The sequence below is a fragment of the Hyperoodon ampullatus genome (assembly GCF_949752795.1).
Source record: "Hyperoodon ampullatus genome assembly, chromosome: 10".
Taxonomy (NCBI): Eukaryota; Metazoa; Chordata; class Mammalia; order Artiodactyla; family Ziphiidae; genus Hyperoodon; species Hyperoodon ampullatus.
The window spans coordinates 901,955-955,550 of NC_136923.1; the positions used below are offsets into that span (position 1 = coordinate 901,955).

General features: G+C 59.9%; 2 protein-coding genes across 3 annotated transcripts; one reads left to right on the forward strand and one right to left on the reverse strand.

The window, feature by feature from the left end:
• Nucleotides 1-2,338: 2,338 nt before the first annotated feature.
• Nucleotides 2,339-33,941, reverse strand: UROC1 (urocanate hydratase 1; the record flags this gene model as incomplete). The annotated part of the gene is made up of 20 exons (XM_079713897.1): nucleotides 2,339-2,479; nucleotides 3,276-3,375; nucleotides 7,898-7,979; nucleotides 10,666-10,765; nucleotides 12,457-12,555; nucleotides 15,161-15,231; nucleotides 15,538-15,659; nucleotides 16,681-16,753; nucleotides 16,917-17,014; nucleotides 17,835-18,014; nucleotides 18,346-18,408; nucleotides 20,241-20,329; nucleotides 21,310-21,453; nucleotides 21,536-21,602; nucleotides 24,892-24,953; nucleotides 25,061-25,189; nucleotides 25,480-25,539; nucleotides 26,377-26,470; nucleotides 27,143-27,273; nucleotides 33,816-33,941. The coding sequence occupies 20 exons, from the start codon at nucleotides 33,939-33,941 to the stop codon at nucleotides 2,339-2,341; spliced, it is 2,031 nt and encodes a 676-aa protein (XP_079570023.1).
• A 5,432-nt stretch (nucleotides 33,942-39,373) lies between these two features.
• On the forward strand, nucleotides 39,374-51,583 carry CHST13 (carbohydrate sulfotransferase 13; the record flags this gene model as incomplete). 2 transcript variants are annotated; one of them, XM_079713898.1, is made up of 3 exons in its annotated part: nucleotides 39,374-39,449; nucleotides 48,877-48,986; nucleotides 50,741-51,583. In XM_079713898.1, 3 exons carry the CDS (start codon nucleotides 39,374-39,376, stop codon nucleotides 51,581-51,583), a joined length of 1,029 nt encoding a protein of 342 aa, XP_079570024.1. The 2 variants fall into 2 exon arrangements, with proteins under 2 accessions (XP_079570024.1, XP_079570025.1); XM_079713899.1 differs by having other exon boundaries at nucleotides 48,904-48,986.
• Nucleotides 51,584-53,596: the final 2,013 nt, after the last annotated feature.

Below are 53,596 nucleotides of genomic sequence, written 5' to 3' on the forward strand. Positions count from 1 at the left end.
CTAAAAATCGGTGACGATGTCAAAAAATTTTTACAGGGGGCTTCCCTGGTGGCGCAGTGGTTGACAGTCCGCCTGCTGATGCAGGGGACACGGGTTCGTGCCCCGGTCTGGGAGGATCCCACGTGCCGCGGAGCGGCTGGGCCCATGAGCCACGGCCGCTGAGCTTGCGCGTCCGGAGCCTGTGCTCCGCAACGGGAAGGGCCACAGCAGTGAGAGGCCCACGTACCGCAAAAAAAAAAAAAATTTTTTTTTACAGAGGGCAGGCCAAATAGAACGCAACTGCAGGTCAAGTGCAGCGCCAGCCCCCAGGGTAGGAGCCCCCTCTGGAAAGCCCAGGGCGAGAGAGCTGAGCCCTTCTGCACCAGCCTGCGCTGGCCGGCAGGGAAAGCCTCTGTTTCCGGGGGGTCCAGGTTCCCAGGGAGCAGAGGGGGCCCCGGGCGGGGCCCAGAGACTTCCACAAGCCCCAGTTTCAAAGGCAGCCGAGCTTATGCCCATCGGGGCCAACTGTTTTCTACCTTCATCGTTTTGATGAAAACGTTTCTGAGTGGACTACACATCTCTCCTTTCTTAAAGAAGGCTGGCAGAAGCTTGCTGCTGGTGGGAAGGAGCCAATACCTAAGTTAATGGTTTTAGTGCTTTTCTAAGTGTGGGAAGAGGTGAGAATCCAGGTTCATAAATGACTTCTCCAGAAAATGCCTGCCTCTCTGAGGGCCTGTTCTGCCCGTTTTCCCAGAGCACAGAGAGCCTCACCCTCATCTTCGCCCCGAACTTTCCGGGTGCGCTGAAAGTCAGCGGCTGCCTTGGGTGGTGACTCAATCCCTGCAGAGCCGCGTGGCGAGTGACAAACTGAACTCGGCACCTCCGTGGCTACCGAGGCTGCGGTCACTGCCCTGACTCCCCACAGGCCGGGTGGTGGCTCCACTCTGGGTGTCGGCTGTCCCTTCTCCCTGCTGGCAGCTGAGGCGACTGCTCACTGGCGGCCTCAGCAGGGCGCCTAGGGAGGGTCTGGAGCCCTCACACGTGGCCGGAAGCCTCCGGAGACCCTGCCCTGAGGCTGGCCGAGCCCTGGCTGTCCTGAATAAGCGACGGTGCTGGATGGGAAGGGATGACGGGAGGGCCTGGTCTTCAAACTGGACAGATCCTCTCTGCGTCTCCCTAGGAACAGGGAGTGTTCGCGCAGATACACGCAGCAGGGTGCCCTCCGTGGACACTTGTTGGCGGCGATACGACCAATTGGACCCCGTGCTCACCGTGTGGAAGAGAAGCCCTCCCAGGATGGCTTTAGCACGTGAGGACCAAGGAGAAGGGGAGGCCATCGGGCCTGGTACAGCAGCTCCCAGCACTGCCAGCAGCCCAGGCGCCTCTGCTTTCCACATGCCTCCAGGTGCCACGGTGAGCCTCATGGTCACTTCACAGCAGGGCTGCTGTGCTCCCAGCCATCACACCTGAGGTTCTGGCAGGAGGAAGGGGCAAAGGCACAGAGCGATGCAGCCGCACCTGTCCGTTTTTATTACAGCTTTCCCGGAAGACCCACCCAGCAGACTTCCACGTCGTCTCATGGGCCGGAACCAGGCCCATGGTCACTCCTAATTACAAGGAAGGTTGAAAAATCAGCTACTTTTTACGTGCACATTGCTGCCCAGACAACAATGGGGTTTTGTTAGCTCAGGCAAAGGTCGAATGGCCCGTGGGGAGGACTCGGCCCCCCGGCTAGATGTGGGGGGAGGGTGTCCAGTTTTCCGTGGCTCCTTGGAGACCGGCCCCCAATCTCTTTCTTAATTTGAGCCTGTCGTGGGAACCAAGGAGAATAAGGACATGCTCAAAGCTGGCCTCTCTGTGCAGCGAGGTCGCAGGTCTCGGGCGTGGACCACCGGCCCGGGCGAGGCCTGGTCCCCTGGCGGTCCCACGCCAGTCAGTCGGTCAGTCGGGGGAAGGCGGGGGGATGGGCGAGAGCCTGGCCAAAGGAGCACCTTCCCCTTGGCGGGAGGGGGGACAGCAGGCGGCTCCAAGGACGGGTCAGTGCCCCGCTTGGCCGGTTTTCACAGCACCAGCCCCCCGAGCCCACTCGGCACCAGGCCTGAGCACCCAGCCCTGAAGAAGACCCCCACTGCCTGCCCGGTCCCCAGGGAGCCGCGTGGTGACAGCAAAGGTCCCCGCCCCTCTGGCCTCAGCTGTAAACTGGGGACGCAGTGACACTCCCTCCCGGTGGTGAGACCCAAGAGGGCGTGAGCACAGCTCCTGACCCAGGAGAGCACGGGGAGTAGCAGAGGGAGCCAGGTGGCCGTGAGGTGAGGGCGGGGCCGAGGTGGGGAGGGGACCCCAGGGCTCTAGGTCCCGCTCACAGCTGCAGGGCCCGCTGGAGCACACGCTCATCCGCCACCTCATGGGGCAGCGTCACCACCAAGCCCCTGTCCTCCTGCATCGTGCGGCAGATGATCTCGTAGGCCTTCGGGTTCCCGGACCAGCAGCGGCGGGCCACCTGCCGGCGGGGCGGGGAGAGGGCTAGCAGCGTCGGTGCCACGGCGGCCGCGGGTCAGTGGGTTCCCACCAGGCGTTCCCAGCTCACACCTCCTCCTCTCTTGGCCAGAAAACTGATCCACCCGCCTGTGACGACGCGACACTGGCCATCCTTCTGCCCGGACTCCTCCCCGCCCCCCGGGCAGGGGCCCAAGGCCAGGCCCCCGGCGTCGTCCTCAGAGCGCAGGGGCCTCGGCTCGGCCTTCAGACCTCTCTCCCGCCGGGCTCCTTCCCTCCACCTGGCCCAGCGTCCTCAGGGCCCCCTGGACGGAGGCCTCGCGCTCCCCCCGCCTCTTGCTGCCTTCCTGCCACTCCCCACCGCCCCCAGCCATTCCCTCCCTGCCTCCCTGCCTTCAGGACGAGGACCAGCCCCCTCTGCTGCGGCTCCACCCCTCCACTCTACTGGGCCACCCAAGTCTAACCCTAGCGTAGGGCCCCCAAGCCCCTCCCCATTCCACTGACATCTGCAAATGCCCCCCATCAGCCCCTGGCCTCTCATTTGTGCTGCTTCCCCCTTCAGGCCCCGTGGCCATAGAGACGGATAGAGCCCCGCACCACAGGCGCACGCGCAAGCAGGCACGCGAGCGACACCGCCCGGGCCCCCTGCAGACACAGGCTGGGCTGGAAAGAGCCCGTCTGAAGAGGAGGGAAACCCTGGCGGTGGCTGGAGGGGAGACACAGGAGCAGCGGGGGCTCCGGACTGTTCTCTGGGAGGAGGGCAGGGCCACTGACGGGGAGGGGGCCAGGTGGTCACTCACTCCGTTGGAGACGTCCCAGCTGAGCATCATCTTGGCCTTCTGCTCAGCCTCCTGGGTCCCGTCCAGCACAAGGCCAAATCCCCCGTTGATCACCTCACCCCTGCAAGAGGCAAAAGGTTCCCAGGTCACGCTGGGTCCGACCCTGCGAGGGGCAGGCCTGCTTCGGAAGCGCCGTCTGGGGAAACAGCCCTGCAGCCCGGAGCCTGCCTGTGCCTAATGGCCCGAGGGATGCAGGCTGCCCGCTCGTGCCTCTGCGCTCCACCTACAGACCCCAGGCCCCCCTTCAGGGCCCCCAGTGTCGCCTCCGTGGGGGGCGGGACCACCTCTTCCGTGCTTCCACGGGGCTCTCTCTTCCTGCCGTCCTTTGCACTCTGCCTTCCTGTACTCGCATTTGGGGTCCTGATTACTTGATTTGAGGGCCGAGTTCCTTGAGGTCCAGCATTTCCTGGACCACCTCCGCTCCCGGGTTTGATGTGTTCTGGGGTCACTCGTGCTTTGAGAGCCGTCATTCCAATCTCGTCATCCACGTGTGCCCGTGCCCGTGCTCTCCCGCAGTTTTTCCCCATCAGCCACGGAGACTGCGTCCTTCCTGCAGCCCCTGGATCCATCCTCACTCTCCACGTCTTTCTCAAAGGCTCCTGCCCAGCTCACATCCCTGACCCTCCAGCCCCTTTCGGTGACACACACAGGAAACGCCCTCAATCTCGTCAGCTCCTGCCAGGTTTTACTGCCAGGCTCAGGTCTCAGATCCTCCGGCCCCTCCGGCCTCACCCCCTTCTCTGCCCAGCTGGACCCTCCTGACAACCTCAGCCGATTCCCACCAAGAGAGTGAGGACCCTTTGCCCCATCCAACCCAGGGAGCAGATGCAGAACTCCTGCGCCCGGGCCTGCGTCCCTGCAGCCGACAGCCCTGTGCCCACGAGCGGGCTCCCAGCGCTTCCTATGGCCCCTGTGGTGGAGGAGACTCTGCACGGATTCAAGGTCATCACCACTCACTTATCAGAGGCTGGTGCCGGGGATCAGAGGACAAACCAGGCGGCAGCCACAGTCCTTTGACCAGAGAGGACTTTTGGAGATTAGAACGACATCTTTTGTTTCTGTAGCCCAAAGCCCAGATGGTCAGAGGGCAAACGTGCTCAGCTCCAGGTGACCCTGCAAACCCTGCCTGGAGCAGTCCTGGGCCCAGGAAGACAGCAAGAAAGGAGGCCCTGTATCTCAGAGCAGTTGCTGGACAGAGAATGGTCCCATTGAGAAGGACATGAAAGCAGAACCCTATGTCACATGTAACAAGAGTGAGTGCCAGATGTACTAAGGAAGGAAGTACTCAGCATTATAAGATGAACAAGAGCACAGAACTCAGGAACAAGAGCACAGAACTCAGGAACAAGAGCACAGAACTCAGGAACAAGAGCACGCAACTCAGGAACAAGAGCACAGAACTCAGGAACAAGACCCTGGGAGAGAGCGACTCGAAGCAAAACAGCAGAGTTTGTAATTCTTGCCCACCAGCCCGGCAGCCCTGGGTTTCAGGCAGTGATGCCGGCCAGGGCTGAAGAGGTTATGCAAACAGGAATCTTCAGGCCGGGAACTGTGGTGCCCACAGCGCACACACAGTAACGGTTCATATTCACAGGAGGGGGGCCTCGGCAGGGCAGGGCCTGTCCTGGCTCCTTCACAAGTGACTGCGGGTGGGTGTGCTGGGAACCCCAGGCAGGGTCACACTCTGGGTGCAGCTGCCTCATAGGTGGGACCATCGAGGTGATTCGACGAGTGTCTTTGGAGACCCCCGTGCACAGGTCGCGCACCACAGGAGCCTTAGCTGCCGTGACTAATCTCCACCGCTAGCCCGCAAAGCATGCTGCTGTCATGACCATTTGTCCAGGAGAAACAAGCTCCTTGGGGACCCCATGCACAGCCGGGTTCGAGACCTGCTCTAGTGAGGAAACAGCATCAGTATCCAGATAAAGACGGTGCATTTACTCCTCAAAGATGTGAGGCCCCGGGGCTGGACCGGGTGTGAGGACAGAAGGCGGGGACACAGGGACTGAGCGGAAGGCTCAGCACCAACGGTGAGGCGCGGACCCGCCCTGGAGGGATGGAACCACACAGTCTCTACGCAGCCGTCCAACCCGCCGAGACCAGGGACCGACTGCCGACTCTCCCGTTCTGCGCCCCGTCTTAAAGGAGCAGACGGCAGGGACCGCGGGCAGGCAGCACAGGACAGACCCCAGCACACAGTCAGAGCAGACTGAGCAGAGCAGGGGCCGCAGAGCGACCCAGTGCCGACACTGACCAGCCCAGAAACGCGGAGCCACCAGATAGTGGGAAAACTGAAAGCAAACTGAGAGGTATCAGGGTGGCTAATGACTTAGAAACTTGTTTTTCCAGACAAGAAAGCAAAAACTACGGCTGGAGATGGAAGGAAGAACAGGCACAGATTCTTCCCGCTGATTTTCACAGCAAGGTTTGCAGCAGTATGTGGTCGATTAAATCATGCGCGTGTGTGTCTGATGGATTCCAGGTGAATATGAGGCACTTTCCAAAGGAGCCCTCAAGGGCAGCCACAACCAAGGGCCTTGGTGCCAGCGCCTCGCCGGTCGCGCCCTGGCAGAGCCTAGGGGGCAGCCTGGCAGTGAGGGGGGACCCCGCTCTGGGAGCCCCGTGCAGGGTCAGCGGTGAGCAGTGTCCCGAGGCCTCGTGTCCTGCACACTTCCTCGGGGGTTCCGTCCTGCCTTCTGCGGTCCTGTCACCAATGCCGTGAATCCAGGGACAACAGATCTGGGTCCAGATCTGGCTCCACCACCACCTCCGGCCCTTCAGAGCTGCTCCTGCACCTGCAGCATGACTCAGCACATCCAGGGCCAAAACGCCAGGCGCTCTCTCCCGTCCTGGTTTTCTCCAGCCTGTGTCTCTACAAGGACACGCGATCCGATCACATTTTCCATTCATGAGAGCCACCTGACTGGGCTGCAGCTTGGAATTCCGGCCTCAAAGGGCCCAAGGCCAAGCCAGTCCCCAGGGACGCTCTGGAAGCTGCAGCGTGAAGGACTTGGCTCTGGAGGGCAAGTCCAGGCTTGATCCGGCCAAAACGGGCTCAGAGGTCAGCTCAGAGGTGGCTGGGCCTGGGCAGCTGTCCTCCTCTGCGGAGCCACAGCGCCCCCTGCTGCTCTGAGGAGCCAGGAATCCCGTGCGACCAGAGCTCCCCAGGTGACACCCCCCGCCCAGAGGCCACGCGCACGGGTGTAGCCCCAGCTGCCTGCTGCCTCAGTTTCCGCATCGGTAGACGCATTTCTTTTCCAAGAGGAGGTGAGAGGGGGGATTTGAGCGCTCGCCACGCGGTCCACTTGCAATAAACATTGGTTATTCACCATTCTTAGCAGCAAACGTGACTTCACGGTTTACAACAAGAAAGACGTATTTGGTCTTTGTCCACTGTTCCTGGCACAGAGCTCCTAAAACCCTTGGAATTTCCTCTGCTGAGAGGGATGAAGATATCTTTCCTTATGTTGATGAGGTGACTCTGGGAAACCACCCAAGGATGGGGCTGGATGCCAGTGGAGCCACTGTGTGATCAGAGGCCTGGAACGTGGGTCCCAGCCCCTGACCTTCCGGGAGGGGAGGGGGGCGGGAGGTGGAATCCGTCACCAGTGGCCGTGATGCAGTCAATCACACCCGCGTAAGGAACCCTCCATAGAAACCCCGAAGGAGCGCGTTCAGAGGGCGTCCAGGCTGGGGAGCCAGAACGCTTCCACGTGCTGCCGTGCCCGGCCCCAGCCTCACAGGGTCCCTTTGGGTCCTCAACTCGTGTATCTGCTCATCCGGCTACGGAGTCACATTCTTTGATATCTTTTGTAATAAATCAGAAATCTAGTGAATAAATGGGTTCCCTGCGTTCTGTGAGCTGCTCTACCAAACCAGTGGAACCCGAGGAAGTGGCTGCAGGGACCTCTAATCTGCAGCCGGTGGGTCGGAAGCACGGGTAATACTGTGGACATGTGACTGGAGTCGGGGGGTGGGGTGGGGGACAGCCCTGTGGGACTGAGCCCTCAGCCGTAGGATCTGACGTTATCTCTGTGCTGACAGTGTTGGAACTGAGTGGAACTGCAGGACACGCAGCTGGTGTCAGAAAAACCCCCTCGGGTTGGGACTGGGTGCAGCATTATAGGGACGTCCCCACGAGGGAACTGCATCTGTCGCCCACAAGGGAGCCTCCCAGAAGCCCTAGCTCCCTCGCGGCATGGGCTGGAAACAGGCCCGGCTGGGCAGAGAGGGGCCAGGACCCAGGGAGCCCAGAACCCAGGTCCCCGCCTCCCAGCCCAGCCCCTGGCGGAGTGTAAGGACGGGGCCAGGAGAGAGCTGAGAATTCCCTGGAAAACATCTGTCAAAGCAGCATGAAAACGACAGGAAACGATGATTTACGGCGCCCACAGCAGGCCGTGGTGTCCCACGCGACGGGTGAGACCCCAAAGATGGGGTCTTGGGCAAGGCCCCCCATTTCCAGCTCACACAAGGAGCCCTCGGTAGCGGGAGCCCCCAGGAAGCAGGCCCAGGACCCTGGAGGAGACCCCCGAGCCTTCCACAGGAGCCCCAGCTGCACCACCGGCCCTCAGAAACCTCCTTACCAGCCAACACCCCCGCCGTTGTGCAGGGCAACCCAGGTGGCTCCCCGGAAGGCACCTCCCACGAAGTTCTGCACGGCCATGTCTGTGGAAACAGAGCCCCGTCAGCCCCCGAGCAAGGCAGCCAGGCAGGGCCAGGGTCTGAGGGACGGATGGGAACAAGGCAGGGCAACTGCAGGAACAGCAGAAATTTGTATTTTCAGAGCCAAGCAAAGCAGGACAATGAACAAGTGCCCGACGAGCACTGTCGCCCCCTGCTGGCTTCTCTCCAGCACCAAGTGCCAGGCACAGCGCCCAGAAGCATGAAGAACAAAGGAATTCAAAGGGCTGTGGTGGCAGCTTTAGCTCAGATGACAAAGAGCGTCAGTCCCACCCTTAGAGCAAACACGCTGAAGTTTGGGGGGCAAGCTGCAAATTACCAACTGTCCTTGGCCCATCAGAGGCCTGGGGTCCCAGGGCGGCCAACTAACCAGAACTCTGCAGGGAGGCAAGGACCTGCACAGAAAATGGAACCCGTGCCTCACTTGTGTCTAAGGACTCGCTGAATGACAAGCCTGGGCTTGCCTGAGACGGAGGCCCCTGGAGACACGGACAGGAGGGGTCGGCACCTTCTGGGGGGCTTTTCCTCCAAATCCCCACTTGTGCCCACAGAGAAGAGGAGGGGGTCCTGGGAATGCTTTCCTCCTAGTGCAGGGCTATGAGATGCAAGAAAAGCAGCTCTGGGCTTCCCTGGTGGCGCAGTGGTTGAGAGTCCGCCTGCCAATGCAGGGGACACGGGTTCGTGCCCCAGTCCGGGAAGATCCCACATGCCGCGGAGCGGCTGGGCCCGTGAGCCATGGCCGCTGAGCCTGCGTGTCCGGAGCCTGTGCTCCGCAATGGGAGAGACCACAGCAGTGAGAGGCCCGCGTACCGCAAAAAAAAAAAAAAAAAAAAAGAAAAGAAAAGCAGCTCTAGGACCCGGAAAAGGCCAGGGAGCAGATTCTCCCCTGCAGCCTCCTGAGACGTCACAGCCCTGCCTGCACCTCGACTTAAGCCCCGAGAAACTGACTTCAGACTTCAGACCCTCAGAACTGTGAGAGACACATCTGTGCTGTTTCCAGCCTTTAAGTCTGTGATATGTTGTTACCATGGCCAAAGGGTACGAATGTAAACCACATTGACATCAGAGAACTTCAGAGCCAGCGGTACTATCAGGGATGAAGAGGGACATCACACGATGCGAAAGAGGTCAACTCTCCAAGAGACAATAAACCTAAACAAGGGCACACCGAACAGCACAACTCTAAAACACACACGGCAAAGTGGACAAGAACTGAAAAGGGAACAGGCGAATCCACAAACACAGTCGGGAACTTCATCACCCGTCTGTCAGTAATTTATGGAACAAGTCAGCAGGAAGTCAGTAAGGATCTAGACAACAGGAACAGCATCACCAACTGACTTGACCTAATTGACATTTAAAGAACAAGCCCCCAAGTAACCGCAGAATACACCTTCTTCCCAAGTGCACCAAGATGGACCACGTTCGGGATCACAGTACAACCCTTAACAAATTTAAAAGAACAGAATGAATACAGAGTAAGCTCTCAGACTATACTGGAATAAAATCAAAAGTCAGTAACAGAAAGGTATCAGAAAAATCTCCCCAAACTTGAAAATTTAAAAAGATACTTCTCAATGACTCATGGGTCCAAGAGAATGTCTCAAAGGAAATTTAAAATATTTTGAACTGAATGATAATAAAAATATATTATGTAAAAATGTGTAGGATGCAGCTAAAGCAGTGTTTAGAGGGAAATTCATAGTATTAAAATATTTTTATTAGAAAAGAAAAAAGGTTTAAAATCAGTAACCTCAGCTTCCACCTCATAAAACCAGAGAAAGAAGACCAAATTAAACCCAAATAGGAAGAAGATCATACTAAAGATTAGAGGAGAAATCAATAAATTTGGAAGCAGAAAAACAATTTAAAAATCATTTAAACTAAAAGCTTCTTGAGAATATCAATAAAAATGATAAACTTCTAGCCAAACTGATAAAGGAAAAAGAAAGAAGACACAGGGACTTCCCTTGCGGTCCAGTGGTTGGGGCTCCATGCATCCACTGCAGGAGGCATGGGTTCAATCCCTGGTCAGGGAGCTAAGATCCCTCAAGCCCCACAGCAGCCAAAGGAAAAAAAGAAAGAAAGAAAGAAGCCACAAATGACCAACATCAGGAATGACAGAGTGGACCCCAAAGACATTAAAAAGATAATGAAGGAATATGACTCTAAACTCATAAATTCCATAACTTAGACGAAATGGACCAATCCCTCAAAACATAGTGATATGGATGGTGTTCCTGACTGTCCACCTCCTTCCCTTGGGATCCTGTCCATAATGGGAGGAGCTGCAGGTGCTGGGAACCAGAAAGCCCCCAGGACCGGAACGCAGAAGCTCTGGGGTAATAGTAACAATCACGGTGGCTGCAGCAGCAGCAGTCCCTCCCTGAATGTGGGCCGCAGGAGGTGAGCACCTTCTGAAGATCACCAGCAAGGGTCGGGGCCAAGTGCACCCAGGTCCTGGGCATCCACCTAGCTGGTCCACCTGGCACCCGCCCTGGTTTACAACTGAGCCCGCATCCCAGGACCCCTCCGTCCTGGGCTGGTCACCCCGTGCCATGCCTCTCAGATGCCAGCACCTTTTTTGCAACACCACAACCGACTGAATGAATCACTTGATTGTTAAATAAAATCCAACAGAGAAAAAGTTTAAGTTTGTTGTGTTCCTCACCTGCACAGAAGGCAGAGCCGTCGCAAATGTTGGAGGTCTCCCTAAACGGGCTGTCTGTGCCGCTTACATCATGGTGGTCTCGGCTCAGGACCACTGGTGCCTGCAGTGTGGGAGGACACAAGAGGTCAGCTACCAGTGTCCACTGCCCAGCACAGGGCAGAGATCAAGGGACAGGGCACACCCGACGCCCTTCGGATTCCCCTGAAAAGCAGACCTCTGGCGGGAGGAAGCACAGGGTTTCTGTTGCCCCTGTGGCTGCTCAGAGACCCACTTTCCGGCCGCCCGGAGCCCCGTGTGCTCTCCTGGCGCTGGGTCCGAGTCTCCTCAACCCCACCCACACTGTCACCACACCCACTTTATAGAGAGGAAAACTGAGGCCCGGAGAGGACAGGACACCTCCCCGATGTCACAGGGCTGTAAGGGACAGCCTGGTGTTTCGATGGCACTAGAGGTCTCGGGGTTTCACGGGTTCAGTGTCCGAGGAGCTGCCCTGCCCTTGAACAGGCCAAGTATGCTCCCCGTCTTCACCTTTGCCCTGAACCACCTGTGCAGTATTCCGGCACCTTCTGGATACTCAGGCCTCTGCTCTGCGTCTGCAAAGCAGAAGACCATCCTGACCTGTCGCCCCACGTCACCTCACTCACTTTATTCACAGAGCTCGACACCACTGAGATCCCCTGAATCGATACCTTTGCCTGCATGTCCAAGTGTCCCTCCACCAGCACCAAGCAGGACCCTGTCTACCTTGTCCTCTGCACAGCAGTGTTGCCGCAAGGCTGGCACCAGGAGGCACTTAGGGAGGAGTTGGGGGGAGGGAAGGAGAGACGGGGGAGGGGGGAGGGGGAGGGAAGGGGAGGGGGAGGGAAGGGGGGAAGGGGGAGGGGAAGGGGAGGGGAAGGGGAGGGAAGGGGGAGGGAAGGGGGAGGGAAGGAGGAGGGGGGAGGGAAGGAGGAGGACGGAGGGAAGGGGGAGGGAAGGGGGAGGGAAGGGGAGGGGAAGGGGAGGGAAGGGGGAGGGGAAGGGGAGGGGAAGGGGAGGGAAGGGGGAGGGAAGGGGAGGGGAAGGGGAGGGAAGGGGGAGGGGAAGGGGGAGGGGAAGGGGAGGGAAGGGGGAGGGGAAGGGGAGGGGAAGGGGGAAGGGGGAGGGAAGGGGGAGGGAAGGAGGAGGGGGGAGGGAAGGAGGAGGACGGAGGGAAGGGGGAGGGGAAGGGGAGGGAAGGGGAGGGAAGGGGGAGGGAAGGAGGAGGACGGAGGGAAGGGGGAGGGGAAGGGGAGGGAAGGGAGGGAAGGGGGAGGGAAGGGGGAGAAGGGAGGGAAGCGGGAGGGAAGGGGAGGGGGAGGGAAGGGAGGGGAGGGAGGGAAGGGGGAGGGAGGGGGAGGAGGAGGGAAGGAGGGAAGGAGGGAGGGAAGAGGGAAGAGGGCGGGAAGGGAGGACTAAGGTGCTGTTCCTGCCCTGACAGCACTGCAGCACCATAGCAGGAAGTGCACATGCACCAAGCAAGGTGGGCAGGGCTGACCAGGAGGGAAATGGGGAAAAGCAGGGAAGGTTGTCATGGTTTGAAAGGGACAATTTAACAAAGCCACATGAAACACTCGTGGGAAAGCCATGTTTTGAGGTTACGGGAGCCTCTTTTCTGATAAGAGGTTCAGAGGGGGCCCCTGACTGCCCAAAGTCACACAGCAGGGACCAGGTCGTCACAGCCTGGGTTTGAGGACAGGCCTCCTCCCTCCCGGGCCTGGGCTGGCCTGGTGGGGAGGCGGGGGAGCCCCACCCAAGCATAGGACAGCCCACCTTGATCTTCCCACGGGCGATGGCTTGGTTGAAGGCCACGGCGATGGCCACACGGCCTTTCTGGTCCGAGTACAGGATCCTGGCCTGGGAGCCCACCACCTGCGGGGAGAAGGGTGACTGATGCGGGGGAGGCTCGGGGGACACGTCCACCAGCAGTCAGACAGCCGCCTCCAGGGAGGCGAGAGGCAGCTCTAGAGTCCAGCACGCACGTCCTGCCCCGCGTGTCCACGTGCAGTCTGGGCCCCAGATGTCCCTCCTGACCCATCCCCGCAGGGTTAACCCCCAGGGGCCTCCGGGACCCTGACTCGCCTGTCTCTGGGGATGTCACCTCTTGTGGGCGTCACCCTGCTCGACCCTTCCAACCAGAGTAACCCCAGCACCCCACAAGGCAGTTTTGATGTGTCTGCCTTGCTCCAGCTTGGCACCCAGAACCTCCTTAGTGAGTCTGTGAGGAAAACGCTACTGTGCTCATCATGGGCCCCGTTTCACAGCTGAGGAAATGGGCCGGGGAGGCTGAGCCCCTGCACACCGCCACCAGGATGCAGCCCCTCTGGAGCCGGGGGGCGGTCACTGTGGGAAACAAAGGCTCCCGAAAATGAACCATTGTTCACATTAGCGTTGTTACTGCTAGCACAGCAGTCATCGTTAGCACAGTGGCTCTCAGCCGGGCGACATCTGGGGACGACTGGGGACATTTTGGGTGCTGCGGGCATGGGTAGGGACGCTGCTAGACTATGGTCCCCGTGACCAAGAATATCCAGCCCCCAGCCGCTCGAAGAGGTATTAGCGCCCACGTTCATAGCAGTATCATTCACAGTAGCCACGGCGGGGGGAGCAACCCAGTGTCCACGGCCGGTGATGGATAGACAAGGTGTGGTCCATACACACAGGGAACATGATTCAGCTTAAAAAGGAAGGAAATCCTGACATGTGACAACATGGATGAACCTCGAGGAGATTATGCTCAGTGACATAAGCCAGACGCAAAAGGGCAGGGGAGAAGAGAGGGAGTTAGTGTCTGACGGGGACAGAGTTTCAGCTGGGGAAGCTGAGAAAGTTCTGGAGATGACGGTGGTGATGGTTGTACAAGTGTGTATGTGCTTAATGCCACTGAGTTGTACCTTAAAAATGGTTCAAATGGTAAATTTTATGTTATGTATCTTTACCACAATCAAAAAAAATTCATCTGGCCCCAAATGTCAGCAGTGCTGAGACTGAGAAACCCTGGACCCTCCAAAGGCGGTGCAGGTGTTTCCCTCAGCCGCCCAGGGATGGGGTGAAGCGTGGGTGGGGGGCGTCCACAGGAGGCCCGCGCATGCCAGCCTCTCGGTCAGCCTGTGGCTTCCTCGGCCTCCTGCTTTCCACCCAAAGGCCTTACTTTATTTGTGCCAGCTGCCTCAAACCCTTTAGGAAAAACTGTACCATAAACCAGCATGGCAACCTTTCAGATTTCCTGGATCCAGAAACAGAAAATGGGAGGAACTGACACAGTATTGCCAGCTTTGTCAAGAGTGTACCTTAGAAGAAATAATTAAACTGTTAAAAGGACAACCTTCTGTGATCACCAGCTATCAGGAGACGAGGGACGGAGGGAGGGAGTGTGGGGGGAGGGATGGAGGGAGGGGGGAGCGCAAGCTGAAACATAATGTCCAAGTAACTTTAACTCAAACACAAAGAGACGGTCCCGCTCACAGGCTTGGGGCGGCGTCCAGCTGGCCGCCCACACGCCCTCAGCCCCGCATCCCTTCCGGCCCCTTCTTGGTGGTCGTGCCCCCCCTCTCCGTGCCTCCCTGGACGGGCCCCCGTCTCCACCTCTTGCCCCACCCTCCCGGGCCCAGGCCCTCAAGTCCAACAGCGACAGCCGTGGGCGTCTCAGGTTCCAGGTGGCTGGCATAAAGGCTTTTGTGGAGAAATGCATTTGTGACTACGGCCCGGAGGCGGCGGCAGCCTGGGCGGACAGGGCTGGACCAGGAAGCCCAGGAGACGGGGCTCAGAGCTCGGGGCAGGCCTGGCTGAAGCCCAGGCCAAGGACCCACTGGTCCAGACGTGGTGGCGGCATCCGGCCATCAGGGTCTGTGGCCAAAGGCCTGTGACCCACACGCCCATTTCTCACTTTGCCCTGGTGCATCCGGTTGGCTGTCTCCTCAGGCCTGTGCACTGCCTGACCCCTCTGCTTCCCCCACTGTCACTCCCCCCACCCAGCCCCCAACCCCACTGAGACCTGAGTCCAGAAGTCAGCTCGTCAGAGACACCCTTCTGACGGGGCCGGGTAGACCAATCCCCACCTCGAGTCATCCGACTGGTGGTCACTCTCACAGTCACAGAAACGCCCGTCCCCCCAGCCCTGGCACCGCAGAGCGTCAGAGGGCCTGCTCCAAGCCCCACGCCACAGCCAGGAGTCACGCGCCGCCTCCAGCATCCCCACCGTGCAGATGGTACGGGAGGCTGAGAGAGGCCAAGCCACTCACCCCAGGCCACACAGCGGGGGAGCCGGGAGACCTGGCTCCAGGGCCCAGCAGGGGAGTGAGGGGAGCCTGCCCCGGAGCCCAGGCCCCCTTCTGAAAGGTCCTGGGCTTCTCCGTCCAGCGGCCCCTGGGTGAGGTGGCCAGTGGGGACATCACCGAATTGGCCCAGGTGGCAAGCAGCACCTCACCCTGGGCACAGTCCAGCTGTCCACCCTGCCCCTGCCAGGCTGAGCCCTCACCAGCCGGTGCTGGGAGGCCTCCCGGATCCAGCGGATGTTGTCCATGTACTGCTGCTCCACAGCCGGATTCACTGCAGGGAGAGGGGAAAGGGTGTCACAGGCACGGGGAGCCCCCGCCCCACGGTGGGGGGCGGCACAGACGTGTCCACAGACGGAGCCACAGATGGCCTGGAGGAGCTGTGACACGGAGACGCAGAGGGGCCTGGACACGAGGGGACGGTGCAGATGGACACAGGGGCAGCTACAGGAAGCCAGAGCACCATCAACGGGGCCAGGCAGGGGACCGTGTGTCCAGGCTGCCCAGCACCACCAGGCAGGTGTCTATCAGAGCCTCTGGGGGTCACCCGTCCGCCAGCATCTCCAACCAACAGCCTCACCTCCACCAGCAATGGCCTCCTCCAGCACTGATGTGGCCAGCTGATCCGTGACCACCAGGTCCTGCGGGTCCCCGGATGTGCACACCCAGCGGAAAGGCCCAAATCCCTGGGAGAATATGTCCCTGCAAGGGCAAAAGGCTCGTCACCTGGAGGCTTCCCAGGCTGGCTGCACCCCCTGGCTGGGGTCACCATGGTCCATGGTCGGCGAGGCTGCAGGGGCTCCAGAACTGAGGAGGTGAGGGCCGTGTGCCAGGCGGGTGGTTCGTGGGGGCCTGTGTAGTGAGTGGGGCGTCGGTGTCCACAATTGCTGCCGGAAGCCCCTGAGCCACGAACTGGACGGTGACTTCCCCCACCCCACTCTGTCCCCTCGGTGTCCTCTCCCCCAGCTCCTGGGACCCCTCTCAGAGCTGTACCACCTCTGGCTGCAGGAACAGGGAGCTGGGGCACAGACAAGCAGAAATTCCTTAAATTGCCGTTGGAGACAACCTGAAAACCAGGCAACTGAAACTAAATATTGGGACACACAGTAAACTTACAGCCAAATCTGCTTTAAGTAGGCTGACCTTCCAAGGGGACTCCAGGCAGAGGAATGCAGGGGCCTCCCTGGGCTCACGCGCCCACCCAGCCCCTGCTGGGCTCCCTTCCCACTGCCCCCTGGGGACACCCCAGTGGCCCTGGCCCAACTCTGGCCCCTCCCCTCCCACAATGAACCTCAGAAGGACGCGGGCCTCTCTCGCCCCCCGGGGGTCCCTTCCGGCGCAGATCTGGGGCTGCTCCCCACCCCACCCGACCCCAGCGGCTCAGGCCCGAACTCCACCCTGTCCTCTCCCTCCGGCCGCTCCCTGGTCCCAGCTTGTTCCGGCCCACGTGGCCAGGAAAGCACATGGGCTGCAGGAATCAGGCCCTCGGCCGCCCACTCGGGGCTCGGGCGTGGCCGATCCTGTTCTCTCCCTGAGGCCCTGCACAGGGTCTCTCGTTTCCAGCTCCTTTCCCCCTGCATTTTGGGGTGGAAAGCCCGTGAGCCGGTGCCGTGACCACTTGGGGCCGAATGTAGGCCTCAGCACGTGGCCTGAGCAGTGGGGAGAGGAGGAGATCTTCAGACCTGCATGTCTAGGACAGACGCTGGAAGGCCCCACCACTCACCCCATAATGTGCTGGACGTACGAGGGGTAGCGGAACTCCGTCCTGTTGGCGCCCGTCTTCCCCACGTCAGCCCCTGTGCGCAGAGACCCAGCATCACCTGGAGGAACCGAGGCCCAGCGAGACCAAGGCCCTGGCAGGGCCAGCTTCCAGAAGGGACACGTGGAGCCAGCCCGCCGGCCACACTGCCCCGCCCGCGAGGCCTGCAGAGAGGGGACCCCCCCTCCTATCTCTCTCACCTGCTCTCTGGGCCTCCAGGAGGAAGGCGTTGCCATAGTCCCAAAAGAAGAAGTTCTCCTGGGCCAGCGTGTTGATGGCCGAGACGTGCCTCCTCAGGCTGCGAGAGGTGTGGTCAGTGGTCAGCTCAGCGCTGCCTGCCAGCGCTGTAACCGCAGCCGAACCCCACGAGCCCCACCTCCCTGCTGAGTCTTCCCCCAGCTGACCCCACCCCTCCTGGCTCCACCCCAGCTGACCCCACCCCTCCTGGCTCCACCTCCTGCTGACCCCACCCTGACTGGCTCCACCCCTCCTGGTTCCACCCCACCTGATCCCACCCCTCCTGGCTCCACCCCCTGCTGACCCCACCCTGACTGGCTCCACCCCTCCTGGCTCCACCCCTGCTGACCCCACCCCTCCTGGCTCCACCCACCTGACCCCACCCCTGCTGGCTCCACCCCCTGCTGGCTCCTCCCCCAGCACCTCCTTCCTGGAAGCCCCCGTTCCTGCTGGCTCCTCAGGTCCCCCCACCTTTCAGGACCCTGCAGGCAGCCCCTAAATTAGCGCCTATGGGTCGGGTAGTCAGCCAGCCAGCCCGGCGCCGGGGCCAGACTCAATGCTGAATAAGCAACTGCCCCTTGCAGAAGCGCCTCAGGCTCCCCTTCCACCAGCATCTGCTCAGCACTCACACGTGCTGGAAGCTGCCCCCAGTGTTTTGCAAATGTCACCCCAGTCTGTCCCCAACATACTCACAGGCCAGGGAGCCCATGACCCCGTGTGACAGAGGAAGAGACCGAGGCCCAGAGAGGTTAAGGGTCTTGCCCGAGGCCACACAGCTGCCCCAGGAGAATTGGGCAGAGGCCAGAGCCTCCCAGTCCAAAGTTCCTGCAGGCCATGTGTGCCCCCATCCCTCCCCCGAGCAGCCCTGGGACCTGCATCACCTTTCCTGGACCAGGGCTTTGAAGGCAGCAGGGTCGGAGGCCATGAGGCTCTGGGCCTCTGCGAAGCCCAGCTGCACGGGGTAGTAGCCACCGTTGAACGGGTTGTGGCAGGACGTCTGGTCTGACCCCAGGTCCACCAAAAGCTCCCCCGTCGTGTCCAGTTCACGGACCAGGCGCTCCCTGGGGAGACTCAGGTGGTCAGGGCAGGGCAGGTAGTGCCGGGGCCCGAGCTCAGGGTCCAGCCAGGGGGGCACGCAGCGTTTCCCAGCCCACACGCCCAGTAGTCAGGCATGGAGGCTCATCCTGCTTTCCCTCTGGAAAGATCCCTGGCGGGAGGGCTGCCTGGCTGGGCAAAGGCTGCCATGAGCTCGGCCAGGATCCGGGCCATGAAGGTTGAGAGCAGAGCCTCAAGCTGACACTGGAAGCCTTGTGTCCTGGGAGCACCTGGCCCGGGACCTTGGCTGGGGGGGCTCACCCGGTGTCCCCAAGGCTGCCAACTCCCCCCACTTACCAAAGATCCACCACATTGCCATGGTAACCAAGGCTGAGGGCCTCCTTCCTCTTCCTCGCTTCCCTGGAAGAGGCAAGGGCAGGGCAGCACAGATGGCCCCATCGCACCTGCCCACGGCTACCCACCCCAACACACAGGCCCCAAGCTGGTGGGGATGCAGAAGGCCCAGGAGACACCCAAAGCACCATGTGTGAGCCTAGGCCTAGATGCAGGGACCCATGAGGTGTGTCTTTTGAGGACCCAGGCCTGAGGGGAATAGCAGACTTGAATGCCCTCGGGAGGACTGGCTGGCAAAGGTGACAATCCCTCCCCACCCCAAGGTGTAGAATTCGATTAGCAGAATTAGGGCTGTTGCTGCGAGGACTCTAACAGGGGTCTGTGTAGAGCTCACTCAAGGCGACCCTTAAGTTGCAGGTGTCCCTAAAGATGAACATTATTTGCGGGGCTTCCCTGGTAGCGCAGTGGTTAAGAATCCGCCTGCCAATGCGGGTGACAGGGGTTCGATCCCTGGCCAGGAAGATGCCACATGCCGCAGAGCAGCTAAGCCCATGTACCACAACTACTGAGCCTGCGCTCCAGAGCCCGTGAGCCACAACTACTGAGCCCGCGAGCCACAATTACTGAAGCCCGCACACCTAGAGCTCGTGCTTGGCAACAGAGAGAAGCCACTGCAATGAGAAGCCTGCGTACTGCAATGAAGAGTAGCCCCCGTTCGCCTCAACTAGAGAAAGTCCGCACGCAGCAGCAAAGGCCCGATGCAGCAAAAATAATAATAATAATAAATAAATAAACAAACATTACTTGGAAAAATAAAAGGACAAAAAATGAAAGCATATTTGGGGGAAACAGAAGATTTGAAAACACGAAAGCCCTACAGACATGGGAGGGTCACCATTCCCATCTGCATCTCTGCATCTCAGGGAGCAGAAATGTGACCAGACGGCTGCTTAAAGCATTTGTTACACTGATTTGGACTGCGTGTGTTCATACGTGTGACCGTGGAATTAAGCACCCAAACTGTGTGACAAGAGGGAGCCAGCAGACGGAAAAGGGATATTTAGAGATGACAGAAATGTCACAGTGGTTGAAAGTGTGTGTGAGCGTGCGAGTGTGTATGTGTGGGTGTGCGAGTGGGCACGTGTGCTCCAGATGCACCCCCGGGATCGGAGCCAGATCAGGCGGGACCCTTCAGGCCACACTAGGAGGCTGGAACTTCTCCTGTGATTAACGGAGCGTTTTCTGCCAGTTTTCAAAGATCTATGTCCAAAAAGTATCCAGTCTTGGTAATGGGAATATTTCTCACACTCTGTGTGTCTTTGAACATTTTTACATAAGCCCCGTGGAGAGCTTGGGCGAGTCTAATTGCAGCAGGTGGAGCCCCCTGTGCAGAGGCGAACTCCCCACACGGGGCTCAGTTCTGCAGAGCAAATTCGTTGAGAGGATGCTTCGAAAAGGGCGCCTGATCAGCGGCCTCCAGGGAAGCCCTGCCCCGTCCCCACTGAGATAGCTGAGGAGACGGCACGCAGCAGGGAGGGGCCCAGCGCCACAGGACCCGCCGTGGCCCCCTTGGGGAGGAGGACGGGCCTTGCAGAACCTGACGGGGTCCTGTTGAGGAGAAGCTCCACCTCCCAGGGGCTGAGCAGATCCGAGCAGCACCTACTGTGCGCCAGGCTCCGGGCTGGGCACTGAAGCTCCACGGGGAGAAACGCAAGACATGCTCTTTGCAAAACTGTGGCCGAGCGTCGGGGTCACCGAGAAAACTACTGAAGTCTGTCACACCACGTGTATGGGCACCACGATGCACACGGGCTTCCCCCACGCTCCCAGAAGGGACCAGCGAGAAGCAGAAATTTAGAAGGTCCCAGCCCGGTCTCCCCCCGAGCCGGACACTGTACCTGAGTCTTTCAATGCAGCGGTCCAAGCTGTCGGTCACTTCCATCAGCCAGCCTTGCTTGTGGCGTTTCACGAGGGCCGCTCCATCCACCTGGGACCACGAGGCACGGGTGGAGAGCACTCCCTTTCCCAACAGGGCCAGGCAGCCCTACCAGCTGCTGTCAGCACTCACTCCCCCTCCTGTCTTGCATCAGCACACCTGGATTTTGCTCGGGGTGACGCTGTGCTCGGCCCCAGGGGATGAATCACATCCTACCTAATCACAACTGCCCTCCCACCGCTTCCAGCCTCCCTTGTGGATAAGAACGTCCGTGTGATCCCATACTGACTGATGAAGTAAAAGAAGGAGTTTCTAAGGCATTATTTTCCTGCTAAAAGAGAGTCAGCCATAGCTGGCACTTGTCCTTTTCCCTGCCTTGAATGTAGATGGGATGGCTGGCGCTGGGGCAGCCACTTGTGTGTGCACGAGGGAAGCCCAAGAGAATCTAGAGATGTTGACCCTGACATTGAGCTGCTGAGCCAATGCCAGCCCTGCTGGTTACATGAGAAAAATAAAACCCTCTTTGTGTAAGCTGCTCTCGTTGGGTTTTCTGTCACCTGCAGCCAAGTGGGCTCCTAACAAGTGCACCTGTGCGTGTCACAGGCTTACTGTCGGCCAAGTGCAGACCCCACGGGCGCGTGCCCCCATGCTTTCCTCACGGCCGCCCCTCCTCTTCCGCTCCCTTCCTCTCTTCCTGCCGGAGGAACCCAGAGCCAGAGGGAAGGCTCCAGCGCTCTCCCCGGCTCTCCCCCGACCCAGCGCTCTGTCCGCTATGGGGGAGCCTGGCTCACTTATTCACAGGCTGTACTCCAGGGCCCTGGGTCAAGGGAAGCCAGGCCTCAGGGTGGTGGTTTCACGGCAGAGCGTAGGCAGGCTCTGGCCCTGGCAGGTGATGGGCACTTGGAAGGCAGGGGCGTTCGCTGCCCTGGGGACCCAGGCTGGGAGGCTTGCGGGGTGAGGGCGAGAGAAGAGGGGGCAGGCGGGGGTGGGGGGCTCTCGGGGAGGGCGGGGAGGCGTTCCCACCAGCTCACCTCTGCAATCACGCCGACGCAGCCCACGATGACGGCAGCTTTGGCCTGAGCCCCACTCATCCCGCCGAGCCCCGAGGTGACAAAGACCTTCCCGGCCAGGTCCTGGACACCCAGGTAGCGCCGCCCGGCATTCAGGATGGTGAGCTGCAGGGCGAGGCCTCGGTTTCACGATCCACGCCAGCTTGTCCACCCCCAGGCCCGTGGGCAGGCGTGGCCCGTCTCTCACCACTGTGCCATGGACGATGCCTTGGGGACCAATGTAGCAGTAACTGCCCGCCGTCATCTGGCCGTACCTGCCCACAGAGGGGGAAGCGGGGTGAGCCGGTGCCTGGCGCCCCACTGCACACGGCCTAAAACGCACTGTCATCACCCCAAGTGCAGCATTGCCTTCTCCTTCAGAGACAAAAGGAAGCCAGAGAAAAGGCCACAGCCCCCCACTTCTGGTCCCCCTCAGACCGTGCACAGACAGGTTTCATTCTCTTAAAAACTGTAGTAAAATCACCAGGGAACATTTAGCCACACGGACAAGAGCGGACATGACCCAGCACCTCCAGGTGAGGGTGAGTCACCACGCCCTCCCGTGGTGGCCAAAGCTGGGGGAGCTGAGCCACTCCTTCAGGAGGAGACCCGGGGCCGGGGGAACACGGAGAGGAAAGGGCCATGGCCTCCCGGCAACACCCCGAATCCGGACAGCCTGCGGGATTCCGGTCCCGGGACGTCCAGGCACCCTCACCGGGGCCGGGCAGGGGAGCTCTGCCACCCGTCAGGGGACACCTGAGCCTCGCGTGCCACATGCAGGGCAGAGGCCAGCGAACCGCGTTAGTTTTGTGTGAGCGGTCACTGCTATTCACATAAATGGCCTTGTCCTGTAGGCACTGTTTCTGGAGCTGTGTTTCCCCCAGACACAAGGCCTATAGGGGCCTTTCCATGTCAGCACCCACAGACCTTTCATGGCTCCACAGTCAACCCCGTCAGAGGTCACAGGATGTCCCCTCTCCCTGGCAGTCAGCCAGGTGGCTCAGCTGGGCCACAGGACAAGGCTGCAGTAAGTGACCTCCCTGGCCCTGCCGTGCCCTCCAGGGTAGAATCCAGGAATGGGGTGTCAGAGCATCAGTGCAAACATTTAAAATACTAATAGACAGCATCACATTCCAGAGTGACTGTCACCAGCAGGGCATAAGCACTCCTGTTTGCATCAGATGATAATTATCCAACATTTGAGTTTTTTGGCAATGTTTTGGGAAATTTTGCTGTTGCCTTAGTTTTACTCTTTCCTGAGGACCACTGAGGTCAGGAGACCCTCGAGGCTGCTGTCCCCCAGCCACTTTCTGGACCTTCTCTCCTCTGGATCAGGGTGGATCCTGATTCTCGCAGATCTGAATGCCAAGCCTGTCCCATAACTGGGACAAAGCACTGGACCATTTAGAACCTCTGCTTCCTCTTCCAAAAAATGGGGAGTCATGACCTTTGCCTTGCAAGTCTGTGTGAATATGACAGGACGTAAGAGAATCATGCTGATATGATAAACATCTACCAGGGAGGCGGGTGAAAGCATCAGACCCCACCGCATGGCGTGCTCCCTGGTGGCTGCCACCCATGTCGCCTTTACAGATAGGATCTGAGTTCCAAGGTCACACAGGGACACGCAGCAGGGCTGGGAACCGATTTTGAGTCCTTCTGATTCCATCCTTTGTCTCACCTGATCCACTGCTGCTGCTCCTGAGATCACTCTTGGGGGTAAAATCACGGGGTCAGAGTTGTCTCCATTTGGGACTTTGACCGCAGTCACTGGATGTGGCCCTCCCGCGCCCCCAGCCTTGCTGTATAGACCTTGACACCCTAGCCTGTGGCTGCCTATTCCCCCACGTACCCCGCCCCCACATGGAGGGGACCAGTTCCATTTTTGTCAGCCTGATGGTGAAAAGGCTTTGCCCTGGTCAGCAGTTCTCAGATTCCTTATACAGGTAATCCCTTCCCACCTCTATGGTGATTTGCACCTTCTCTTTGGTCAACTGCTCGCAGCGCCTGGGCTCAGCACTCAGGGGCAGCCAGACCAGGTCTGACTCTGCAGCTCTGCCCTTTTAAACTTCTCTCCTGAGCCTGCAGGACAGGAGCACAGAGGATGGTCCACGGCCACACTCAGGACGCTGACCAGACACCGACTATCCCTCTGCTCCCACTGGTACAGAAGAGGTCGTCAGGCCTCATAATAAATAATAGTAACAGCAACTTATTACATAATAACAGTAACTACTTATGACGAAGGAAAAAGGTAATTGGGTTTCTGAGCCTCCGTTTCCTCCTCCACAAAATGGCTTAATAAGGGCCCCTAGCTCAGAGGCTTCTGTAAATCCTACAAGTGGCGGCGGCCATGATTACAATCATTCATAGGCTATCAGCCTGAGGCCCAGCGGGTTGGCCCCCAGCACGGCAGACTTGCTCACACTTTACGTGGCTACGATACCAGCGCACCGCTCCCAGAGACCCACAAACACGTGCAGATCAGGGATGTCCTGTCGCATTCTTTACATTCCCAGAACACCGGGAACAACCCAAATCAGGTGGCAAGTGAGCTAAATAAATAACAGCGCAACTGAGCACTGCCGGTGAAACCGAGCAAGTCAGCCCGAATCCCGAGGCGGGGACAGGTGCACAGGGCGTTGTCCCTGGCTGTCGAGTCACCCCCGCCGAGCGTCCGCACACACACGGGATGTCGGGCAGCACACAGGAGATGCTGTGAATTGGGGCGTCTGGGCGGGAGGAGGTTCCCTTCTCGCTGTGGCTCCTTCTACAACGTCTGAGGGAACACCTCCAATTGGAGCGTTAATGTGACAGCGCGCTCAGGGGCTGCACAGACACACGCATCGTCAGAGCTCACAGAACGGAGCACGTGACGTGTGTGTTTGTGCATTCGTGACATGTAAATTTCACTTCAAGACCAAAAAAAACTGTGGGGACCTCCCTGGCGGTCCAGTGGCTAAGACTCCGTGCTCCCAATGCAGGGGTCCCAGTTGAATCCCTTGTCAGGGAACTAGATCCCACACGCATGCCGCAACTAAGAAGCCCACATGCTGCCACTAAGAAAGTCTTCGTGCCGCAACTAAAGATACTGCATGTTGCAACTAAGACCCAACGGAGCCAAATAAATAAATAAACATTAAAAAAGAAAAAAAATTATGGACAAATACTGAATTCCAGGCAACAATATTTGCAGCTTACTTTGAGATGCATCAGAAAAATGATCGTGGATATAGGGATGGATAGACAGACAGGAGATCTAGTGAATTGAGTAGCGTATTAATCACAGAATCTTGGTGTTCCCTATTAATTCTGTCAATTTTCTGTATGTTTGAAACCGATAGTAAATTGTTGCAAAAGTAGGATTCAAACTGTACGTCCACTTGCTCACACCTATATGAAAATTGTAGGCGTATCTATGAAAACTAGCAGGAAATACATAAATGCGAAACCGTGCTATAGAGCTTTGACTGTGAGGGCTTTTCCAAGTTGTAGTTACTATTGCTGCACTGTTTTGTAATAAAGCCTGGCGAAGGCCATAACATAAGGTGAAACAGCACTTACATTGTAACCCCCATGGCAAAGAGCTTCTCGTACTCCATCCTGGAGGAGTAGTTGGGAATGACCTGCACGAGAGGGCTGGGCTGAGGGCCGGGGGCAGCGCCGTGCCCTTGGGGACGATGGCTGGGCGGGTGTGCGGGCACCTGGCCCTCCCCGCTGCCCTGGGACCCACCATCCCGTTGGTGATGACCAGCCTCGGGGCCCCAGGGCTGCTAGGGAAGAGGCCCAGGGGGTGTCCGCTATACATGACCAGCGTCTGCTCCTCTGTCATCTGGGACAAGTAGGACATCGTCAGCCAGAACTGCGGGGAGAGCGACACACGGGGGGCTCTGTGAGCGGGGGCCCTGCACCAGCCCCAAGTCCCCCCCCCGCCCCCAGGCCCTAGCCGTCCTGCCCAGAGCCCTCTACCCTCCAGCGGCTCTCCCTCAGGACCTCCGACGTCCCCAAGTAGCCCCCAGGGCTGGGATCTCAGGCATCAGGGCGGCAGAGCCCGAGTCCTGAGCCTGGTCTGTAAGGTGCTTCCAGGCCAGAGGACACGGGGGAAGAAAGGCCTGGGGTCAGGGCGGGGCCAGGCCACACAGTCCAGCGTACCTGAGCCCAGTTGCTGAACACCTGCCCGTTTCCTCCGTAGGTCACGAGCTCCTGGGGAAACTGGCGAGGACACGACGCTGTCTGAGACGCGGGCCTGGAAGGGAGGCCCCTGCCTGCGCCGGGCTCAGGGGCCAGGTGGCCGACGGCCCCCGAGGGACGAGTGGGGGGCAGGGGAGGAGCCAGAAGGGGCAGGGCCCGGGGACAGCGGCCCACGCGTGACCGGGTAAGTGCTCAGCCTGCGGTGAGCGTCAGAGCTGGGTCTGGGGTCAGTGTCAGGGGTCTGTCCGGGGCCGGGGCTGAGGAAGCTCCTGCCACTACCTGGAATGGTCACATCCTAGGACGCTTTCACCCTCAAGTAAAATACTCAGGGACCCCCGAAGCCTAACCTTCCTTGAATATGGGTGTCAGAGGTACAGACTGGCGCTCAAGGACGCCAGGAAAGGCATGTGTGGCCACTGAGCACTTGAGCCACAGCCTGTCTGACAAGCTCTAGGGGTAAAATATACCCCTGGTTTCAAAGGTTTAGTAGGAAAAAAACACTACAAAATATTTATATTGATGATTACATGTTAAATGATAATATTTTGGATATATTGGGACAAACTACAGTATTAAATCTGTTTCTTTTCAGTTTGCATGTGGCTATTAGAAAATGTAAAATTACACGTGTGCCTGTTGTACCAACGCTGGTGTCGTGGTGCTGATGCTGCACCGTAGTTACCGAAGATGCAGCTGCTGTGGGCACCCTGGAGAAGGGGATGATGTCCTCTCTGCACTGTCTTTGCAACTTCCCTCAAATCTATCATTATTTCTCAATAAAAAGCTTGAGAGCATTTCAGGTGTTTCTCCCATTCCGTTTCCACTGCTGGCCCCTGGCGCCCGTCTCCTGGCCTTTACCTGGGCCACGGCAGGGTCCAGGTTGTTCATGATCATGTGCATGACAGCTGCAGCCACTCTCGTCCGGCAGGGGTACTGTTCCACTGGGTAGGCCCTGCAAAGGGGGTGCAGCTGCCAGGCCTGACGATGGGCGGCACAGGCTTCCCTCCTGCTAAAGCTTGGGCCCAGCCTGGGCTGGGCGCAGAGGTGGACAGCAAGCCCTGGCATCCCGCAGAAGGCGCCTTGGAACTCCCAGCAGGAGGTGGTTCCAAAGGCCCTCCTGCTTTGTGCCGGGCCCTTCCCAGCCAGGCCGCCCTCCCTCCCCGGTGGGCAGGCTCCAACTGGGATAAAGCGGACTTCAGAGCAAAGCTGAAGCCTCTCCTCCAGGTGGACTTGATTCATCCGTCCTTCCTTCAGGCCATCAGTGCTCCTGGGTACCAATTCTGCGGTGGGTGCCAGGCCAGCAGGCCCAGACAGGAGAGGGGGCACGTGGCCCCTGCTTTGCGGGGTCGTTCCAGGCAGTCTGCGCTTCTGGCGTTTCCAAGAACAAGGGTGCTCAGAGTGTGACGCCCGGGCAGGGGCAGCACCTCCTGGGGCCGGCGAGGAAGGCACATCCTCCTGCCCGGACCTGGCTGCAGCCCCAAGCCCGGCCCAGGGCAGATGCATCCATGGGCCTCCTAGTGGGAACAGCCTGGACCTCCCCCTCACTGTGTCCTGACCCCCAGCAGGGTCCCTCCAGGGAGCCTCCCACTCTGGGCCCCTGTGAAGCTGTGCCCGCAGCACTCACTTCATTTCAATGTCGGGGCAGAAGCGGTACATGTAGATGTGCCCATACAGTCGCAGCTCCTGGGCGAACTCGGGGGCCAGCAGCTCCTGGGTGTCCGGGGGGAAGTACCGGAGGGCATTCCTCAGCGCCAGCTGGGGGTGGGGGCAGGGGAGGGAGGTGAGGATGGCAGGGGGCGCGGGCTCCAGGCCAAGAGCTCCCCACCCGGGTTTGCCTCTGCTCCACTCAGAAACCCAGGGCCCCGTCCGGAGACTGCCTGGTCCTCGCCCCAGGCCAGCCTACCGTGATGCCTCCTGCAGGAAGCCTTCCCTGACTACCCTTCCTGCTTCCCGTCGGCAGCCCTCGAGTCCCTCCCTCTTCTTGCTCACCGGGGGACCAGGCTGTTTGACCCAAGGCAAGGACCAGAGAGGGGCTGCCCCGAGGCCTGTGGCTACAGCGGCAGGTGCAGACTCAAGGGGAGGGCAAGCTGACAAGCCGGGGCCGGAGGCTCTTTGGGCAAGTGGGGAGCAGCACCCAGTGTGGCCGGTAGCCTCGGGCGGCACACAGCTTCGGGAGGCCCGGGGCAGTGCCTGAAGCCGGGGACAGGCGCCCAAGAGCAGGAAGAAGTGCCTAAGCCTTCTCATCGCACCGTGGAGAGCGGCCCGACTCCGGCACCCGTCAGCCTTCTGCAGGTGGCCCTCGTGCTCCTGTTCGGCCTCGGCGCCTTGGCCCCTTCCCTTCCCGCTGCCCCAGCCCCCGTGCCAGCTGCCTCCCTGGGAGCCCCCTCCTCGAAGGCCCAGTCCAGACGCCCGTCCTCGGGGGCCCGCCTTGACCTTGCCGTCTTGACCCTCAGCACCCCCACGCTTCTCTCCCAGCCAGGCTTTGCGTCTTCGGCTGCTTCACCATTGGTTGTTTCCTTGCCAACCATCAGTCTCGCTGAGCTCAAGCAGGGCCAGGGGCCCGGCAGACCCTTCACAGCGCCCCCCCACCACCACCCGGCAGGAGCCTGCGGCTGGGGGCGCGGGGTGACGACCCTGTGTCAGGGTGGACGTCGAGGCCATTCCTTCAACCAGCTGACCCTGGAGAACGAACCGCTTTGGGGGCCTGATGAGGAGCCGGTGTGAACGTATTCATTCAACACGGGTCCACCGAGGGGGAGGCAGCGTGAGCCTCAGAGAAGACGGGTGGGCAGAGGTGACAGGAGAAGAGCCTATGGCCCCGGCCTGGGCCCTGAGGACGCCAGCACGTGGGCAGGCGGCGCGGAGGGCCAGCCCGGGAGACAGAGAGCCGGGACCCGGCCAGGAGCCGAGGGCAGAGGCCCAGGAGGAGGACAGCCTGTCCCGTGTGCCCTGAGGTCCAGCACAGCATGACAAGGGTGTCACTGGGGGCCTAGAGGCACGTGGGGTGGGAGGAGAGAGGAGGCGGAGGGTAGATCAGGAAGGAGCCAAGGCCAACTCCAGCTCAGGAGTGACGGGAACTTGCAAAGGTTTGCACAGCAAGTCCCGCTTTAAGGTCCACGTGGAATAAAGGCACGTAATCCCTGCTCTCTTGGAAAAATCGAAAGGCGGCTAGAAATACATCCACAGGAGGTGCTCAGACTCCAGCAGACTTGAGAATCACCCAGAGGGTCGGGCGCATCCGGAGGGCTGGGCCCGCCTGCAGCGTCTGACTCACGCTTCTGACGGGTTCCCAGCTGCTGCTGCTGTCCGGGACCCCCGGGGAGGCACGTGCAAGCCACGCGCAGCAGCAGGGCGGGAGGGGAAGAGGCCGGCATGGGAAGGACATGCTGCAGAAGGCCAGGGACACAGCTTCAAGGGCAGGCAGGGCTAGGCGTGCGCCAGAGGTCAGGAGGGCTGGGCCCTTGGAGGTTGTGCCCGGTCGCCTCGGCCTGGGCCTCTGGGGTCCATGTTACACCTCGAAGCAGAGGTTGGGTGGTTTTTTCTATCAGTGTACAGCTTCTAATCAGAGCTCGCCAAGAGAAACTGAACATTTACAGAAAAGTTTCAAAAGCCACACACACTCCACGGGAGGCTTGGCCTTACTACACGGGCCCTAATACATCCTACCCAACTGTAGCTTCTTTTATTTAATTTTCTAACGAATACCAGTTCCGACCCCCTAAGCCCACTTCACAGCTGGTGGGCTATTTCTCCTTGTGTACAATTTCCATCTCAGGATTGGTGAATTTCTCTTTATCCCTGAAATTCAGAAAATTAGTCCGGATATGTCTTCATGCGGACTATTCTACATTGGGGTTTCTTTTTGTCCTTTCAACGATAAACTGTCTTTTTATCTGAAATTTCACATTTTTACTAGTTCAGCAAAGTTGTCTTCTATTATACTTTTGTTCAATAACTTTATCTTCTGTGTCTGAATTTACATAACAGGCCTGCAGTGACTATTTCTTGAGTGAAACAATTAAAAAAGCAGCAGCTCTGCTGGCCTGGATTCAATACTCCAAGCTGTGAATGGGGGCAGTTCTCGGGGTCAGGACGAGAAAATGCAACTCGGACAGGCGTGTGACCTGCCCCCGGGGGGAAGAGAGGCGGCCTCCGCAGAGGAGGCCCCATGAGGACAGGCCAGGTGGAGAGGCGGGACGGTTTCCCAATGAGCTCGGAAAGGCAGGCACAGCCGCCTACCCGGCCCTGCTAAGCACCGGCTGGACCAGCCCGGGAGGCCGCCCGCCTGTTTCTGCATCTCTCGGGGCGCCAGCTTGGCCGTGTCGCTGGAACGGCTAATGAGATAACACGCACGGCCCAGCACACAGTGCAGCGCTGCGCCCTCCTGTCCCTGTAAAGAGAGACACACAAGCCAGAGCCTGGGGCAGTTCTTGCTTCTCCCCCTCCCCAGCTTTGCAGCTTCCTTGTTAAAAGGTCTTCAGTTTACTTCAAAGGCTGCCAGGAAGAGCCCGTGGGGGCCACACTTGGGGATTCACCCCCGGGCTCTGCTGGCGCTCGAGCCGCAGTGCTACCGCCTCAGCTCCACGACAAGTCTGCCCCGGAGGGTCTGCTGTGTAGCACGTGGATTTTCACAGGTGAGATTGTGGCCTGTTAATCATAGAACGCAGTTACCAGTGGGCTCTTACTGGCAAAATCAGAAGTATCTAAGGCACATAAACTGGACAGAATTCTAGAGACCTCCATCTCCCCGACCTTGACCTCACAGGCGTAAGAAGCGGACAAGCTCCGTGGCCTGTACCCTTAGGGTCATGGGATTATTTTATAAAAGTCCCGTGTTCAGCCATTGCGCTGGAGAATTCTGGGTGCCTGATGGGATGGGGGACAGAATCATGGCCCCCAAAGATGTCCACACCCTATTCCCCGGGATATGTTATGTTACCTGGCAAAAGAGACTTCGCAGATGTGATGACGGGAGGATTTTGAGATGCGAGATGACCCTGCCATCCAGGTCAGCCCTAGTAATTACAAGCGTCCTTCTGAGAGGAGGGGGGAGGCTCAGAGTGAGAAAGAGGGATTTCAATGTGCTGTGCTGCCAGCTTTGAGGACAGAGGATGGGCCCAGGAGCCCAGGAATGCAGGAGCCTCTGGAGGCTGGAAGATGATGCAGCAGGGCTGGTGCTTCAGGAGGCTCTGAGGGGAGAAGCCCTCCCCTTGTCTTTTCCAGCCTGCACACCTCACCTCTCTGAACTTCAGCCTCCTCTTCTGTAAAATGAGCAGATGGCCCCCACCTCACAGGGCTGCTCACCCGGCACCTGGCACACATGGGCCACTGGGGGGCCAGCTGCCAGGACGACCGCCTGCACACTCATGGCCTCCACGCCGGGCCCCTGTCCACCTGCCCCCCTAGGAGCTCTGCACCAGCCCTCGCTCTCTGTGGGCAGCATGCCAGGCAGCAACTCACACTCCTGCTCCGAGACCTTCCTGGGCTCCTGACACAGTGCACACTGGTGGGCATCCAGGCCCCCTAGTAGTCAGGCTGGGCCTGGCTCTTGAGGTCGGCACCCAGCCTGGGCCTACGCGGGACCTTGTCCACCCCAGCTTACTTTGCACAGGCCCATCTCTGCATCTCCGCTCACTGCCTCCTGTCCCAGATGCCTCGCCTCTCAGATCTCCAAGTCTGGGAACCTTGGCCCTGGTGCCAAGACCACCTCCTCCAAGAAGCTTTCCTAGGTTTCTCCTGCCCGCTGAACTCTTGGAGGGTGTTGGTTCGGGCGCTTAGCACATGGTCTTGTTCACTCATTCAACAAACAGCTCTGGCATTACTGAAGACCCAGAAGTGAGCCCCACAGAACCCCACCCTCAAGAAGCTGAGAATTATGGTCAGCAGTGGTGGGAAGTCTTCAGGCCTGGGATCTCAGGTCCAGCACAGCCCCTGAGCGTGGGGCACGCTTTGGGGAAATATCGGTAAGAGAAGCTGCACGTGGGGGAGTGGGGATGCCAAGGACGTTTCTAACAGGATGTGACGAGATGCTCCCTCTGCACTACAGTCCCACAGTGACTGAAACACGACAGCCAGACCATCCTCTGCGTTTCATGAGAAATCCACTTAAAGAAGAACAAAGACTGGAGCATGCTTTCATTCATCCAAACCACAAAAAACAACGACAGTTCAAACAATGGGGCAGCTCGAAACGCACCAACAAGGAACAGCCTCAAAAGAAACCAGCCTGTATGGAAAGCTTCCACTTATGCTTTTAAGAAGGATGGACACACACACGTTGTGTGCACATAGAAAGTGTCTGGAAGGAGACACCAAAAGATTATAAAACGTTATAATATTTGATTTATCTCTTAAAACTACCTTTAAAAGCTTATGTCAGGGGCTTCCCTGGTGGCGCAGTGGTTGAGAATCTGCCTGCTAAGGCAGGGGACACGGGTTCGAGCCCTGGTCTGGGAGGATCCCACATGCCGCGGAGCAACTAGGCCCGTGAGCCACAACTACTGAGCCTGCGCGTCTGGAGCCTGTGCTCCGCCACAAGAGAGGCCGCGATAGCGAGAGGCCCGCGCACCGCGATGAAGAGTGGCCCCCGCTTGCCACAACTAGAGAAAGCCCTCGCACAGAAACGAAGACCTAACAGAGCAAAAATGAATAAATAAATTACTAAACTCCTATCCCCAACACCTTAAAAAAAAAAATAGTTCATGTCAAAATTCAAAGGGACGTTTAAATAAAACAGAAAACCAGCCACAGGAAAGCGTAAAGCCGGCCGCTGGGGAAGCCATCCCTGGGTCTGGGACTGTCCAGGAGGAGCTCTCGTGTCCTCTCGCAGGTCCCGGCGGGGAGTGGACGCGTGGGCCCTCCAACACCTACCGCTCCTGCCACCCGGCTGGCGTCCTACACTTCAGTCCAGCCGGGACACTGTGGACCGCAGTCCGCCCAGAGCCCACCCCTAGGCTAAGGGCTCAGCCCCACGAGACGGCCCCGCTTCAGACGCCAATTACACGCCCCATCGTCGCCTGTGCTCCTGACCAACCAGCTAGAAATGGGGAGCCCACGCCCCTCCTCAGGTTTAATAATTCGCCAGAATGGCTCACAGAACTCAGGGGAACATGGTCGCCGGTTTAATATAACGAAGGACGTGATGACGGGTACGGGTGAGCAGCAACCCTCGGCGGGGGCGGGGGTGGGGTCAGGCGCCCGCCGGCACCACCACGTGTTCACAAACCCGGACACTGCCAACCCTGTAGCTGGGGGATGTGGCAGGCGTAGGCATGATGGATCATTAACTCCATTCCCCGCCCCTCACGTTGAAAGTTCCAACGTGCAACCACGGCTTGGTCTCTCTGGTGACCAGCCCCGACCAGGAGCCCCCGGAGCGGCCTCCTACCGCCCAGAGAATTGCAGCAGAACCCGGGTCAAAGACCAAACAGCAGCAGGAAGGGGGAGGGGCACAGAGCCATACGCCTATGTCTCCTTGTCCCCCAGGACCAGCAGGCTGCAGGCTCCCCACGCCCCGGGCACCCACACCGAAGATTCAGCCCCTTCCACAGCTCAGACTCCCCAGAACGCACGTCATCCCACTCCACGGGCCCGCGCCCTTCAGCTGATCCCATCACCGCCCATCAGGGTGGCCCCTGGGATGCGCAGGCAGCAGAGCCCTCTGGGTCCCCACGCCAAAGGTCGAGGCGTTGGCGCCCAGCAGGAAGGTGACCAGGGTGGAAACTCTAAAGCCTCCTGACCCGCCTGCCAGCCCCTCCAGTTTGCACGCCCTGTGCCCCCCCTCCCACGGCCACCCCGGGAGGGTGGCAGCCTCTGTCCGGGCGGCGGGATCCCTCTTTTAATCTCTGCGCTCACTTGTATTTGCTACTTTCCCCCACGGTTCCTGAAGTCGTCAAGCCATCCTCAGTAAAGGAAACCAGGAGAAAGCTCTTTCTCTGCCTCATTCCAGCCGCCTGTGCACACCTGTGTGTCATGGTCAGGAGGGGGGCACCTGGTGGCTCAGGCTCCGGAAGCTGGGGCAGGACTTGCAGTCCGGATCCTGCGCTCACTTCGCCTTCCTGGGCTGGAGGCGGCCACAGGCCCCCGCTTCCTGGCTGGGTGGTCGTGAGCCCCAGGGTCCCTCCTCATCAGTAAATGGGGGCCGGAGTCCTACACCCCAGGGCGGCCGCTGGGCAAAGAATGAGGGATACTGGGTGTGAAGCAGTCGGGCACACACGGCTCAGAGCAGGACGTGGGCACTGCCCAGCCGGACCACCCAGAGGGCAAACGGCCCTGCAGGAGGGGGCCCAGCCTCTTACCTGCTCCTCAGCGGGGCTGAGGCCGGGGGTCCTGACCGGGGCGTGGGGCACCCCGGCCCAGCGTCCCCGGTTCTCTGGGAGGGGCCGCAAGGGCAGGCCGGAGCACAGCGCCTGGAGGCTGGACATGTCTGGCAGAGGCGAGGCGGAGGCCCACTTTGCGGGGGCCGCGCAGAGACTCGGCAGTCGACGTCCCGCTGGGCGGGGTCCTCGGGCTCCAGGCCCACCTCCTCCAGCCCCTCATTGGGCCCCGGGCCTCCGGAAGGAGCCGTGCGTAGGTCGGAGGTCATAGGGTCGCGGCCCCCGTGCTGGCGGCACGCGGTGTTGACCTGGGGGCGGTGCCCTGGGAGAGGCAGGCTCCGTGCCAGGGATGCCTGGGTGAGGGTCCGTGTGTCCTTTTAGTGGGGTGCTGGCCCTGAGGGGTGTGTTTTCTAGGACACAGCGTGGGGAGCGCTCTCGTGTTCGGCTTTGTCTCGTGGGGGAGGTACACCAGGCAGGCGACGTGGGGTTTGTGTCTTGATGATGGGGGGCCCGTGACACTGACCCGGCACAGAGTGTGGCGCCCCTCGTACCCCTCCTCCCTGCCCCCTGGGTGACAGCGGTGGCGGGAGCCCGGCCAGCGGCAGCTACACCCTCCTCAGCCCCCGCTGAGGTGCAGGCTGCCCCGCTCCGTCCCAGGCTCTCAGCGAGGCCCATCCCGTGAGCGCCTCTGTGGGAAGGTGCTGCTTCTTCGCCCCGCACTCCGGTCGGGGTGCCTGAGGCCCAGGGGCCACTCACACAGCCGGGAAGAGGGCCTCCTAGAATCCCGGGGGCCCCGGGGAGGCAACACACCTGGCTGTGAACCCAGCTCAGCTGCGGGCCAGCCCTGCGGCCTCGGGCCAAGTCCCAATCCACACAAGGGGTGGGAGGCACGCAGCCATTAGGTGAGAGCCCAGCACGGGGCCTGCCCTTGGCACGAGAGCAGGATGGCTGACGCTTCCCGATGTTTATTCCTCGAGCACCGCACGTCATCCAGGGCACCCTGTCCCCTCACCGGCCTGTGGGGCTCACTGTCCCATTTCGTAGATGTGGAAACTGCCCAAGGCCACACAGCTAGTCCTGGTGGAGCTGGGATCTGGGCCCTTGGAGCCAAGGGGTCTGGCTCCAGCCGCCCCTCGGCCTCCCAGATCTCTGGCCGGGCAGCGAGCGTACCCTTGTGTCCCGGTGGCAGGGAGGCGGCCTCGGAGGGTGAGCAGTGACAGCCGCGGGCAAATACCCCAGCGCCCTCGCCCCGGCAGGGCATGGGTGGAGGTAGCAGCTCTGGGGAGCCCCTGGCAGGAGTGGGCTGAGCTGCCCCGCGGGTATCCCCATCCCATGCCCCCAACAGACAGGCTGTACCGAGACCTCCACTCAGGATTTGCTTCTGGGCGAGGCCTCAAGAGAAGCCACAAATCTAACACTTTTTGTGAAATCTCATTTTTAAATGTTTGCACCCAATGAAAAACATTTTCCACTGTCCCGAACCGAAGGGGGGACTGTATCCGTATCCTGGTTGTGACCTCGTGCTACAGACAGCAGGACGCTACCATGGGGGACCAGGGCACCCGGGTCTCTCTTACTATTTCTTACAACTGCACGTGAATCTACAAGGATCCCCAAATAAACACTTTAATTTTTAAACACCCTAAAAGCTATTTAAAAGCACTGGGATCTCACAGATGTTAAATATGGTAAGCTGGAACCTGGCTATACCACTCATGAGCTGTAGGTCCTTGGGTCAGTTCCCTCCCTCTCTGTGCCTCAGTTTCCTGGTCTGTAAAATGAAAGCAGTAACAGTAGCTACCTCATGGGATCTGAGTATTAAACGAGGTAACACACGTGAAGGTCTTAGAACAGCGCCTGCACAGAATCAGCACCGGATAAGATATTATTTTCCTAATTGTTGCCACTATCAAAAAAGCAAGGAACAGAGCAATGTAATAGCACAGAAAGCAAAGGAAACGTATACACGTGGGCGCGAACTGTCTCTGAAGGATCCACAAGGAACTGGGAGAGAACAGGAGGAAAGGAGACCCTTCCCCGTAAGACTGGCGCTTTCCACATTGTCAGGGCACTAAATGCCACTAAATTGTACACTTTTCAATGAGTAATTTCATGGTACCTGAATTTCACCTCAATTCAAGAGAACTGTGGAGTTTTTGAATTTTGCTCCATGGACAAACCAAATAAATAAACTGTAAAACTAACAAGGAGTAAAGAAAGGCAGGCAGGCCCTCAGCATGTGCCTCCCTGGGCCTCAGGCCTGGGACTCCTGGTGCTGGCCGTGGCCTGTCCTCTTCAGCGTCCAGTGCCTGCCTCAGTCTCCCCTCCCGTCACTCCCAGCCGCTACTCCTGTCCTGGCCAGCCTCTCTTCCTAGCACCTGGCGACCAGCACCGAAAGCCCAGCCCTGCCCGCCTGGTACCACCACCCAGGCCACAGTGGGCCCCAATCTCTGCCGTGTCACCAGCAGGCCCATCAGGCCTTCTCGAGCCAGGCAGGACCTCTGTCCCCTGGACCATCAACCTAGTCCCTGCTTCCCCTCCAGCCACTCTGCCGCCCTGGGTGGCTTCTCTGAGGCACCCTGACCTCTGACCCCTCTACTTTCACAGTATAGCCGGGGCCCTGAGACCACCGCACCCTGATCCACAGCCCTCACCTCTCCCAGAGTCAGCCCAGCCTCCCTCCCTCCCCACCCCCCTCCCCCCAATCTGTAGTCCATCGGCAGCAGGGCAGTTAGAACAGCCCACACTGTGGCCCACAACGGGCTGGGGACGTGGACGCCCTATCGGCCTCTCCGACTTCTCCCATCCACCTTGTCCACTTCAGAGCCCCCTTGCTGCTTCCCGTTCAAGGAGCATGTGCATCTTTACGCCCTTGGTGGTTTTAAACATGCCGGCAAATCCTTGCTTGGGTGCTTCTCTGAGTGAGGCTGGGGCGGCCCTAGTGGTTCGCGGGGAAGCCACAGGAGGCAGTCTGAGGCTCGGTGGGAGCGACCCCAGGAGCCAGACCCCACTTGGGGCATGAGGAGTGCGAGTGCTACGGTGTCTGCCCATCTGTGACGGAGCCATCGGGTCGGCCAGTCCCAGCTGCCGTCTGACGCAGTAGCATGAGATCCCCAGTGAGAAGCACCCAATTGAGCCCCTTCCCCAATTCCTCACCCACTAAATTGTGAGCGAAATTGAAATGTTTACAGCCTAAATTTTAGGGCAGTTTGTTACTTAGCAACAGCTACGAGCAGGGCGCCTCAGGGCCTCCGCAAGGGCTGTTCCTTCTGCAGCTTGCCACCTACTCACCTCTGCTGCTGGCACCTCCCAAGGCTGGCCCCGCACACCTCCCTCTGCCCACCCTTATTTTCTTCACAGCACGTTTACCACCTGCCGTGATCGCACACGTTCGCCCCTTTTCCTATGCCCTCACCCATCCATACTGTAACCCACGAGGGCAGAGAGCGCCCTGTTCTGTTTCCCCCTAGGGCCTCAGCACCCAGTGGGTACCCAGTGCCTGTTGAACGAGGGATTGAATGCATGCGAACTCCCGTGAGAGGGCAGAGGCCGCAGCTGGCGTCTTCTCAGGGGAGCTGCCAAGGCCCTGGGCCTCTGGCGAGGCTTGCTCACCCTCCCACTCCAGGACCCAACACTGGGCCCCCAGGGGCCTCCAGGGACTTTCCTGGATGGGAATGGGCCGAGATGTTGTCCTCAACTTTGGCCACCACGTGGCAGCACAGGGACCGAGACTCCTTCCTAAGGACGCCAGGGTCTGGGACCCTACAGAGAACGCTGGTCCCAATGCAGGTGTAGGGGAGATTGGGGGCCGGCTGGGGGTGTAGGTAACCGGGAATCCAGGTCTTGGGCCCAGAGCAGCAGCAGCCCTGCCTGCAGGCCATTCTGGGCGTGAACTGGATGCTCCCCAAGGCTCTCTGTCCCGTTTGTCTGGAAAGTCATAATACGGAGCTTCTGGTTTGTCTGTGAACTGTTCCCTGCCCCTCTGCCATGTGAGACCTATCATAGCATTTGGAGCCATATCTTTAAGACAGCAGAACTATTATTTAATATTCTCCTTTAAACAGACCTTTAAAACTTACACATAATGGGAAAGTATTTTTATACCAGCACCTTAACTGAAACCAGTCACCTGCCAGAAACAGACAGTAACTGTAAAAATAAAATAATCACCAACATCAAGTACTTAGATGGCACTCACTGAGTGCCAGACGCCGTGCTAAAACATCTCCTGTGTCTCATTTAGTTCCCACAACATGATGAGGTGTGTCCTAGTACTATCCCACTGCAAAGAGAACTGGGGCACAGAGAGGTTAGGCCACTTTCTTGATCTCACACAGCACATAAGTGGCACCACCAGGGTTGGAATCACCAGATTCTTCAAAAGCAGTTCAGAAACGCAGTCTTTCCCACACACTCACACTACTCAGTGTTGGCTCAAGCACACACACCAGCACACACAGCACCAGCTGCCCCCGTGGGTGCCCGGCTAGCCTGATTTCTAGGCATCAAGACCCTGGGTTCAGGCCAGGTCTCCCAGCACCCAGGGATTCACTGTCATCCCCCTGCACTCAGGAGTCCTCAGCGAGTTCTAAGTGCTCCCCTGGGGTCTGGAGCAGCTTTGGGGAACCAGGTGAGGCACAACAACAGTACTGATGCCCAGAGGCGTGAAGTGGGACCACCACCTCAGCCCCCCGTCCCGCCCCCGTCTCCCCCCCACCCCTGGCTGCGGCCTGCAGGCGCGGGGATCCAGGCAGGACCTGGAGACCCCCGCGTAAAAACAAGGCTACAGGGTAGGCTTGGGAGGAGAAAGAGACACCCTTGGGCCTGATTCCGGAAAGGGGGGTTCCGGGGGAGTCATGTATAGGCGGCTAGTGCCCCAAGCCAGCCCCTGGACCCCGGGTACGTAACGCAGCAAAAAGGCAAGGGGACACCGTGCTGCCCCGACCCACTCATCCGCCAGTGTGACAAGGCTTCTCGGCCTCGGGTAGAGGATGGCGCCCCCGGACCAGCGGAAGAGGATGGAGCCGCGCCGGCGACAGGCCTCCCTCCACCCAGTCTCCACCCTTCGCGCCCTGGACCACTGCTCGGCTGCCCCACTGGACTGGGTGGGGGCCAGGCAGACTAGACCGCCGATCCGCCTCGCCCACCTGCCTGGTCCCCAGCAGTCGCCGCCTCGCCCCCCCACCCCGCCCCTGGCGAGCAGAGCCCTCGCCTCCGCCCCCGTGCCGAGGGCAGTGGTGCGCGCCGCCGGGAGGGTCCCGAAGCGGTCCCGGGTCCGGATCCAGGAGCGAGGACCAGTCCCTGGGCGGCCCTGGGGTGGGTTGGGGGTCGGGTTTCGGGTCCGGTTCCCGGTGCGGGTCCGGGTCCGAGGACTCGTCCGTCGGCGGGCAAGCGGGAGGGCCTGGGGCGAGTTGCCTTGGGGCGGGTTTCGGGTCCTGGTCCGAGGACTCGTCCGTGGGCGGGTCCAGGGGCGGGGCGGACGGCCGGCTTCGGGTGCGGGCCGGGCCGACCCCTCGGACAGCAGCGCGCGCCGGGCAAGCATGGGGAGGCGCTGGTGGCGGCGGCGCGCGCTGGTGGCCGCGTGTCTGGGCGCCGCGCTCCTGCTCCTGCGCCCGGGTGAGTGCCCGCCGGCCCCAGGGCCGCCCCACCAGCGGCCGGACCCCCGACCGGGCGGAAGCACCTACGGTTTCCTCCCGGGCTGGGGGACGGGGGCGGGCGGGCTCAGAAAGGCTCTAAACGCCCCGCCCTTGTCCCGGCTCCCCGCAAGGGTCTTGTCCCCTCGGGAGTGCGTCTCCCAAGACCCGGAGAGGTGAGAGGTGACAGTCCGGGCCTCCCAGCCGGGGCCCAGGGACCAGGTGAGTGGTGGGCGGCGGGGGGCATTAGGCCCACCCGGGAAGTCTGCCTCCTTTGCCTCGCGCTCACCCCGCTTAGCGCCCAGAAACCCCTCCGGGTCCGGAGGTGGCCCCTCCGCGCACCGCGCTGCGCCCTGGCGTGCCTGCTCCGCCTGAAGTTCGCACCGGTAATGACTAGGGTCCTGAGCACCCACCTCGTGGTCCGGTGGGGAAACAGGCAGCCAGTCGTGACCGCCGTGCGGATTTCCAGCTCCGAGCCGGGCATGTGCTGAGTCCTCACTCACGGGAGAGGCCGAGGGGCCCGTGGGCGGCCTGGGGCTGGAGGTGCCCAGTCAGAGGCCTGTTCTGACCTCTGCTCTGTTTGCCTTTTCCTGGTGTGAGTGAGAGTGTGTGTTGGGGGAATCTGTATCTCCTCCCCCACCCCCTGTGGGCTCTGCAAGAATCCTTGGAATCACGCCTTTGGAGCCTTGCAGAAGGGGTCCACGGAGGAAGTAACCGTGTCCCCAGGAGGGAGGGGACCATGGGAGTGTGGGGTCAGGGTGGCTCAAGAGATGAGGCTGAGGAGACTTTTGGGTCAGCACGTACCCACCTGGCTGGGTCTGGGTGACCTATCCCCGCCCAGGGCCTCAGTAGTCCCATCTATAAAGTGGGCTGCTCGGGTTCTTCCTCACAGGGTCTCTGGGGAAGTGAAGTTAAATGGGGGCAAAGTGCCTGGCTCCCAGCCTCTTCATCAAGCCAGAGGTCACATGGGTGGCCTGGTGCCCCCTGCATCCTGGGGTGAGGGGCTTCCTTCTCCTGCTCACCTCAAACCTCTGTGACTGCCTCTGGGCTGGGGTCCAGGTGAGCTGGGCTTGGGAGGCCTCCTCGGTGCTCACCAGGGCTCTGCCCAGTCACCCTGCTCTTCACACCGTCCCCTCCATGTCTGCACACAGCTGCCCAGACCTGGCCGCCTCCCCAGGCTCACGGGAGGGAGCTGCAGTCAGTCTTTCCGTCCTCCGACCAGTTCTGAGAGCGGGGTGGCCATGGGGGTGGTGCTCCTGCCTCCTGGGGAGGGGGTTCCCACGTCCTAGCTGAGCTGAGCGTCCCCCAGCACTGCGTGGGCTGTAGTCCGAGTGTCTGCGGTCATGACACTGGCCACCCACTCTTTCTTGGACAAATGTTTACCAGGACCTAGGGCCGGGCAGGGCACAGTGGTTCCCGGCCCCCAGGGCTCAGGCTCAGGTGTGGGGGGAGAGAGGACATGCACTTTGTTCCTTCTGACCTCCTCCCTCTCCTGCAGGTTAGGAGGGTGCCTCCCGTGCCCCCTTCCTAGCCTTTGCTCAGGCCGTTCCCCACCTGAGCCGAACCTGCCTCATGAATACCCTTGGCCATGACCCTCTCCCCCAGCAGGGTGGCCTCACTGTGTCTGGCCTGGCAGACCCTTCTGCAACCCTGCTTCCAGCGCCCCCAGGTGGGGAGGGGCCTTTCCTCTGCTTCCCAGAGCCCCTCTCTGCTCCTTCTGGACTCTCAGACCTTTCCCCATGGCCTGCTGCCAGCCATCAGAGCTTTGAGGGTGACCTGGACAAGCAAGGGTTAATCAAGCCAACCTACCCTGCTGGCTCTTCTGCCCCAAAGCCCTGAGCTGAAGCCCCTGACCCCAGGAGCCAGTGAGGCTGTGCTAATGGTGGGCCTGCAGGCCCGGCAGAGGGGGCAGAGACAGCGGGGCAGAAAGGGCAGGCTCTCTGTCCAGGGCCTCTGGAAATGGCTTCAACAGGGCCTGCGGCATCTCCGAGTGTGTCCCGGCAGCGTGGCCCGAGTTGGAAGGGGGTGGAGCATGTGGCCTGTGGCAGGGGGATAGGGCTCCAGGGCCCAGGAAGGACTGCAGCCCCTTCCTCCAGGCAGGTGAGTCTCCAAAGAGGCAGAAGTTGCCACAAGGTGGGCCGGAGACCCCTGAAGCGGGCTCCGCTGCCCCTTTTCTAGTGGGGAGGTCTGGAGCAGCCCAACTGGTGCCCATCAGGCCAATGCTGACCTAGTGGCCAGGGTCCTGGGGATGAGGAAGATGCCAGAGGAGGTGGGACAGCTGCCTGGGGCACTGCTGCCCTCAGCGCCCTACCCTCGCCCCGGGCCCACTGACAGGCCCACTGTGCCCCCTGCGCGCCCACCCTTAGCTTCCCCTGTGGCTTTCCTAGTGGGGTGACTGCTTCTGTGTGATGTCCTTGACCACGTATTCGGTGGGTGCCTGCGTCAATCTGGGCTGGGGACAGAACTTGCTGATAACCTGCCCTCCCAGAGTTTCTGTTTTAACATCAAAAACCCAGATCTGCAGTCTGTACCCTCTGTCCCCAGAGACACACCCAGGGGGAGCCGTGATGCTACTGCTTTAGCTCCCCACCCCTGCTGGTCCACAGGGGCCTTGCCGGGAGGCGCTGGAGCCCCCCCTACCCCACCCCGTCCTGACCTCCATCCCCTTCTGGGTTCACAGGGCTGAGCATCTTTCCTGAAGTTGGCAATCAGGGGTGTTTCTCTCAGAGCCAGGCTGGGCCTCTGCCCACTTCCAGGGGACCCTGGGTGGGTGGGGGGCTTGTTCCCAGGGGGCCCGCCTCTCCCTTCTGGGCTGGACTGCTGCCCTCCTCGTCCTCTGGGGCACAGCCCGTCCCTTAGGGCCCCGCTTCCTGTCCGAGGTCCAAGCGTGATGTGGGGTAACAGGGACCTTCTCCCCCAACAGCCTTTCTGGAGGGGCTCCAGGGGGAAGGACCCAGGAGGCTCGGGTGGGGACGCCGGCTCTGTCCCTGCTGTCCGTCCGCTGCCTTCTCGAGCACAGCAGCACCTGGGGACCCAGGCCGAGGGGACAACGGTCCACGATGGTCTCGGAGCCCCTGCAGTAATGCAGTGTAGGGCCCTGTAAGCAGCCACCGTTTCTAATGAGACACCAGGATTTGGTCCCATGCAGAATAAATGCAGAAATGCCCAGTGACTCCTGGTGAGCCAAGGTGCCAGGGCTGGGGGAGTCAGTGAGGACAGGGCCCCTGAGGCCTCAGCAGCAGCCCCTCAGTACAGGCGTCCGAGCTTGCCCCCGGCTGCCCTGTATCCGCTGCCTCCCCCGGAGCCCCGCAGGCCCCAGCCCGCAAGGTCTCTCAACGCCTGCCCCGTGGCGCCCCAGTGCCCGACTGGACCCCCGACTCCTTTCTGTCCTGGCCCTGGAATCACAGCAGGTGACGGGTCAGAGACGGGGCGCCCCCAGAGGGCCGTGTCTCAGACTCACTGCACCAGATGCTCTGCCGTCAGGGGCTCGAACCACGTCTGCATCTCTAGGTCTGGCTTTTCTCTGTGGTGGCCTCACTCCCTGCTCTCCAGCCAGTGGGCAGTGCCTTCTCCCGTGGTTTCAGCCAGGGTCCCAAGGAGGCATCTCATTGGCCTAGATTGGATCACATGGTGCCCACCTCTGAGCCAATCGCTGTGGCAGAAAGGGATGGAATGCTCTGATTGGCCAGACCTGGTCACATGCCCAACCCAGCAGCTACGGGAGTGGGGAGCCTATCAGAACCACATGGAGGGAACATGCAGGTTTGTGTCTGTAGGGGAATCAGGTGGGCGACCAAAAGGAGGGGGTGTGGCTGCTGGGAGCCCAATCAGTAGATGCTCACCACACTGCTGCCCACTCTCCCGAATTGCCGAAGGGTTCAGAGCTCTAAGGTACCCTCCAGGCCTCCAGAGAGTAAAAGTAAGCTGGAAAAACAGAAGGCTCCAGAGTAGGGACTGATCGTCTCATTTTGCAGAGGAAGACGCTAAGATCAGTAGAAACAAAGTGACTTGCTCAAGGCCACCCTACTAGGAAGTATGGGTGCCAGGATTTAAATCCACATCTAAATCCCAACCCTTATGCTTTCTACTGTACAGGGCAGGGGTATTTGGGTTGGGCTTTGAAGGCTGCACAGGAGTTTACCAGGTGGGAAACAACAAAAGAGAATTGCAGGCAGAGGGAGTGGCACAGAAAAGCATGGAGTGAAATGGCCTGGTGTGCTAAGGGATGTGCTGCTCCCTCAAGGGTTCATGAGAGGGAGCAGTGAAGTGGAGGCCAAGAAGGCACTGTAGGTTGGTGAGTGGCCTTGAATGGCAGGCTAGGAATTGGGGTGATCGCCCCATGGCCAGGAAGGGCCATCAGTCTTTAAACAAATACTCGCAGACACTAGCTGAGGTACAGGGATTATAAGAAAACAAGACAGTGCCCTCCTTGCAGAGCTGACCTTCCAGAGGGGCAGCCAGACATCAGCCCACACGAATCAGATGATCTCAGCAGTAATGAGTGCTGTCAATAAATTAATGGGACGCTGTTCATTGGAGAAGCCCTCTTTCTGGTGGGACATTTGAGCTGAGACCTGAATGAGAAGTATTGACCCTAAAGTGTAGAGGTTTCTCCTGAGGTGGGGACGCACCTAATGTGTCCACTGACCAGCAGGAGGGCAGTGTGGCTGGAGCTGAGTGAGCAGGGAAGGGTGGGGCTGCGCCTGGAGAGGCCCTGGAAGGAACTGGGACTTCCCACCAGCCAGCGAGAAGCCACGTGGGCTTTACCATCACACGGTGGTGGGAATAAAACCTGTGATTGTCCTGGGCAGAGGGGACGCAACTGTACTGGGAGTGATCTGACCAAGCAGGGCTCCGTTCTGGGCGTCGTGGAGCTCAGTGTAGAGTCTGAATCTTAAATACAAGTGGAGAGATGGCTACTTAAAAAAAAAAAAAAAAAAAAAAAAAGCGGCAGGATTGTTTTCTTGTGAAGGGCTTGATCTCTGGAGGGAATATCCCTGCCCCAGGCCTGCAGGTCACGAGGGGACCGAGTGGGCCGGGCAGTGCTGCTCCTGCCCATCTGTTCTTGCGACACTGGCCCAGCTAGAACTTATTAACCAAAAGCCACATCGTAACCTCTGCTCCCTGGGCAGGGGGTCACCAAGCACAGCTTCCCCCACGGGTGCAGTCTCAAGTGGCCCGGGTACGGCTGCGCCGGGCCTGTCCTTAGGGTGAGTGGGCCAAGGACGTTTGTAGGTTTCTCTGTTTTCGGCTTCCCTGTGCAGCGTGCCACACCCTGGCCTGCGGTGCTGTGAGGATGGGCGGGGTAGTGTGCAGGGCAGGGTGGGCCCCGAGGGCACGGCAGTGAAGGACGGCACTCACACCGTGGCCTGCGGTCAGGCCTGCTTAAGGCCCTTACTATCTGTGAGGCCTCAGCAGTTTTAAGTCTTTGAGCCTCAGTTTCCCCATCTGTCAAGTGGGGATAACAATAGTTCCTACCCCCAGGAGTATGCGTGTCAGTGAGCAAAGCAAGGGCACGGTGCCAGGCTCTCGCCCACCCAGCACCTCCTGCCCAGCTCCCCGGCCTCCCTGCAGGCTCCTGTGCCGCCCAGGACACTCCAGCCCACGTGCAGCGGGCGCTGGGCTGTCAGGCTGGGCCTCACGCTGGCCCACTGGGCCGGGACCCAGGCCTGCTCGTGAGTCTGGGGCTGCACGGCTCCCCGGCCTGGACCCCGTGGGCGTGGGCCCTGGGCGCCCCCAGATTGCAGGCAGCTCACCCCCTCTGCTTCCCGCCCCTTCACACCCAGCTAGTTTGCTTTGAGCTGTTTCCGACATCCTGTTGTTGTGTTTCACCTTCTCCCAGCCTCTGTCCCTGTCCTCCTGTGTAGCTGCCTTTGTCTCTGTCACCTCTCAGTCCCTCCCACCCTCCTTCCGCCACCCTCTCCCCCATCTCTCTCCCTCTCTCTAACCTATTTTTGTTTCCTTTTCCAAAGGAGAACCTGCCTGTGGTTTTGTCTGTGGCTGCTCTGGGCTGGCCCAGGCCCCTCCCTGTCCATGAAGCTGGGCCTGCCCACCTAATCCTCTGGCCTGTCTGCTCCACAGCGCCCTTGGCAGGGAGACCTGAGACCTGGAGGCTGGTGGAGGGTCTGAGGGCAGAGGACACAGGCAGGAGGGGCTTGGCGACGCGAGTGGGGGTAGCAGGATGCCTCCGTGTGGCCCTCTGGGGACGACCCCTACCCTCGGAGCCCAGGCCTCCAGCTTCACGGAGGCGGGGCTGGAGCCAGGGATCGCCAGCGCACTCCCCTTCGACCGTCCTCCATGGCCAGTCTGCCCACCCCGCAGGACCGCGGCTCTTCCGCGTGTGCAGTGGCAGGGGTGGAGCTGGGCGGGGGTGGCCCAGCCCTGTAATCACTGGCCTCGGCTATTCTGGGCCTCTCGCCTTCCACCCACTGGCTCCCGGGGTCTGGGATGGGACCTACTTTCCTGCAGGCTGTGGTCTGGCCAGGAAACGAGAGGTCCCACACAACGCTTGGTGTTTCCGGAAGGCTGCGTGCTTCCGAGTCGTGGGGCTCTGGGGTGGAGGTGGCCTAGGTCTGCTCCTCTGCATGCCCCGCGGTGGGCACCAGCCTTTTCTCCAACCCCAGCCGTGACCCTGAGGGAAGCTCCTCCCCTCTCAGAGGCTCCACTTCCCCATCGGCAAAGTGGTGAGGCGGACCCCCGCCTCCCAGGGCTGTGCGTGGTGCTGGGCTAGTGTGGTGCCTGCAGCTCCTGGGGCCGCCCTGCCAGCGGCAGCCAGGAAACGGGAGGTTCAAGTCTTGGGACCACCGATGACCCCCAAGACCCAGGCAGGCCCTGAGGGCCTCACCCCTCCACGTGCCCTGGTCACAGGAGAGCTTGGTCCTTGTTCTGGGGACACTGGAGTGGGGAGGGGCCCTGAGGCTGCCAGAGGTCTGGCACGTGGCCTGGACAGCAGGCTTCAGGTACACACAGAGGGCTCTGGAGGCCGGGGCACGGCCTGTCCGCCTGTCACTTACTGGTTCATTCAACCACCTCCACCAGACACTGCTCCAGCTCAGCGGTTCTCAACGTGCACTGCTGGGCCAGCAGCCAACAGCACGCCTGCACTGTCAGAAACACAGACTCACAGGCCCCACTCCACACCTACAAGGGCCAGAACCTCTGCATATGGGGCCAGGCCACCTGTGTTTCAACAGGCCCCATGCACGCTCAAGCTGGAGAACCACTGCTTGTGGTCAGTTGGCCAACAGATCAGTTCATCAAATTTTCCAGGTTTGCTTGTTTGCCAAAGACTTGTCTTAAGGAAAAGTCTTGAATCCTGGCAGCATTTTAAGACTCTTCATTTGATTGAAAGCCAAGGATCATGGAAATGTTCGTTCTTTTTATGAATATATTATTTTCTTATATGATCCTGAATTCTTAAAGATATTCCTCTTATGAATATTCCATATTATTATGAATTCAATGATTTCTCAGTATCCATTGAATATATTTGAATTTGTACACCAGATTTACACGTTCTTGTATATATAATTTTTTATGCTCCGTACTATTTTTATTGAGATAATACTCATTCTATAAAATTCATTTTTAAAGTGTACAGTGGTTTTTAGCATATCCAAAAGCTGTGCACTGTCACAGCTGTGCAAACCCAGAACGCTAGCCACTAGCCCTGCCCCCCACGTTCCCAGTGCCTGCCTGCCTGCCCACCCCCCATCCCACCCAGAGCCCCTGGAAACCACTCACCTACCTCCTGCCTCTATGGATTTGCCTGTCCTGGACGTTCTATACAGACGGAGTCAAACAATGTGGGTAGGGCCTTCTGTGACGCTTTTTTCACTGTCAGGTTACAAGGTGCATCCACATGGTAGCAGGTGTCAGTGCTTCACTCCTTTTTATGGCCATTAAATCTGTTAGCTGTGGGGTTTTCCCAGATGGCCTTTATCAGTTTGATGAAGTTCCCCTCGAGTCCTAGTTTGTTTAGTGTTTTCATCATGAAAGGGTACTGAATTTTGTGCGTTTTTTCTGCATCTCTTGATGATCATGTGGGGTTTTTTCTTTATTCTATTAACATGGTGTATTACCTTGACTGATATTTTTATGTTGAACCAACCTTGCATTTCTGGAGTAAATCTCAATCGGTCATGGTGTATAACCCTTTTTACATGTTGATGGATCTAGTTCGCTAGTACTTCCTTGAAGATTTTGCATCTATATTCATAAGAGATACTGGTATATACTTTTCTTTTTTGTGTGACGTCTTTGGTTTTGGTATCAGGGTAATACTGGGTTCATATAACGAACTGAGAAGTGTTCTCTCCTCTTCTGTTTTGTTTGTTTGTTTGTTGAAGAGTTTGGTAGAGATTGGTGTTACTTTTTCTTTAAATATTTGGTAAAATTCACCAGTGAAGCAATCTGATCCTGGGCTTTTCTTTGTGGAAATTTTAAAAAATTACTAATTCAATCTCTTTGCTTGTTATATGTCTGTTGAGATTTTCTATTTCTTCGAGTCAATTTCAGAAATTTATGTCTTTCTAGAAATTTGTCAGTTTCATAGGCTAAATTTGCTGTTGTATAGTTGCTCATATTATATTCTTCAACCCTTTCTTATTTCTGTAAGGTCCACTACTAATGCCTCCTCTTTCATTCCCATTTTCAGTAATTTGCGTCTTCATTCTTTTTTTCTTGGTCAGTCTAGCCAAAGACTTGCCAATTTGGGTGATATTTTTAAAGACTGCATTATAATTTATTAGTTTATTAATAACTATAATCATATTTAAGAAAAACATGAGTCTTTGGTAGTTTCAGGAAGATTGAGGAATGCAGCGATGAGACAGAGAGCGTCCCTGCCCTCGGAGGCTGCCAGTCTGGGCGAGAGCAACACCTGCGTTTACCATGAGGTGACACACACACCAGCAGGGGACGTACAGGCCACTGTAGCTGTCCCCAGCGGGTCACCTGCTTACCACCAGAGAGCCGGCAGCTTGGCTGTGCCATGTCCGCTGCTGCCTAGCCCTTTCTGTCTGCCTGTGCCTGGGGCCAGGGGAGGCTGGACCCAGCCAGCCTGCTGAGCCCTACCCCTCAGGGCTCCATGCACGTGGCTGGCAGAGGTGGGGTGTGAGATGAAGGCAGATGGAGGTGGGAGAGGTTGGGTGGTCAGGGCATTCCCGGAGGGCGGTGGTTTCCACCTTCCCTCTTGTTCCCTCCTGCCCGGCTCCCTCCAACTGCGGAGGGCAGGACGTGGGGGCAGGAGTGACACCAAGCACCCTGCCCTGGTGGACAACGGGCCCTGTCAGTGCCCCCAGAGGCAGGCGGGACACAGGCGGGGAAACTGAGTCCCAGAGGTGGACCCAACGTGCCAAGGTGAGTTGGCCAAGCCCCCAGTAACACGGCCAGTCTGTCTGGTGCAGCAGTGAACGCCCCTCTCCTTATGCCCCCAGAATTTGAAAACAGGGCCACGGGCTCCAGCTGGCTTGGCAGCAAGAGGAGGAGTCCCCTGCAGATGCTCTACGACCTGGACCAGGTAGGTGGACAGACGCCCCGTCCCTCCCTCTGCCTCCAGCCACGGGAAACCCCGAGCTCCCACGTGGACCTGCTGCCGTGGGGCTGCAGCCACAGCCAGCCTCTGTCCGGGAGGGAACGCTGGGCTGCGGCAGGGCAAATCGTGAGGCAGGCTGAGACCTGGGGTCTCCAGCTGTGGACGGAGGCCACGCTCTCTGCAGCACTGTTCCACGTAACGGACAGAACGACCAGCGGGCTGTGTGCCTCCCACAGCAACAGGCGGCAGCCAAGGGACCCCCGATCTCAGTCCTGCTGTGAGAGAGGGAGACAAGTGGGCACCCCCTCACCAACGGGGGGACCTGCAGGGACCACACACTGTGCCCACTGGGAGCACACGTCCGGCTCACACACACCTCAGCAGGCACACTCAGCACTACCGAGCGCCTGCGGTTCACCTGGGTCCCTGCCCTTGAGGCGCTGACGGTCCCACGGGGGGAGGATGGCATCTGATGGCTTCTTGCACCAGCCTGCACTGACTTGCGTCCAGGCTGCCCTGAGCTCTGGCGGGAGGACGCAGTGTAGATGGAGAGCCTCTCTGAGAAGGGGACACGGGGCCTGCAGAGGGACAGTGAAGATGCAGATCGGGGCACCGAGTACCTGGTGGTGGCCGAGGGCCGTAGCGGGGCAAGGGCGATAGGGAGCCGGGGAGGAGGCCCACACTGGGCTGGGGAAGGCGGCTGCTCACCGAAGCCGAGGGCTGAGCCCACGGCACCCACACCCTGGGGGGGCAGGTGGGAGGCCTTGGTTTAGCGAGGGTGACAGGCTTGCCCTGGGCCACGCGGCGAGCGGAGGGCAGGCCAGCCTCTCAGCAGGCTTCTGAGGGGCAGGTGGGGCTGGCTCGGCCCCCTCGCAGCCTGAGGGCCCAGTGGCCGTTTCGTGTCAAGGCATCCTGCAGCTGGACAAACAACAGCAGAGAAACGGTCTGACCGACAAGTGCTGACCGTGCACCGGGCACTCGAGTTCTGGGAGCCCACGCAGGCCTCAAGGCAATCCTGTACGATGGGGCGTCATTAACCCCGTTTACCTATGGCACTGTCCCTTAGCACAGGAAGGCCAAGGACCCTGAGAAGGTCACGGAGCTCGTAAAGACTAGACCCTGGCTGAGGGTCAGCCAGGCCGGCAGGGATGAGGGCTGTGGCTGTAGGACTCCGTCCCGAACCAGTGGGCACAGCCCCGGCTTCTGAATACTGAGGGACCCGAGGTGGAGTCCCAGCTTCTCTCCTTGGCAGCTGCAGGCAACCCACTTCCTTTGAGGCTGTTTTCTCTTCTGTGAAATGGAGAAAGCAGTACCTGTCTTGGTATTCATGGGGCTACAAGCAACAGAAAAGCTAGCTGAGGCCAATTTAAGCCATTGGGACACTCACTGCTGACGTATCAAGTTGCTCAGACACCAGCAGCCCTTGGTACGGCACAGGGCTCATCACCATCCTCCGGACGTCACTACTGTGTAAGCTACTGGCCTTACACCCCACCCCAGTTTTAGGGGACGGTGAGCAGATACTCAGTTTGCCCCGGCGCTTGGCGCTCTGACGTCAGACTTCTTTACCAGGCTGACTCTGACGTCGCACATCCGTTCTCCGGCTCTCGGGGTCCAGAGTGCCGTGCACGCGATCAGTCACATCCTGCACGCGCCTCAGGCCGAGAAGATTCATTTCCCCCCATCCAGGCCCCCTGTCTCCCGCGCGGCCCTGACCCACCCCCGTCCTGTCCCCGTAGGGCCCGCGCTCCGCGCTGGCCGAGGTGCACCGGCAGCGGCGCGACCTGCTGCGCCGCACCTGCAGCCGCCACACACGCCAGCAGCGCCTGCTGCGGCCGGAGGACCTGCGACACGTGTTGGTGGACGACGCGCACGGCCTGCTCTACTGCTACGTGCCCAAGGTGGCCTGTACCAACTGGAAGCGCGTGCTGCTGGCGCTGAGCGGCCGCGGCCCAGAAGACCCGCGCGCCATCCCCGCGCACGAGGCGCACGCGCCCGGCCGCCTGCCCTCGCTGGCCGACTTCAGTCCAGCCGAGGTCAACCGGCGGCTGCGCGCTTACCTGGCCTTCCTCTTTGTGCGCGAGCCCTTCGAGCGCCTGGCGTCGGCCTACCGCAACAAGCTGCAGCGGCCCTGGGGCGCCACCTTCCAGCGCCGCTTCGGCACCGGCATCGTGCGCCGTCTGCGGCCGCGCCCGGGCCCCGACGCGCTGGTCCGCGGCCACGACGTGCGCTTCGCCGAGTTCCTGGCCTACCTGCTGGACCCGCGCACGCGCCGCGACGGGCCCTTCAACGAGCACTGGGAGCGCGCCCACGCGCTCTGCCACCCGTGCCGCCTGCGCTACAACGTCGTGGGCAAGTTCGAGACGCTGGCGGAGGACGCGGACTTCGTGCTGAGCCTGGTGGGCGAGCCCGGCCTGCGCTTCCCCGAGCCGTCGTCCAGTGACCGGGCCGCCGCACGCGACCGGGCCGCGCGCCTCTTCCGCGACATCAGCCCCTTCTACCAGCAGCGCCTCTACGGCCTCTACAGGATGGACTTCCTGCTCTTCAACTACTCTGCTCCCTCCTATCTGCGGCTGCGCTAGCCCTGCAGGCAGGGGGATGGGGCGCGCGCGGAGACTGCGGAGACTGCGCAGGCTGCGAGGCCCTGACTCCGCCCCTAGAGCCACCGCCCCCCGCGCTCTCTCACCCTCGGCCCGCCCACCCCGGCCAACCGCATGCCCGTGCAGCCCCCGTGCAGCCCACCTCCCCGCGGGGGGTTGGCTGGACCCCTGGGTGCCTGCCGCCTGCTTCCTCGAAGAGCCCCAGCCGGCGGGTGCTTCCCCAGGACCCCTGAGTGGCTGAGGATGGGATAATAGGTTTTTAGGTTGCGAGAGCCTGTTTTTGTTTTTTTGTTTTTTTTGCGGTACGCGGGCCTCTCACTGTTGTGGCCCCTCCCGTTGCGGAGCACAGGCTCCAGACGCACAGGCTCAGCGGCCATGGCTCACGGGCCCAGCTGCTCCGCGGCATGTGGGATCTTCCTGGACCGGGGCACGAACCCGTGTCCCCTGCATCGGCAGGCGGACTCCCAGCCACTGCGCCACCAGGGAAGCCCATGAGCGCCTGTTTTTTGTCCACTCTGTCCCGGAACCTATCCGTGGGGCAAGATTAGAACGCTGGCTCGGCGCAGCCTGTGGCCCATCCCAGGGCCTTCCCCACCTCACCTGCCCTAGTGAGGACGGCTGTGGACAAGGAGAGAAGGCCGCCCCTGTGCCCGGGCCAGACCCAGGGCAGGACCAGCCTTGTCGCCAGCTCCGCCCAGGCGGCGATCGTGAGCTGCCGGCTGCCTGGGCGTCCTGGGCGGGGAGCTCCCCGAAGGCCCTGTTCCAGCCCCACCCTTGGTCTCTGTCCCGCTCGGTCTTCCTGAGCCCACAGAGCCCAGGTTGCAACGTAGTGGCAGACTTTATACGACCTTGGTGAGCTGGGGAGCTCATGTTTTTGAAATAAATGTGTTTTGTTACTTTCTGACATTTTACAGTTTCTGTGTCTCATTTTGTCATTTGTTCTGGGGGCATGAGGTCTGATCTTGAGCCTGGGTCACCTTCACAGCAGCCCACAGGTACCAGAGGTTATGTGGGGAGCGGGATAGGGAGGGGGTACACCATGGGGAGGGTGCTACATTCTGCCTCAAGGGGCGACAATGACACTTGGGGGAAACCTATCCTTTTACTCTGCCTGGGTCGGGCCGCCTCCTGCCCTGGGGTGTGTGTGTGTGTGTGTGTGTGTGTGTCCCCCAGTGCGTGTGTGTGTCTGTGTGTGTGTCCCAGTGCGGGTCCCCTGCCGGCCCCTCCAACCCCCAGATGAGGCCCCAGGTGAGGCCAGGCCCGCCTGACCTGCCCTGCCGGCTGCGGGAGGGACCACGGGCTCTAGTGTCTCCCCAGGGCCACAGTTTCCTCAGCCTGGACATGGTGTGTTCACGTGTGGACCAGGTGGAAGGCCGGGCGGCGCGGTCCGCAGGCAGCGCCGGTGACATCCGGCCTGAGACTCACCCCTTGACTGGGATGGACCTCATGGGCACCAACGTCTTCTGCAGGGGCAGCCGCTCCCGCAGCGAGCTGCTCATCTTTGTGACCTCCCAGGGCTGCAGGGGCTCCGCGTTGGTCTCCGTCAGCCAGGAAAACCTACAGGAGCACTTGGCATCTTCGGGGCTGCAGCCCAGCCATGTGGAATAGCTCTCGCTTGCCTGGAACGTTCCATGTTCCAGGCACTGCTCTGAGTGCTTTAGAACCATGCTGGGAGGTAGGTATTGCTCTGCCCTTTATGGATGGGGAAACTGAGGCACAGAGACGTTAAGTGACTTGCCCAAGGTCACACAGCTAGGAAGCAGTGGAGCTGAGATCTGGGCCAGAAGCTGGCCCGAGCTATGTCTCGGCCCTGCAGCAGCGGCCTGGCCCCGGGAGCCCCAGGCCCCAGGTGTAAGCCTCCCCTTGCTTCACGTAAGGGCCACTCTGCCACGTGCATCTGCCACACTGGGCCTCACAGGACAGAGTCTGGGGCCTGGCGACACAACAAGGGTGGGGGTGAGGTGTCCAGCCCAGCCTGCTGCGGGCACTCGCGAG